The 72,089-nt window shown below is 29.5% G+C and overlaps 3 protein-coding genes across 4 annotated transcripts; all 3 read right to left on the bottom strand.

The window, feature by feature from the left end:
• Nucleotides 1-6,463: 6,463 nt before the first annotated feature.
• Nucleotides 6,464-12,449, bottom strand: LOC109600636 (arfaptin-2). The gene is made up of 4 exons (XM_020016809.2): nt 11,634-12,449; nt 10,015-10,124; nt 9,550-9,927; nt 6,464-6,748 (listed from the first exon to the last, which is right to left on the bottom strand). The coding sequence occupies exons 1-4, from the start codon at nt 11,962-11,964 to the stop codon at nt 6,596-6,598; spliced, it is 972 nt and encodes a 323-aa protein (XP_019872368.1). The 5' UTR covers nt 11,965-12,449; the 3' UTR covers nt 6,464-6,595.
• A 2,473-nt stretch (nt 12,450-14,922) lies between these two features.
• Nucleotides 14,923-24,856, bottom strand: LOC109600644 (interaptin). Of its 2 annotated transcripts, XM_020016821.2 has the most exons (8): nt 24,798-24,856; nt 24,391-24,457; nt 21,795-21,897; nt 18,448-19,940; nt 17,267-17,601; nt 17,077-17,205; nt 16,461-16,610; nt 14,923-15,793 (listed from the first exon to the last, which is right to left on the bottom strand). In XM_020016821.2, exons 2-8 carry the CDS (start codon nt 24,430-24,432, stop codon nt 15,613-15,615), a joined length of 2,433 nt encoding a protein of 810 aa, XP_019872380.2. In that variant the 5' UTR covers nt 24,433-24,457; nt 24,798-24,856; the 3' UTR covers nt 14,923-15,612. The 2 variants fall into 2 exon arrangements, with proteins under 2 accessions (XP_019872380.2, XP_049826554.1); XM_049970597.1 differs by lacking the exons at nt 24,391-24,457; nt 24,798-24,856 and adding an exon at nt 22,123-22,269.
• A 2,265-nt stretch (nt 24,857-27,121) lies between these two features.
• Nucleotides 27,122-58,481, bottom strand: LOC109600641 (uncharacterized). The gene is made up of 8 exons (XM_020016818.2): nt 58,196-58,481; nt 53,149-53,293; nt 38,371-38,528; nt 33,133-33,205; nt 31,952-32,312; nt 31,533-31,768; nt 28,968-29,265; nt 27,122-28,891 (listed from the first exon to the last, which is right to left on the bottom strand). Exons 2-8 carry the CDS (start codon nt 53,263-53,265, stop codon nt 28,779-28,781), a joined length of 1,356 nt encoding a protein of 451 aa, XP_019872377.1. The 5' UTR covers nt 53,266-53,293; nt 58,196-58,481; the 3' UTR covers nt 27,122-28,778.
• Between the last annotated feature and the right edge of the window lie 13,608 nt (nt 58,482-72,089).

Here is a 72,089-nt window from a genome sequence, read left to right as displayed (position 1 = left end):
TGAAATATTCCATCTATTTATAAATCGTTAGCTCAACACCAAAGGTTTACCTGTGTAAGGTAAATTTAATTTTATGCTTCATTTGTTAATATATAATTTGAAAATTGTAGCTACTTGCAGCTTTGCGTTTTTATACCTCAGTTAGTTTTCAAGTAGATATCATATGTAATTAGTTTATAAGTTTCCCATTAGGAATTGCTTCAAAAAGTAAAAAATACATTGATATGATAGATACATCAGCTTAAGTTATTAACACTCAAGATAAGAAGGATATCTTCAAAATGTTGAAGGGTTAAACATTTATAGAAAAAAGATAAATACTAAAACTTAATTGTAAGTACAACATTATAATGTATATATTCTTGTTTTTTATGAAAAATATAATTTCCCAGAAATCACAAAACGTACTGTTTGCACACATGTAGCATTTGTACGAATTGAAAAGATATCAATCCATCAATAATTATGCTTACTTATTAAAGACATCATCAATTATTGACAAAATTGCAGATATGTGGGACAACTCTAGATATTTCAAATGTCACCATACATCCTGGAAAAATAAATTGCATTGAAAATATATTTGGGCACATACGTTGGATTGGGACGAGAGAACAATGACAAGATTGGATTTTAATCAAAGTATCGGCGCTCTTTTTCTATATATTTAGCTCATCTCTCAAGAAATTTATGGGTACCATTCCAAACAAGAACTTCATCTTCCATTGAACTCCATTGATTATTTGTTGTCGGGAACGGACGTAGTTCACTAGTACTTTCGGATCCCACCGCACACATTACATCTTCATCTACCCAAACCTATCCGATCTCGCACTCAATGTTGATGGCGTTACTCATTACCCATTATTTTTTACCTTTGAAAATTTCAAAATATATTAATTTTTGATTGTGATACCCTTTCGTTATGGCGTAAAAGCATCATGTCACGTAGTTTTTCGTTATTCCTTCAGTTTGTGTGAAATCCATTTTCCAACCTTTTGAATCTTTCCTATGACTTTCAGGCAATCGGAAATGGTTTACCGGGTAACATTCAACTCCTCCACCATCATTTGTTGTATTTGTATATCATGTTTGTCCAATAATACTTGTAATTCATTTTGAAACTTTTTTGGTCGATTTTCGTATTTTTTGACAATAACATTGAAATCGCCACTTAATGGTTACAGCACGATTGCCATAAGTCTCGATAAGAATTTAATCATTTTCCTATGCCTTTCTCTTTGATTAAACAAAAAAAATATCACAGACCATAAATGCTGTTTATTTGGCTCAACATTCGTCATGTTTACCAAGAAAAAAAAATCTTTTTAATTCATAAAGAACTAAATGAATATGTTGTATTGTAGTGGAAAGTCCTACCAACAAAGCAGTTGTTTGCGATTATCTTTTGCTTCAATATGTTTTATGTACGGACTCTTATGTAACAGAGCTAGAAAACCGTTAATAAATGACTTCGTGGGAGAATTTTTAGACCACCACTTTGTTTAGATTCTCACGAATTTTTTCATATTTTTATGGGTTTTCTTAAAATTAATCTTACATTTGGTAATCGTAAAATAGTCGTAAAATACAAAATTTATTTTAAAAATTACTTATCTTAATCTAAACGTTCGTTGATTTTTTTTAACACATGTGTTCTTTTCGAACCCTTATCTAGTGTCAGGGTGTGGTCGCACAGTGGGTTCGAAGTTTAAATAGTGATATTTCTATGTAGAACTTATTCAGTAATTAAATTAAATTAATTAAAGGAAAATGTAATAATTTACCCCAACAGGAAATTTTAGAAAATTGTAACTTTGTTCTTTTATTTTGTCTTATTTAAGTTAATGAATTGATTTTTAAAAAAGATTGAAAATGTTTGTAAGTACAATGGTTTTTCCTTATGCAAATAACATCAGAATTGTAATATTATTGAAACAATGAATTGTATTGTATTTTGAATTGCATTAAGGTTTTTTAGACCAAGTACATTATTATTATTTAGATTAGGGTTTCATATAGAAAAACTCTTAAATTAATTTGGCAACAATGTTGAGAAAAGGAACATTTGTTTCGTTCATCTGATTGGTTGAAGTAGGATCGTTGTTGGAGACATTCAGATTCTTAAGGGTCTTAAGTCACCACCTACTTCACCCCTTCCTAGAATCCGAGTTTATAAAACTCTGGGATTCATTTATTTCGGTAGATTTTTACCCGAATTTTTCAAGTGTCGAGATCGAAGTTCGGTAAAGTTGCAGAATCGGTCACTCTAAGGAATATTTGTAGCGCATGCGTCAACTGGATTTGAAATCGTCTGTTTCGGAGATTTTAGACAGCATAGTTGCCAGATTTCATTTTTAACGAAATATGTAGAGAAATGATTTTTAGAAAAATATATATGTAATTTATTATGTTTTTCATGTATGACTTATATTATTTATGTGGTTGAATTCGAAAAGAGATAAAATTCGGCAAATCACTTTATTAATTAGTATATTCATTTTTTATTTACTCTATATTTCTTTGGTAGTTTAACTATCTAATTAAAAGTTCTTTATTAAATAATTAGGTAAATTTACAACATTAATATAAAATTAACAAAAAAGATATATTTATATATTTTATAATAAAAAAAAATTAATTAAAACAAAAAAAACTATTCCACTGGATATTGCTCACTAATACAATTTAAAATGCTCATAAACATATTATGATTTTTAAATTTATTTCTCCATATGAATTCGTGGAGGTACGATGGAAACAGATCTTCCGAGGAACAGTCATGGTCTATGTAACTCGAAAAAAATTGTTCAATACAAATATAGTATAAATTTATTAATAAATTGGAATAAATTAAAAAATAATAAAAATTAAAAACATTTTTAATTAAATACAATACAATTATCTATATAGTAAAATATATTAATTAATTAACGACCCGTATCAATAAATTAAGATTGTACAAAAAAAAATAATAAATGCAGCACACAAATAATCTATAATGTAAGATAACTTAAAATATGACTGCTAACAAATTAAAAATAATCTTACTAAAGGAATAAAAGTATAATATTTTAAAAATGAGAAAGATCTATAAAGTAAAATATATTAAATGAGCATACAAATAAATTAAGAAAGTAATTAGCAGAAGAATAGGAATAATATATTGTTTTTAAAAACGCCATGAGAATATAATCTGTAAAGTATAATATTTTAATAATGAGCAATAATCATCAAATTAGAAGAAATAATATACTTACCAAAAAAATAAAAAGTATAATACATACACAACAACACAACAATAATTCAACCATAAAAAATGATTCGAATATTTTGACCGTTGCAAACCGACAACACTGCACTTCAAAATGTTCAAGAAGCGCGAAATCAGCGCCTTACGACGCATGCGCTATATAATGTTCCTTAGAGTGACCGATTCTGCAACTTTACCCGAAGTTCTTTTAGTTGTTTTTACTTACTGTTTGTCAAAGTTCAACCTTTTTGCCAAGAATTTAAGTAAATTTAAATTATTCAATTTTTTTCTATTTATATTTATTTGTTTTTGTTTTTCTTATATTTATTTTGTTAATATAGTTAGGTTAATTAAAATTGAGTTTTAATTAATTCCGAACTAGAAATTAAAGAACAATAAAACAGTGAGTAGAAATTATCTAATATTTCGGTTTGGTGAAAGGTGTGAGTATTGAGTGTAATACATCACCTTAGTTGAAGAAGATCTGTTCAACAAAAACAAAGGTTAGTGATATTGAAATTAATTATGGAGTAAGAATTGTATAGTCTAACCTCATAAATATTTTGTGTAAAATTAAATCGCTCCCTTTAACCTGTTGTAACGAGTCTTTCAAAAAGACTTTGGTTATACCAATTGAATTATCATCGGTAACCCGTTACACTTGATAGAAAAACATTTCAAACTTGCACACCTAATAAACAAATTGATAGTTCACAAATTATATTTTAATGATTAAAATATACACAAACCTTTCTTTAACCATTTCAAGTTAATTAAACATTATTTTTTGCACTTGTATGAATTTTGTTTGGACGTCAAATTTTAAATTTGTAAATATAAATTAACCTAAAATATGAATTCCCCTAAAATTTACCAAATATAAACACGAAATGCGCTGTTGCCACGTTGATTTCGGAAGTGAGTTAACTCACCGGGTGAGATATCTCACTCGAGTTCGTGGTAGACCCCCTGATTTGGATAACTCCACACCATCTGTTTCAGGTTGTTCATCCAAATAGTCAATGAGTATATTCGCTGCATCTTTGGCTTTTTAATGACTTCTTTTAATTAAAACACATTCACTTTTATCAGAATCCTCACTTTGCTCAGACCTCTGTTACCGTCGTGTGGTTGGGTTTGCATTTGCATCATTAAGTTTTTTCGACGTCTTTTCATCGCTTGGATCACACATTGATCCATTGGCTGAACGATTGTGGTAACATTTGGAGGAAGATATATACAAAAATGTTGCCATCTTCAGATTTAAGTTGGTCAGGGTGGGCAGGCACATTGTCTAGTAACAATACGGCTTTTGGAGGGAGATTATTTTCACTAAAAAACGTTTTCACCCGTGTAATAAATTTTTCAAAAAAACACTTTTTGAAAATTTGTCTCTAAATCCATGTTGCTTTCTAGTTATAATATAATAATTAACAGTAAAAGTTGGATTTCCCTACAACCGCTAATTTTAATTTATGTGTTCACGAAGCATTGGCACAGCACTAAACCGCTATACGGTCTTTCTTTACCTTGAAACTTGGGGTATCAGTTTTAGAACCTACTTCTAACGTTCTGTTGGACATTGCTTTCCAGTAAAGACAAGTCTCGTCATCATTGTAAACCTGCTAGGGTTTCAAATCGTGTTGCTTCATAATATTTTCCAAATGGTAGCAGAACTCGACCATACCAACATCATTCCCACTCAACATTTTTCCCTCGATATAACTCTCGTATTCCGTGACACTTCTTGAACCTGTACAGCTAACCGGAGGATGCAGAGAAGTGTCCTTCAATCTTCATTTGTATGTGGAAATTGTCGGCTTGCTCCCCAGGATAGATCCACCTTGTTGTGGTCCTGGGGCACGGTACCGCTCCACAAGCCAGTGGTAGTGGGAAGCTAACGGATCTAACTGCAAGTCCAATCCACCCCCAGGAAGATTTCGGATCTTCCTCTGATTGGACTTGTTCTTCCGAACCCAGTTGACAGAGGGCTGGCATCTTTGTCAGTTCTGTCTTCTGGTTCAGCATACCCCGTATATGCAAATATACGTTCTTTTCCCTCATGTATGATTTATCATACATGGCAAACACTATGGCTATGATCTTCGCATCGGTGTCCGGAGAGGGGTTTTTAAACTTTCCCCTCTTCGTCCCCTAAACAAAAAAAAAAAATGGCTTGCTTAACACATATAGGTCCTGATACGGGTACCTGCTGAGCTCTTTTCTCTAGAAACCATCATCGCATCATCAACTTCTTGAAAGGTGGGTTTTTTAAAGTTCTTATTTCGGAAATAGCACTAGTACTATCAGATTTGGCTACGAAATGTTGTAAATCATCCTTTTTTCAAACTTATGTACAATTTCTATTTTATGCTCTATAGTTAGAGATTGCTACTTTGAACAAGGCATCCTTCTTACATAAAGAAAAATATTTATCCAACGAGAAAAGAAATAAATGATTTTATAAATAGGAACAATTTAAATCGCACTGCAGCAGTAGTAAAATCAAAACTTCAACACCTTATTTAATTTAAGGGACCTTCGTTTTTATCTTTTAGAAGATTTTTTATTTGGGACCTTGTTTTCTTCTTAGAAAAGGTACAAAACAATCAACAAAATTTTAACTAGTAACTAATACCTACCGGTTTTTCTTTTCTCAGGTCAGACGAAATTTTTTTTTTTATCTTGTAGGACGTAATTTATTTACTATAAATTGTATGATAGAGTTTTTTATTTATTGTATAAACAACACTTTGCAAATAAAATATAATGAAACCAATATTTTGTTAATATTTTTGTTCGGACAATGCTTGCTTCCATTATCCATATTTTTGGTTTAGAGTGAAAATATTAGGCCTACTAAATTTTTCCAAAAATTCTTCTGTCTGTGGCCACACTGCACAGCGGGAAGACCCGCGTACAACTGCAGTCTCAAGTTGAGACTCTCAACTGTAATTAAATATTCTAGAAGTGCCAGCTGAGAGCATAAATGTTAAATAGACTTACATACTGCAGCTTTATTTAATTTATCTCAAGGAAAAATTTTAAACGACTCCATTTTTAATTAAATAATTCAAATTTGTTATATTAATTCTGTTTAGTGTCAATATGAACATTACACACTTTCAATACAAAATTACACGAATCACATTAAATAAATTTTTATACTTATACGATACATTTAAATAAGATAATACGAAAAGCACCATATAAAATAAAAAGAATTTTAATTTATGATATAATTAAAACCTAATATTAATAATTTTAATCATTAATTAATAAATAAGTAAAAATTAGTGACTAGATATTATCAGTGTTGTAATATGTGCAATATATACGGTACTACTGTTCTAACCAAGACGGGAATGCTGAATTCGGGGTTTTCACTTTGATATTAAATTGCTTCAGTGTTGCCTCCAAAGCCTGTTGATTTCCAGAAAAATATGCAGAAATCGCATTATGGAAAAGTAACAGTTGCTTGTGCATTACTTTTATCTGAAAAAAAAAAATATATATATATATAAATATAAATATGTATAATTATAAATTGTTAATAAACAATATATAAATAGGAGTCATTATATTTTAAATCGTTCGTTTAGGAGTAATTTGTTTGTTATATTTTTTGTTTATTCAATTATTCGTAGCTCATGTTCTTTTTAACATAATTATCTAGAAATAAAATTAAGACCTTATGGAAATACGTAAAAATATTTTTTACAAAACAATTTTTTGATTAATTACAGAATTAAAAAAATTAAAAGTTACGTGAATGATATATGTTTATATTAAATAGAAAACACTGTATATGTCAAATTGATAACTTCTAAATTCAACTCTTGAAAGTTTTATGAATTATAAATATTTTATGGAAAATGGAAAAATAGTTTCGACGACTTTTGTAAATATTAACAACATTGTCAAATATTCATCAAATTAAACCTTAATTTGTAAAAAGTATAAGAGAAAATATTTGAATTTATATTTCATAAAATGTCTTGAAAATGTGAGCCAAAGAAGGAAACATTTACTTATTCATTCATAATGAAAACAGTGTTTTATTTTTTGACAATTTAAAATTTTGTTTTTGAAACACTAGTTCGTAAGATATATTTTCTGTTCATTCATTTGGATTTCTTCCTATAAAATCTAGGTTGAAAGCGAATGAGCAAGATAAGTTGCCCCAAAACATGGCTTAAATATGCAAACAACTAACCGACAATAAAAGTAAAAGCTCATGTAGAAGTTCCTTATAATGTCCAAATGGATGAAAAGTATATTGAATATGAATATGAAAATATATGAATTATTTATGAGAAAATATTACACAAAAAATTAGGAACAATGTGAGCATTGTTGACCAACAATTGAATGACATTTAACTGTTGGCAAACTTAATAATAACTCAAACTTTTGGGTAAGATTGCCCTCATAACTACTCTGAATGCAGTTGCCCCAATATTGCGGCTCATTTCCTTTGAAGTACTGCATCGGGAACGAATATCATAAAACAGTTCGTCAACTGTTGAGCAATATAACACACACAGTTAAGCCGTATGATATTCATCAATAATCAACCGTATTTACTCAGTTTGTTTCGATCTAAAGTCGAATGTGTGAAAGTTATTTTTCATGCGAATTATTTACCTTTCCAATAAAATATATAGAACTTATATGAATCGATCCCCTTCAAATAAATAATAAGTTGTAAAACACAGGCATTTGCAAAGTTTTAATAAATGTGTAATCTCCATAGGTTGATAGAGAAAACATATGCCCAGCGCTGGATTATTCGTTTTTAATTTAATTTCTGGTTGATCATGGTTTTCCATTACGTCGCTTTCCATTTTTCTTGCAGTTTTCATCAAAGTCGATCAGGTTTTTCTTCCACTTCCCTTCCCAACCCAAAGTTTCAAGATTTCAATTGGTTTTGATATTTTCTCCTACATATTTTTCCGACGACATTCTATTTCAAGTGGCAGCAATCATTTTACCGGGACCCGTCGTCGTTTTAACCGTGGTTTCATCGGTACATAATATTCATTTTGAAAGCGTCCAACTAGAGAGACTTTTTTCGATCATCACTTTTTTATTTAAGTATAAACTTAATGATTTCTGTACAAATAAACTCAAAAATATTGCTAACATTTTCAGACCATAAGCGTCATTATTTCAAAGTTCCTCTTAAGTGTATATTTTAATTTTTTTACTAGCAATCTACTAGCATACAGACCATTTGTACAGATGATTCGAAACTCGCTATCACTTTCAAACGAACCATGGGTCACTACTTTGAATACGTTGTTAAAAGTAATATGCTTTTAAAAATATTTTCTTTATAGTTGTATAGTAACAAGAATTGAAATAAAAATGTGGAAGTACGACGTTATTAATCAAACCATTAAAATAGTTTTCACAGAAATATTCGATCTAATAATTCATATCTCATGGATGAACTCATCGTAATATAATCGTAAGAAATGTCAAAAACTTGCTTGCTGGACTGTGTATTACAAGTCTAAATAAACAACCTATGCGAAGAGTAAAACACAACAAAATAAAAACAATAGTCTGTCTGAAGCGTAATATGATGCCATGCCATATTAAGTTTTATAAAAATCTATATAAACAATTTGAAATGCGAAGATTTCTTTTATCGTATACTGACGTTACTAGGTTACATTTCCAACACTCCCTTTCAGCAACCATTCTGAGATTGATTAGAACAATACCAGAAACTCCTACAATTTACTTCATAAAAAACATAAAACACAAATACAATACAAGATTTTTTCCAATTAAATGTCTCAAAGGCAACGCCTACAATGGTAATGTTACAAATTGCCATTTTCATTTTTGATTGATAATGATAATGATTGACTGATAATGATGAATGATTGATAATGATCATGATAATGACAATGACAATGACAATGACAAGACAATGACAATGACAATGACAATGACAATGACAATGACAATGACAATGACAATAACAATGACAATGATAATGATAATAATAATTGTCATATGAATTATATATTTTGTAGGATTCAAAATATGATATGTAGTATAGTCTAGCAGTAACTTACGTGACTTGTAAATAAGTACATCATACTTAGATGATAAATACACATTTATAATTTTCTATGTATGTATTTTATTTAATACCTCGAAGGTTTGATAACTCATAAATCTATTTTTTATGTGCTAAAGCAAAAGTTACTAATACGTACTGATATCAAGAGAACTTCTTATAGCCATCTAGTAGTGCTAGGTGCATTTGTAATACTTACTCTATTTTCATCTAAGAACTTCATTTTAATAGTAACTTCTGCTCGCAGTTTCATAAACTGCTGCCTATGAAGTTCGTATCCTTGTTGTGCTTCTTCGAGTCCTATTGTACCATCTGGCTTTGTCGACATCGATTCTAAGTCAGTGCGATATGCATCATATTCAATGCGAGCTGCCTCATATTGTCTGATGCTCTGAAGCGTATCCTCGATTGTTTTATTACATAAAGTGTTTACAGATGAAATAAAAAAGTTTAAAGCTCCTAAAAGAGTTTCTCCGTTTTTTGTTAGATTTCGTTGTGTCTCTGAATTGTATAAAAATTCCTCTTGTAATTCTGGTGATTTTTGGGCTAGCTCAGAAAAGGCTTCTCCTAAGGCATGCTTAAAATGAATAATAAATAAATAACAATGACTAGTGTAAGGTTTCACAGATATCTAATATGTGAAAAAATAATTACTAATACTTACTTGAGTTTGAACCACATGATAGAAATGACTTGTTAGCGCTCTTGCGAGTCGTAAGACATTACTGTATTTTTTCTGTGTTTCCCGTAATTGGTCTATTTGACTCTCCAATTCTAAAATAATGATGAACATTTATATGTAAAAAAATAATTAAAACAGATAATTAAATAATTCAAAACTATGATAAATTACATAATGTAAGGCAAAAGTACTTCAAAAGTGTATGTTATATTAATTAAATTACGAATTATTTAAGTTAATCTTCTTTCTTGTTTGAATTAACGGTAAAAAATGTCTTTGATCACTCTTACGTTAAATTCACATAACGTATTACTGAAGTAGTCATGATTAGTCGAATATCTAATTATTTAATTATTAATATCGTTCAAATAATACTAAATTTTATCACGTTTAAGTATTTATATGGTTATTCGAATGTTTTGTTCTAAATATATATATATATATATATATATATATATATATATATATATATATATATATATATGTAGTGCAACTTGCGTGCACTTAATCTGACAATAATTATTGAATCTATTGATTGAATCTATCTATCCGAAGCACACGAATTTGTCACTCCATGGTATTTTTTTCTAATCGTTCTCTATGCACATTTGTTAATTTTACTTTTATTTGTTGTTTGTGGTCTTCCTTGATTATTCAGTTCTACGCATTCAAAATGGGGTTACTACATTTTCGTAATTATTTTATTATCATACACAACAAGGGTTTATAATTATTCTAGTTGATTTGTAAATTCTAATGATAACTAAAACTGTACGTTATAATATAATCGTATGAAAATCAACAGAAGTTGGACTACGAGTAAGACGTGTTATACATATCCTAAAATCGTAATAATTTTCACATTTTTGTCAGACAATTTTATGATTTGGCTACTTTAAGAAAGATGTAGCCGCTTAAGGGATAAAAAAGTGAAAATTATATTTTTTATTAATGAAAACCAAAGACTGATAAACCAATTTTAGTAAATTTATTTTCACATTTATTTAATTAAATTATTTATAAGAATATTTGTTTTTTATTTTGTTGTCCTATATTATTCTTTGAGAGTATGTATTTTATGTAATGTAATTGTTAATCCTCTCTTCTAGAAAGAATAAGTATTTTCATATTCATATTAATTAAACAAACCTAAAGTGTCTACTTGTATCTTTAGTTATTTCAATCAATATTAGTACAATGATTAATGCTTATATTATACTAAACACATGACTAAAACTATTCGGCGGTAGCGTTATTAAACAGTAACCACGTTGCTTTAAGACATCACAGAAGCGAATAATCATGTAATCATGTAATTGATAATAATAGATAAACAGACTATTTGAATCGTAAGAACCCATGAAAAATAACTTAAATGAGCATTAGTCTCATTGACCAGTGTCGAGTATCTAACTAAATTCAGTTGAATGATGATTCAAATTCAAATAAATCTTTAATCAATTAGACCATTATTATAACATAACACTGTCTATTTTAACAGGAATTATTAATTATTATTAAGCACATTTAATAAAATAAATAAACAAGGTTAATTAACTATTGTTTGGAACAATTATTGTAAGTACGATAAGCAAACATACCTGCATCATGTGTTCTTGAAGACTTGCCTAATTTTTCAAACATAAGCTGCTTTGTACATTTATATGTAGATATGGACCAATTCTTAAGATTTTCTATTTTTGAAGACGTCTTAAATATTGTTGAGTCATCAGTAGAGGTTGGTGTTGTAGGAGTTAATATTGCCGGGGAGCTTGTACATGTGGACAATCCAGTTGGGACCGACTTTGAATACGGATAAATTGAATTTGAAGCAACTGTAGATTCACTAGTTCTATTATCAGTTGGAGCATCCTTTAACATGTCGTGTATACTAGTACGCTCTGTACTTACAGAGCTTTTCAACTGAGACATTTGAAACAAATTAATACACCTATTATAAGCTACGAATGTACACAAGAAAGTGTTCGTCTTACTAATTTAATATTGAACTCTCACAACTTCATTTGTATCACGTAATATTTATAAAATTTTACAAAACAATTTATGTCTACATCTACGGGAGCTTAATATTATAGAAAAACTTAAATGCCACAAATTTTCTTTCTTCCTAGCGATGTGTCAAATACAAACAGGACTGCCAATGGTCCTTGTGAAAACCTTTAGTAATCAAGATACACAGACTAATATATTTTTTAATAAGTGATATGCTCCAGTGGTACCGACAGAAGAGAAAAGGATTTTTTGTCAGTGATGTTCGTCAGCACAGTAATAAATATAGCATGTGTATTATTTGAATGTGTAAACAATGTAGACAATGTAATATTTGTATAATTAATCCAATTTTCGGTAAAGGCACTGTATTATCAGAATATTAAACAAACATATATTTGTATTAAAAATAATCATAATCGTCCACAAAGCAGAATCAAAATTTGATATATCAAGCTCACTTCATTGTGGTTAAGCATCGCCCACACACTTAAAGCTTTGTAATTTTAGATTTTATAAATTGGTAACAGAAATCCCCCCAGGGGGGGACAAGCGAATAGGGACGGAGGGGCAACAGCCGATCATGGACGTTCGGAATCGGCGGAAAGGCACGACCTTTTTGTCTCGGGATGAGTTAGGGATTTATAATATTTGATTTTATAAATTGGTAGTAAAAATTCCCCAAAATTGTCGGGATGACCAGGGAATATTTCTTGTTTATAACATTGGGTTGGTACTTCTTAGGTTTTCTATGTAGGTTTTATATGAATCCCCCAAAATTTTCGAGATGAGTAAGAAATATCTAGTGTTTTTTGTTAGAGAAAATAATTTACTAGATTTCAAAACAGTGAATCATGGACGCGATAACTTGGTAGATTTAAGCTGAGGTTTTTGCTTTATGAAAATATATTTCATTCATATTTAAGAGGCTTTTTATATAACCAACTTACGTAATTTAATTGTTTGTGTTTGTCATTGTATATTATTTTATAAATCGTAATGTTAATATGTTAGTTTATTTCATTCATTTACATTGAATTCGTAAGTTAAGATTCGTTTGTATTAGTTTTATTTCATGCTTTCTGCTTTGTTATTTCTTTTGTCAAAATTCAGAAATATATTTATACAGCAGTTATGTTAGTTATAATAATTACATTATTATATAGTTTTAGTTTAGATGAATGTCGAAATGATGTATTCATTCGATCTATTATGTATCATTTAAATATATTATTCATTTTTCATTTTTTTCTTTTTTACCATGGATATACAATAAAATTTATGTGAAATGTTTAATTGTTTTATTTTTATATACCAGAAAAACCTAACCTATACACATTTGATGTAAATTTCAAATATATGATTTTCCGCCTTTTATAATGTGACAAATGGACAAAAAGATATCTATAATCTAGAAGAAACACCGTATTCAATCCGCATCCGGAAATTGTTTATAGTTATGTTTCTCTATTATAACATTGAGTTGGTGTTCATTTTTTATAAAATTATTCCTAAATATTGAGGCATGTTTTTTATTTATCTCGAACCATTTATAAATTGTGATGATGTCCCTTCTTCGTGTCGTAGAGTATAATAGTAAATGATAAACTTCTTAATAGAGTATTCTGTATCAATTTGACTTAACAACACAACTTCATCTATCTTGTCGGAAATAAATGAATGTAATAAACTCAGTGTCTTAGATAAACAGCAAAATGAGAAACGAGTTTTTCTTTTTGATATTATAAAATTATTTTTTATTTTTTGCACTTTTTTAACTCTTCAATTTATTTTTTGCTTTATTTACTTATTTCAAATTATAAATATTTATATGCTTTTTTAAGTACTTTTTATTGTTTACGTTTTTTCATCCAATCTCGATAAAAAATGCGAACAACCTATAAAGATACAATTTGTTATGTCTTTATGTTTAAAAAAATAAATCCTGCTTAATTTTTATTATTTGCCTCAGCCTTTCAATAACATTCACGGGTTCCACCAAAAATAGCTGCTGTTTAAAACTTAAAATGATTTTTAACAAAAGCCAAATTATGTGGACGTTATTCTAAAACTTCTTTAAGAAGTCTTTCAGTTAAGATTAACTATTGAAAATGACGGCGACATAAGAACGAAATATATCACAGATATTAATGTTAGTACCGTGCAACGTAGACCAAGGGAAAACAACAGAAACAGGACTGCCCAATAGAAATTCACATGTGAACTTTTGAATTTACTAAGTACGACGTCTCATGTTCAGTTCAATCCGGAATATACCGTCAGCACCATTAAATATGGAAGAGGTGGAATTATGGAAATGGACCCTTAATAAAAAAAACAGTAGTTCTGCATGATAATTAATCAAAACATTGAGTGAAGATTATAAGAATTATGTACTGCCACAAAATCCTGATTGGAAGACTATAGAGAATCTCTGGTACCTAGTGAATTACATTGGTACTAATATCCAGGAAAATTTCATAACCAAGATAATTTTATCATTTAAAGCCACATTTGCAATGCATTACATATATATGTAGATGTGGATAATAAAATAGCGGCTTTGATAGATAATGTTTTTTATATCATTCTTCTAATAACTAATAATACTTAAGAAATAGGAAAGTATATTTATTATTATTCATAGTTATAGCCTGTTCAATCAAAAAAATATTACACAATATTACAAAATTACTGTTTCTACACTAATGGCCAGGATGTAATACCTATATCTAAAATGTTCAAGTAGACAGGAAAGCGAAAAAACAAAAATGCAAGTATTAAGCATAATGCTTAAAATCTAGTCTCTACACACAAGTAAAAAATAAATTCTTATGGTTCTTAATTTCAGAACTTAACAAACAAAAACAAAAACCTTGGTAGTTTTTCATGTTTTATTTTGAAGTGTGCACTAATGTTACATATTACATGTTTAAAATAGTTTACTGTTTAAAATTAATCTAGGAATATCATTCTCAATCAGCTAGAAAATATATTCTCAAATACAAGTACAAGTTGGACTAAGTACGTTGTACTAATATTGATTTACTAACAATAATCACAATAAGTCAACATTTTTTATAGAAATATATGTCACATGTACATTAACCAATTTAATATATTAGAAGAATAAAAATTATAAAAACAAGAATATAAGTACCAGTTAACAATAATCATATAAATTAATGTAAATCAAAAAATAAATATGGGATTTTACCATTAATCTGAAGAACATCATACAAAAATATAAGTTAATATGTACATATAAACAACAATAAGAACAATAGCACATGCTTTAGTAACTTTTCGGGTTCAAATTTAAATGCGGGCGTAGAAAAAATTAAAAACCAGAGCAGACAAAACTTGCAATGCTTTTGCATAATAATACGGAGGAATTTATATTTTCATTTCCATTCATAGGAGATAATTTATATTTTTTTATAAAATTATACAATAATGGTTAACATGTTATCAATTTTTAATATATATATTAACAAAAAGAAATTAAATAAAATTTTAAAAATATTCCTTGTAATGTTTAGATAAAATTATATTTTCATAGTTTTGAAACTATAGTTTCTGCCCCGTCAATTGATCACAGAGAGCAGCCAGCTGCTGACATTCATTTGTTTTTTGTTCCAAAGCATTTTCAATCGACTTAACCTTAATATCCATGCGCTTTACTATTGCATTTAGTTGGTTTTCTTTCTCTTGAAAAGACTTTTGTTGCTGGAGTATATCCCTATTTGATCTGAAAACGAAAATCAGATTTACATATTTGTTTTTACAAGGAATAATGCTCAGTTAATGATAAATTAATTTTAACATATTCTAGAACTGTTGAAAAAAATACGCCACATTGGTGACAGGGTATGAATTATAGATACATGTAATTACTATTAACGAGTAATTGCCCGTTAAAAGTCTTTGAAACAAACCACCAACATATCACCACTCTTTCTATCCAAGTATTGAAAATTGTAGGAATTAAAAGAATTAACATAAAATGTTTTCTTAATATAGAATTAAAATTATTGAAGCCGTTTTGAGCACAAGTTTATATAAACTTGTATATCGAAAATATGCTTAGGACGTCACCCTTGCATATTCGCCGCTTATTCAGTTATTTTTATTATTTTGTAAACCGAGTAATCAACTGATAACAAAGAAAATAAAACAATATCTACATGATATCCTTTAATGAACTTAGCATGCAGAATGTAGGAAATTTCATATAGAAGTCTCTTTTAATTCTTTACATTACGTTAGGCATCTATTTAATTAAGTAGGTGAATCATTCATAAAATTTGCTCTTTGGAAAAATGTCTTGTAAGATACTTCCAAGAAAAAAAGTTATTTCATTGTTACATATTAAATTTTGAAATAAAAGGATAAATAGAAACGACCCATATACAAACCTTTCTATTTGATTTTTAGCATGTGTCTTAAGATATTCATAACGTTCCTCCATCTGTTTGGCAGCTTTCTCAGCAGTTACTAAAGCTGCTTTCATTGTCTCTTCATTACATTTATATCCTTCAACAATAGTTTTTAATCGTTCATATTTCCTAAAACATAAATTTGATTAAAGAATCTATTTTAGATGAATTTTAAATGATATTCCTTAATATGATAAATCCAGTTTTATTCGGGACGTTATTACCCAAATTATTATTACACTCAGTATGTTTGTCATAACGTGTTATAAAAATTGTTTTTAAAAATGTTGGTTAACGAAAAACAAAAAAACATATCCATTTGTATTAATCTGTTTGTCAGAAAATTGTTAATTAACTTAAAAATAAACATCACAGTTCATTGTAATTATATAAACGTGAGATGGATTTTGATTATTATTTTAGTTTATTATATTTTTAACGAAAAATTTTTACAATAATAATGAATTTATTTCATTTGAATGTTTTCATACAGTACATAGAGGTTCTTAAAAAATTTCACAATTTACTTTGTTACAATGAATGAAATTGGTATTAAAAAGTGACGATCTAGAAATACTGATGTAATAATACTTACTGATGAACATCTGAGAAAGCCAGCTCCAAATTTGCCAGATGCCGTGTTACAGTCTCATGAAGTTCGACAAGTTTTACATGCTCTGCATTTTGTTCAGATAAGGTGTTTTCATACTCTCTTACAATTTTTCTAAAAAAAATAATTTTGAAAATTAGGACTCTTATTTATAAAATTTAAAATGTATACTTACACATAGTCTGCTTCCTGGTGAGACTTTTTCAATAATTCGCTCATAGCATGAGCAGCTTTCTCTTTGGCTTCTTTGAGTTGTTCTTCAATTTCTCTGCTTCCACCTTTTTCAATTAATTTTGAATTTTCCTTTATTTTTTCTTTAAGTTCCTTTATTTCCATCTTATACTCTTGTTCTTTTTTTAGACTTTCTGCCTGTGTTTTTATTATTATTTCTTCTTTTTTCGAAATTTCTAATTCTAAACTTGCTTTGGATTGTTGTAGGGCATTTAGCTCCAGTTTTAAATCAGATATTTCTCTTTGTTGATCTGCTATTAATTCAGACATGATTTTCACCTACAACAATTTATTAATATGTTTTGGATTATGACATGCTTAACGAAATGAATAACTGGAAAATACAAGTGAATATATACCAAATTTCATAAAAAAAGATCAATCTATACAATAGACTCTCAAAAATAGCACAAATCTTATTTTTCAACAATATTTTAATGCATATTCACACATTATAATACTATACTAATATAATAAATGAATCATGTTCCGAAATTACCACAGAAAAATTAAGAAAAATCAACTTACGAAAAAGATATAATAAATACATTGAATTGAATGGTGGATAGGTGGAAGTAATAGTATAATATTCTGATATTGTTGAAAAATAAAATAATCTTATCTTTTCCACAGAATTATGAATATGCATATTCATTAGGAAATTTGGTATTTTCCCATACTACAAAAAAATTTTGTTAAAATCGAACAAAAAATACAAATTTTATGGGGGTGACCCGCTTTCAAATGGACTACACTGTAGAATAAACAATAATTGATAAGTGATGGGAATTATCAAATGAAGCTAGCTATCAAATAATTCACTCTCAAATGAATTTATTTGGGTAAGTTTATTCATTACTATTTTTGTAGACAACATTGTTAGTATGTGTGTTACTGAAGTAGTGGTGACTAATCAAATGTGTGCCTGATTAATTTATTTTATTTAATATTGTTAAAATAAAGAAATAAATATAAATGACTGTATGTACTTTAAATAGATTAGACCATTCGAATATATTAATTTCATTCAATTCACATTTTGCTACTTCAGTCAAAAAAGTAGTTACTATTTAAGATGCTTATTGATTAATTTGATAATTCCTATCACTGCCAAAAATTTCTTACCTGATTTAATTCAATGTCACAAAGTTGTTTTTGGATAATTGGTGTAGATGTTAATAATGCCTTTACTTCATCACTTTGTTTTTGTATTACATTAACTGGTTTTAAACTAGAATCTGTAATTACTCCAATGTGTTCTTTCTTTGTGCTAGTCTGTCCAACAGAATTGTTCAATTCTTTGGGCGTTAATTCAATTATGTTAAAACCTTCACTCACATTTAACTTTATTTGTTCTTTAGTATTAGATTTAATCTTAATATTTTCTTCTTCTACACCAAAATTGGAGTTAAGCTGATCTTCATCAGAACATCTATGATCATCTAAACTGCCCAATTCACTTGCTTTGTACTGTCCGACCTGATTCAATAAGGGAATAGAGTTGCTTTCAATAGAATCTTCCTTAATGGTCTTGTTACTTTGTGGTGTATTTTCTAACTGGCTTACTTCTGATTTTTCAAAATTCTTGATTACAAATTTATCATCTGTTTTTAATGATTTATTTATAAATACTTCAAAGTTATCTGTGGTTTTGTTTTTAATAACATTTGTTTTATTTGAAATATAATTTTCAATGTGTGGTTCTTTAAGAGTGTTATTGAAAGATTTATTAAGTTGTGTTATTTTAATATCAGGTGAACTACATCTAATTAAATTTTCAAATTCAATTTTCTCTTCAGACTTACATGAATTTCTGCAGAAGTGAAGATATTCTTCTTCCAAGCATTTATTTGTTTTAGAATCTTCCTTTTCTTCCTCTTTTTTACATATAATCTCTGTTGAATTTAAATCAGGTCTGCCTGATTCGTTTTCCTCTCCCTTAATAGTGTAACTTGTATTTATCTCAAGCCGATCTGGAGAATATTCAGAAATAACTTTTGCTGAATTTACGTCAAGTGGATTTTCTTCTTCTATAGAATTTGTATTTATGTTTGTTTCTGGAACAACAATCTGTGTAACATTTAACTCTGGTTTTGTTATTGTTACATCTAAATTTTCGTTTTCATTAGCAACTTGTTCAAATATTTCAGAAACCGACAAATTCCCAGATTTTGATATTGTTATGTCTAAATTTTCTTTTTTTTCAGTAACTTGTTCAAATATTTCAGAAACTGATAAATTCTTATTTGTGGTCTGGTTTGTGTCTTCAAGTTTCAAGATGTTTCCTGTAATTTCTTCAATATCCTTATGACAATGTTCTGATTTATTCAAATCTATGTTATTCAGAAGGCTGCTTATTCCACCTAGACATGACTCATCTAATTCTCTTTTAATAATGTCTCCCACTAAAGTACCATCTCGAAAAGTGGAAATATTTGGTAAATTATTTTCATTGCTCGTTACTTGCGTTGTGTTTAATAAGTCAATTCTCTCTACTTCTAATTGTGAACCATTTTTACACACAGCTGTTGTATATACTATTGCTGATTCTTTTTGATATTCAAGTTTTTCTTCATCAATGTGGTTTAATAAAGATTCTCGGGAATCTTCTTCTTTCACTTAAATTAAATATAAACTTTACTATATTAAACACCTAAATTATATACTAATGTGATTGTGGAATGTTTCAAAAACCATCAGATAGTTTAGTTAATTTACATCGTTTAAACATGTGTACAGGGCGTAAAATCTGTATCAAAATGAGAGAAACGTCACTGCACAACTCCTGTCAACTAAGCCAAGAGAGTAATCAAAAGGTTGGAGTAAGATATTCCTTGATATAACTAAGAAAACAATTGTCAAATTCTATGGGACAAATAACATGTACAATCCCTTCGTAAAAAGATTTATTTAATAATGAATTATACTAATTTTTATCCCCAAGAACACCCTCGTAAAATTAATAAATAAACGTTTGTATACAAAATGATGACATTAATGGAGGGAAACTTCTTAACAAAATTAAATGGAACTAACATTAATGCCTATTTTAAATTAACATTATAATTATAACCTTACATAAAATAAATAAACATTATTAATGAATCTGTTTTGTAATTAATGAAACTGTTGGACGGTATTTGTTAAAATAATAGAATAAATATGTTATATATAACTACTGTTTATTTATCAGTTTTTTAATTATTAATAATATTTATATGATATTTTATTAAAAAGATTTATTGATTTCATCCAATACTAATGTCCAAATCCGTAACCTTGTTTGTTCATGTAATCTGTGTAATGTGGTTTAGAGATAAATAATAATTAGTTAATAATAATAACAGTAATAATTTAAAGCCGAATGAACCAGTAACGTAGATGGCAATATGATATGTATGTACGCAATAACAGTTAGTAAAGGAAATGTTTTACGAGTACAAATAGTAAACACTTGGACCTTTGATTCACTACCTTGGCTTGTGAGTCATATGCACCATAAAGGGGAACATCGTATATAACTGTCAAGTGAACGCGCTAAATACAAATATATATATATATATATATATATATATATATATGTATATATGTATATTATGTAAGTTACATTTATTTCGAATAATTAAAAATAATATTTTAAGACGCAATACCGTAAACATTCACTTCAGTCGCACAATAGAATAGCTCTCGTTTTACTTCAGAACGGATATTGATCAGTTTAGTTCGTATGTTTTTCTCCACAAATTCGGTTTTAAACTCAATTATTATATTTAAAGTTATGTAAACACATAACTCCATTTTAACTGAAGATTGTCATCTCAAATACGATTATGATTAAATGAATTGAGAATTTTACCAGCCGAGTAAGTGGAATTTTCTTTCTTTCCAATTATGATTTAATTTAGAGCGACAGTTTCTCTTCAAATAAATTTTGAAGTAAACAATAATATAACCAAATATTTTTCTTTGTTTGACTGAATTTGTGCGTCTTCTCAAAAAATGCATGCAGTTATCTTCGAATTTCTTATGAAATTTAACTAAAAATAAATTAAGATAATTCAATATATGTTTATTCATAGAACATATAAAATCAATTTCATTTCATTTTTGTTCGTAGTAATTTTGAATTCCTCAAGCAGTTTATCACTTGACAATACTACAACAAAATATTACAAAATTAATTTGTTTTGTTTAAATAATAATACCAAAAATGAAGAAGATTTAATTTAAAAAAATATTATTGACCACAATACGATATGTAATTTCAAAGGTAGCCAATACACAAATTGTGGTCTTTCAGAAAATAATAAAGAAAATTGAATTAAAATTTTCATATTATATTGCGATTGATGTGATGTGATAAGTACCAGCAGTGTTTAAAAATGTTAAATTTAGTAGGTATGGTATAGTAAACATTATATTACTTATCACCGAGGGGATTTGTTAATCCCATCTATAGTAATTATAATTACCTTTATTGGAAGAAATGTTTGCATCGTCATAGGGGACATTTTCTTTATTTGATTTATCTTGGTTATCCATATTTCTATCTAGTGCAACTTCTATATTCTCAGCCTAGAGGAAAACAAATGCACAATATTCAGTTAAAATAATATAAAAAACAAAAGTTGTATTAAATGAGAAGAAAATATCCAATTAGGAAATTTAAATACATGTAGTATACTATAGTATAGTATAGACATATTTTGATTACAATTTATTTTTAAAAAACATTTGCTAGTCATGTTACTGTCATCTATAAACACAAATTCTTATATTAAGGTTATATGTTATATTTACCTGAGTGATTTTCTTTAAAACGCTAGTAACAAAATTCATTTTGTCGTTTAAATGTATATGTAATTATATTAAATTAATTTATAACAGAGATCAGCGCAATTCAAGGTACAAGGAACATAAATTATAACCCCAAATTTTAAAATACTTGTGTCAAGAACAGTGTAGGTAAATAAAGACTAATCTATTTATAAAACAAAAACTTTTATGTGAATGCTAGGTCAAGATGCTGCCGCATATGTTGCCCTCTATATTTTTCAGATATCACTTGACAGATATTTTTAGTCATTCAGCTTCGTTGCTTAAGCCAACTTCTGTAGCAGTTTATATCATTATTATATTTATTATATATTTTGTATTGACACATTATAAACTAGTCATTTTAATATTACAAAAAACTTCTTTATTATTATTATTTTAATATCTGTTAGAAAAATAAATACTTGAAATTTAACTCAAAATGCTTCTGAATCGACTCGTTTAATTCGCAAATAACATTGTTTATCGGTCTTTTTCACCGTGTTGTGTCATGAACAACGATACTCTTGGAAAAGCTATTGTACAAAGAAGGCATCTCAATCGTCATAAGTCAGTCATAAGAGACCATATAGAGCTCGTCGAGAGCGATCAAGAACAGCTCGCCACTTAGGAAACCATGAAACCAATTTATATTAAAGACATGCAGTTGTTGTTCCTCAATTAACTAAGAGCACACAGGTCTTTACAGATGAATCCATGTTTGTTTAAGAACAAATGACGTACGACAAACGCCGAGGATAACGATATTTAAATACAACTGTGGCTGAGAGAAGAACTACCGATACATTGATGATATTCTGCAACCTACTGTGTTACCTTTCATGAACCAGTATGGACCAAATTTCACTTTACAACAAGATAACGACCACACATAGCCAAAGTTGTTCAAAATTTCTTTGAAGAATATAATTTGAGGGTAGTAAAGGGGCCAGCGAATAGCCTCATGAAATTTATTTTTAAATATGTAATTGTTTGTCTATCTACATGTTATTAGTTTTTTATTATGAGCATATCTTGAAGAGAAAGAGCTGCGAGATCGTCTCCAACAAATTTGGAATAATTTTACTTTTGATGATTGACACTATGTCGAGACGTATTCTGGCGGTAATAAGTCGAAAAGACGATGTAATTTTTAATATATTTTTAAATCATTTTCTGTATATAAACAATATTAGGGATTTCTTAACATTTTTCTTTCTTTGTTTCCGATTTTAATAAATTTTATTATAACATGCTAAATTTCTTTAAAAAACTAGTTAGTTGAGTTAACTTCACCACGACAGGGCTCGTATATTACGTTCCAATTATTAAAGATGATATCAAGAACTTCATTTATTTATTGTATTATTTGATTATACATAAAATATATGACGTTCTATTTGTAATTTTTGAAAACATTTTATAATAGTTAATTAGTAATTAGTTATAATTGATTAGTTCATCTAGCGTCTGTATCCTTTGACACTAAATGTATCAATTTTCGAGAGGCCAAACTTAAATTATCGAGAGTCGACTTTTATTATTAAATTATTCAGCTCCCTTCACAAAAATCAAGTTTAGACAAAAGAGAATTTGTTGATCTGGCCCAATATAGATATTTTTTCATTCTTTTATATAATAACGATTTGTTATATTGTTTTATAAATTGTACTTTATTAAGTACATCATTAATTACTATCAAGTACAGTGTAATCTATTATTTAAAGTATCAGTGCAAATACATAAATAAATACTAGTACTGACACAATATTGTGTGTAAGTTTTTCTTATATTTTAATTTCCTTTCAATGGGATGAATAAACTAACGTAATGTGTACTTTTACAAATGATATTATCCAACATGGAAGCTACACTACATTTTAGCAATTATTAAGATTGAAAATAGTTGAAACCAGCCATAGATTGTTTGAAATATTAACATTAACAAGTTCCAGAATGTGTCTTTAAATAGTCTAAAACAGTATTTTAAATAGGTGAAACAAGTCTAAAAATTTAAAAGATGACTTATTTTATATGCAAGTTTGTTACTGTTAGTATCCACTACATGCTATCAAGTGACTATGGATACAGGATTAAATATTATTTTAATATTTAGTCTTATTAGTCTAGTCATAAAAAGTATCAACTTATTTTTAATTGTTAGTCCTAATTGTTACTGTATTCCAACTAGAGAAGCACACCTCATAATAATATTAAAAGTTAAACAATGTATGAGGGTATACAAAGGCTTACTTGTTGATTCAACTGCTTTAATGGACTTCTTCTGTAATCCATCCTAAATATTATCTTGATTAATATTCTGTAAATAAAAATTTAATGTTAAGCCATGACTGGAAAACAAAAAAAAGAGGACAATTATAAAAACCAATACAATATATAATTCTAAGTAAATTAAAGTAAGTTATGAAGAGAAAAATGGTAAAGAATCCTATTACATTTGTTGAATGTATTATTTTCTCTAAATATTATTAAATGCATGTTTAAAAAACCGTTTAGGTTATTCATGATGATCTAAGCAATCATAGCAGTATATATATATATATATATATATATATATATATATATATATATATATACCACTATTGAACATTTGAAACCAAATTTGAAAATTTTATATGTAAAATAATCCTCAAACTCACCTATTCAATAGAAGAAAATATTTCAACCACAATTTCAACTGTCACCGAATACAAGATTCAAAACTTTAAATAATAATCGCGCATGTCACCACCACGAGGTCGCCACATACACGCGGGGTATTTAAAATTCCTTACTTTTTGGACAATTTAAATTTATATAATATAAAATATTTGATTAATAAGATTTTTGTGAGAGTCGCACGAGAAATGTCATTTACACAGACTTAAATAATCTTTTTTAACAGTGAGAAATATCACATTTTTCGTAGTGTTTAAATATGCTTATTTGAATTATACTTAAATAAAATTAAATATTAAATTTGTGTAATGTTTATTTACATATTTAATTTTTACAACTTAACGATAATTTCTGTTGTTTCTTAGTTCGAAAGAAATATATTATTTAAAAAAATAATTAAAAGAACTAGTAACAGTGTTTATAAATATGAACAATAAATATGCAACCAATCCGCTTACCACATTAAAATGCAGGGTTACCCATATATGTTTAAAACCACGTAGGTTAGTAAATAACTACATGCCATCGAATATAATTAACTACTTTAAATTAATAAGGTATATTGACAAATGACAAAAGTAGAAATTAAATTTTTGCAACTAGTATGCACAATCTATTTGAGGTTATGTGACATAACTTATATCATGTATTTCAAAAACAAATCGTCTGAGATCCAGAGATTTGGCAAGTTTTACCAAATCTCTGTCTGAGATAAAGAAAACTAAGTAACTGTTTTCTTTTGTAATAGAATGAAAGAATAACTGAATGTCGTTGTTGTGTGTTTAAGAACAAAGAAATGTAAACAAAACTTTATGCATGTATGTATATTATGTTTTAATACTTATCAAGCTCTTGATAATAGGATGTAACTTTATTACAAGACTTATTAGTTGACAAAACTCAATAATAAACTTCTTCTGACTGCAAACTGACAAAATTTCGAATCCAAAGGACTAGTTTAAAAGAACCAGTTATTGATGATGAACATGAACATGTAAAATAATTTTAAGAATTTAGGAATTACATCTAGATGTTGTTTCTATTAATACTACCACCAATTAAGAAATGTTTAATATGTTATCCTCCCTGAAAACATGTTTTCAAGTTAATCAGTATTATTTGAAAACCGGTTAGGTTATGGATAATTTTCTCGATTTTATTTTCATATATTTATACAAGCAGTGTAATTTTATTTAAATATCGGAATATTCAATACATTTAAGTTTATTTTAACCGATGCCTGACAAGTTTTTTTTTTTGAATACCAGAAACAGATAGGGTAACGTAAACCCTAATTCTAAACTATAGAAGTCCTGCTAGAACGTTTCAATATAAATATGTGCATGAGCCGGGATCTTTCTTCGAACACACTCCATCCATTATTATATTATTTTTTTGTGTTATTATTTGTACAAACATTAATAAAATATTTGTTTTGTTTCATTAACTACTGAACAACTTGGCAATTTCATCTTTCTCTCTTTTTTTTATAAGTAAACTGTTGTAGCGATGCCAGACCACTTTCATACTGATTAATTATTATCTTTAATTAATTCAATATTAACTAGGAAGAATTGTTGAATTACTATTGGTGGTTTTTGTCTTAAGTAAAAAAGGGGTTAATAAAAAGCGAACAAAGTAGAAACACTTGAAGGTTCAGAAGTTCGCATTGAAGTGGATACAATCAATCTAAGGAAAGCGGAGACTAGCCTCTTGACAACCTCAAAAGGGGAATACCCTAATACAATCAAGGTGATGGGACAGAACGTGAGCATCTATGGTAAGGCTAAATACTTGATGGACACGCTGCATAAGAATCTCACGTTCAGAGTCCACCTGGATATCACCAGACATCCTTCTTAATACTCTTCTAGAAAGGAAAATAAACGCCTGCAAAGCGTATATAAGGTCAGTATTGCCATACGTAGCCCCGTCAGTCATCCCGAATAAAACCAGGGGAGAAATGTCCAGTGCCGAACTCCACCACAGCAGAGGCCACACCTATCACAAAGACTATCCCCACCAGGTCATAAAACATATCCTCATATACAGGATCATAAAACACGCAATTACAGAGACCTTGACGAGGAACGCTTCATAAATGCAGGGAATTTGTAATTTATTCCCACATCTCACCTACGATGTACCTATGTATACCATTTTGTGTATAATAATGTATTAAATCTATGTACCCTGCATTCGTCCATAACATTATCGACTCAAATCAATAAGACCAACTCATTTATTTCAGACACAGTTGTTGCTTAGTCTCTAGGTAATGTCTGATTGCTCACAATAATAATAATAATATTTTAATAATAATTTATTCAAGTAAAAAATTCATACATAAGTCACTCCACCACCATTTACTATATAAATTACACAAATTGTCATATACAGTGTTATGAATACTTTACACGAATTATATTCAGTTGCTTATAAAAATATAAAACCTATTCTATTATTTTTTCTAATCACAATTGCTTACTTAATGTCAATATAATATATACTTATTATATGCACCAAATAATAATGTAGCTGAGAAGCTACTTGAATATTTGTATATTGCTATAACCACATTTTAATCTTATTTTTTATGTACATAAATTATATATACACTCCTGTAACTTTTTATTTAATATGACTTTAATGATTTAAAAAATGAGAAATATTTATTAGGATATTAGCATAATGTGATTTGTGAAGGTAGTATTTTTTTCAGAAAGAACATCATAATTTTTATTTCATGGCAGGAAACAGTGGTATAGGAAAGAGCTTTTATGTTATTAGTCGTCTACTTTTAAATAAAATCGAGTAGATAAAATAATTAAGGGGATATTTCTTAAATGGACCAAATTGTAATTTAGAAATATGTTTTACTTTTTAGGGCAATTTAGTTAGTGTAAATAAACTACAGATAAAAATTTTGAAAAAAGAAATATTGAACATTGAAATCACTCTGAAAACACTTAATGGATATATTTTGTAGTTTGTTTCAGGTAACATTTGTTACTATAAATATGTTTATTTTCCGAGGGATCTCACTTATTCAATGTTAACTTTCGTCTTCATAATGTGTATACAACGTGTAATGAATCATATTAATTACTATATGTATTGAATTCTAATCAAATTTTCATATAATAATTTTTAAACACATATAAAGCGTGTTAGAAGTCTCAGCTATCCTAATGTTTTAATGTTCATGATAATTTATCCTTTTGTTGCAATGATACTGAAATTTATAGAAATTTGTTTAAAATATTGAAAATACTGAATATTCTAATTCTATAATATTACAAACAATTAACATTTAACAATTAAGTATATATAAGTATCTTACAATGTGTACATAACTGTAAATTTATATAAATTCGTGCAATACATAAAATCTCTGTAAATCATAAACCGATGTATGGTATGAAATGTATTTAATAATCATGTAGTTTTAAGTTAAATGCACTTTAAGGAATACACTCTATGTGTTTATCTCATTATGCTATAAATTGTTTTAAAATTCTGTTTTGGTAGGTATTACATACGAAATAATAATTAAGTTTACATCGATTATATCTGTTGGTTAAACAAAAACCACACATTCTGTTACTAATTTCAGCCGTTACCTTTTTAGTACTCTGCCTCTATTTTTAACCGATTTCGTTTGCAACGTCACATTTTGTAACAATGACAAAGTGCTCTGGATGTGACTGTGCAAACGAATCGGGTTTAAAACAGGATGGTGTTTCTGCCCGCGATAGTTGATATAAGAATTAGTCGTATGCCATTGTTACATATGTGACTATCTTTTACTATTGTGTACACATCTAAAAATACATTTTTGATTGTAATATAAAAAATACATATTTTCTTAAATAATTAAATTGTTATTTACGTTTAAAATTTCACCACTTATGATAGAATTTGCCAAAAATAATTACAATTATCAATTATTTACAATATGGTCAGTCCCATTCCCCAATATACATGGTACGTGGTTGATTTGGAATGTAAGCCCTTGTTGGTATAGGAAGTCGACCATAAATTTGGTTGTAAGGTGACTCAATAACATCGGAATCTGAAAAAAAATAATTTTCAGTTTCAACAAATTGTGAATGGTAGTCAATTACGTTGGATTGTCCACACCTACATACCTATTCCACTTTCATAACTTCTGGTGTGCCACATGGCTTGAGGATGAATGTGATGTTGTACATGAGGTTGCTGAGACATCAGTGTGATATGAGACTGAGATTGTTGTTGACTAACAGAGAAACGCTTCGAAGAGGCTAAATCCTTAGCTTTTGATTTTGCAACAAAATTTGGCACTCGTGCTCTCAAGCCACAATAATATGGATCGTCGTATTTTTTGTTATCTTTTGATTTCTCCTTACCTCGAGATGACAAAAATGGTTTTAATCTAGTGTCATCCACGTGATCATCGTAGTCCGGCTGAAATATAAAAGGATTATTAGATTTTTTTGTTAATATAAAGTATATGAGATCGAGGGGGAACAATATTATGGAAAATTGTACTAATGCGCACGTTTTAAACTTATTCTATGGGCGGTTTTAACAGTCTAGAACTTTCTTAGTTAACTTAAAGATATAAAAAATCACCAATCGAATAATTCAAGTATACTCACTGACAAAGAAATTGTAACGCCAAATTTAATATTCCTTTGGTAAAACATAGATGTTGTAGTAAGGAGTAAACGATTACTAGTAGTAGTAATTTGTATCATTTGGTAATGATTGGTGTAGGTTTTTTCATGTAAACTTATTTTTTACCACATTCAAATTTTGTTATTCATATTTTATTATTATTTTAAAGAATTAAACTGTTTGGTTGGATCCAATATCGATGTTTAGTAATGTTGGAATACCTAGACCGTGAGTACGTGAAATTTATCGCTAGCTAAGTGAATTTGAAAGAGGCCTATTTATTGGTCTACCAGAGGTGGATTTTTCATTTCGACAAATCGGTAATCGCACTAACAGAAATCCAACTATCGTTGAACAGTTGTCAAGCGTGATTTAATAGTGGCCAAAAATCGGAGAAGAGTATAGGCACCGGACGCCGAAGGGGCACAGCTGTAGTTCAAGATCGACGTCTAAGACCGATTTTCAACAACTATATCTATGGCTAATGAATGGTTAGGAGAACCTGGTCTATTATCGGTCTCATCTTTTGTTATCTCTGATTGCTGAGCACCGAAGATAACGACTACAATGGTGTAGAGAACGAGAACATTGGAATCTGCAATGTATCCCGATTTTGATAGGGTGGATATGATGGTCGAAAAAGAGTCACACAAAGTCGGGGAGAAACATGTCAACCTCAGTTTGATGTTGAAATAGATATACATCGAACAAAGGGTATTATGGTATGGGGTGCTATTGCTCATGGAAGTACGCCACCTTTAATCTTTATTAGAGGCAATACGACAGTGCAACGTTATCTTCAAGAAGTAGAGATATAAATATGCAGTCCATATGTTGGTACACGCTAAATAAACACAAAAAAAAAATAGATATTAATTAGAAGTAGTTTCTTATTTTATAAGAATTATATTCACTCATCACATTTTTGACTAAATATTAGTATTTTTACTTTCTAAAACTGTTCGGAAGTGGCAAGTAACACAATTTAGGAATAGTTAATAACGGTTTATTGCACAAAAATTAAAATTAAAGAGAAACCAGCAAAATGATAAAAATAACAGTAAATCACCAAAAATGGGTAAAATCATGTTGACAAAAAATTTCTTCTAACGCCAGTTGAATCATTTTAAAATGTGGTATTACCGCCTCTGACTCAAATGGCATCCCCCATTCTATGTGGAGGCTCCTTGATTTCTAACGTAGTCCATATTCAAAAGTTCCCATTCTTCATTTAAAACGTCTTCCAGCTTATCAAGACTGTCTGGAGCGATATTACGGGTTTTTATGCATATTTTTAGGTGGTCCCAAACATGCTTGATTGGATTGGGAAGTGGCCAATCTAAAGCTTTGTCGTGCATAAGAATAACAGGGGCAACTACTACAATCAACATCAAATACATTGTCTTCAAGAACCACATATACCATCCCAAATCATAATAGAGCCACTTTCACAAATTCGGGTTCCTCTAATGTTGCATTCAGCAAATCCTTCACCTTCACGTCTGTACAGTGGAATGCGTCTCTTGCAAACTTTAGGCCACGCGGTGTTCTCTGATTAACAACAGTGCAGTAACAGGCAATCTCGGTCCGACTCCAAATTCTCTTAAACGTTTTGCAGTTGCCAAGCTAAAACACGCCGCAGACGACCGGGAACTGGCCTTCTAGTGTACTCTCCTGTTCCTTTAAATCGTTTTACAACCCTTGAAACACTGGTCTGATTGATTCCCCATATGGCTGCTATCTGCCATCTTCAATTAGGGCCCCAATTTAGGCTGCTTGTTCAGATGTTAAATTGCTCATTATTATTTTCAAACACGCCCCGATAAGGAAAGTTTGAAATGGTTCCTTTCATAGTTTAAGACAGAGAAAATTGGCTCCAGACTATGGTAGTCTTTAGGTGATTTTATGTTTGATTTAATTTAATGATATAATGAACACAGAGATTGTAATTAGTAGAGATGTGTCAGTATTCGCGTTCCAGACCGTTCCGTTTCGGTATTCCCAAAGAATTGAATCATATGTGTAGCAGACTTACACAAAAGGAAAAAATTTACCTTCGGTATGTCATGTGGATACATCTTTTCCCGAGGAGGCAGTTTGGGTGGTTTTTCACTTCGTCTTTGAGCGTGTTGTTGACTTTGAAGAAGCAATTGTTCCCTTGTCGCTGCCACGTTACCACTCGCAAAACCAGAACTTCCTGACGAACCGCTACCATTTCCTGCTACACTATAAGGGTCTTCATCAGGCACAGGTATGCGAGGTCTGTTTTTGATATCCATTACTCGTTGAACTAAAAACAAGTTTATAATATTTTTTATATATAGTGTATGCATATGTAAAACTTGTACCGAATGAGGTACCGACACATACTTAGAAGTATTTAAATTGACTGATTGGTGGACCTGAGTAATTTTAATATATTAACCAGCATAAAAAAGATTAAATCATATAAAGGATACGGGGAGACACTTACCTGGTGGCAATTTTGACTTTAGCATATCCATGGCGACTACGTTTATAATCAACACCCATATGGGACATTCGAGAAGTTCAGGTTCAGATTTAACAAAACTTATTGCACTTAGGCATTGACATTCCAATCTTCTACGATCGGGGTAGGCCCTTCTGAGCTCTCGGTTTACATTCGATTGAAATTTCTTCATATCGAATAGTTTAACAGGCTTCTCTAGTTCCAAGGCACAATTTGGTAGTTTTAAAATTTCACTTCCTATGGCATTCTCATCCCCTTGACCTGTATTCTTTATATACACATTGCATTTTGATATTCTTTTAATTAATATGTTACCAGCATCATCCATTTTAATTTTAACTCCCTAAAATATTGCATGTGTGAACAAAATAATTGTACTTTTTTTTTCTATGAAGATAAACTGTTGTGAAGATAAACTGTTGTGTCAGCGCAAACTACTAAATGTTACTATTCTGTATGAATTAAGAATCGCAAACGCACTAGATCGCTCCGCTTCGCTTCGAAACTATTAAATTCGTAAAAAATATAAACAAAAGATATGCGCGTGCCTGAAACGTATCAGTACTATCAGTCTCATTTCACAAGATTTTTCTACTACTACAGCATCTGCCTTAACACCGCGAAAATGCGGTGGCCGGCGGTTCGTAGAAGGACGGAGCGGAGCGGTCTAGAGTGTGCGACAGCCTCTAACTTAAGAGATCCACATCAAGAGCTAATAGGACTATATTTTCTTTACAAATCGTTATTGTCCCAGGTACAATGTAGACTAGGTATTATTTACTTTATTAGGCATCTAATTACTACCTCTTATGATTCCACTGTATATACACGTTGAGTAACGATCAAATCATTAACGATTAACGATATTAAAAAATGGAACAATGTTGATTCTATCCTATATCCCTATATTGAAAAAATATGACAACTCAAAATATTTTATGTCTAATATTAATATCATTGTTTTTACTGTTTAACATCATCAATATCAATAAAATACTACATTTCTAGAATTTCCTTGGAGAATTTTTATTATAAAATATCATTTTTATATTCTACATAATGGTTAACATATATAGTGAAAATACATTTAGAGATGTTTAAGACATCACAAGATGTTTTTTTAAGATACTATTTATTATGTACTATGTGTATATATTACTTACATGACCTATATGTCTTTTGAACTCGTCTGTTTTTTGATCTCTCATCGGGTTATCAAAACCACATAAACCGATCCTGTAAATAAATGATAACAAATCATTCATTGAAGGCAATTTGAGTTTCATCAAAATATTCAGTTAAAGGCTGATTGATTAAATAACAGTCCTGACCGTGACTGATTCATGTTTAATACACGTTTTATAGTAATGTTTGATTTCACTTTTATCATTTTTAGTTGCGACTTTAATGTTAGTTAGATTTCCAATGTAATCTATACCAAACTCCTAGGGGTCGATTTCGATCTGCACAAAGTTCTTATAATAGGCATATAAGTTATCTATGAAATAAATATTTTTATAAAACGTGATTCGATGAATTTCATGACCCCATGACTCAGTCACAAGAAAATTTTATCATTATCTAACTATTTTAGAAGTATTATAAATTCCATAGAATTATAAAAAATAATTATTTACACTTATAATATGTATTACACGTGTATATTACCCTATAATATAATTATTTAATACGACAACCATAAATACAAATGTCAGAAACAAAGACTATTTAGTTGAAAAAGTGCAAATGATTTTAAAAATAAGACTAGGAAGGTATGCACAGCAAAATCCTGCATTGGTACGTCAAGATCATTTGAGAAAAGCGCTTAGTCCACACCACAATGATGTATTATTTATTATTAATAGAATAGATGTTTTCGCAACTCTTATTGGTTATTGGATAAATAAATTAAATAGTCTAATACGGAACGATATACATCGAACGGTCCTAACACATCGTTCAATAAGTCCCGAGACTAACAACGAAAACAACATTTTTTTTTTTCAAAAATCATTTTTATTCATTAGTATGATCTCCTTTTAGAGTGATACAATCGTTCCAACGCCTTTCCAACATTTCTATACCATGTTTATAAAAGGATTTATCCTATGCTTCAAAATAGGATTCAGTTTCGCCAATGACCTCCTCATTCGAGCCAATTTTTTTTCCCTGAAGATTTTTTTGAGACCAGCAAAGTCGCTGGAGTCTAAATCTGGCGAATACGGGAGGTGGTGATGCAAATCAAAGCCTAACTCGTTTAATTTTGTCTTTGTTGTCATGGATTTGTGGCTTGCTGTTTTGTTCCACTGAAAGCAATCGCGGCACCCACTTGGAAAAAACCTTTTTCATGCTCAATTTTTCATGAAGGATTGTAAATACGCTTCCAGATGACATCTGTGTCATTTCTGCAATCTCACGAACCTTCACTTTGCGATTTTTCATTATGATTTTTAACATTTCACCCATTTTTTCCGGTGTAACGGCTTCCAATGGCCTACCCGAACGTTCCGTATTGTTTGTGTCCGTACGACCACCGACAAATCGTTGGTTTGGATGGAGAGGAGTCCGGGCAATGTTTTTCAAGCCATTGCTGGGCTTCTACGGTGATTTTACCCATTAAAAAACGATGTTTTATCAACACGCGAAACTCACTTTTCTACATTTTTCAAACAAATTACAAGGTGACTTTACTCTAACCTCGATAACTCTGCTGTTTGTGGTCCTATCGACGTGAAATTTTTACACGTTTCATGTAAAGGTTCGTACCATAGGGAAACGTGGCCAGTTTGGTACTACTAGGACCATTTCTGGGTTAGTCTCGGGACTTATTGAACGATGTGTTACATTGGCCCGTAACTGCGACCGGATGTTCTTACATTGGTGACCCCGATGTGATGTTCTTATATTGGTGCGCCTGACTAGAACGAGCAAGGTTTCCTGTTGGAGGTTCCAGCAACGATCGAACAAATCAGAATATGGTTCACAATTACGTACTGCCTCACAAATATCATCATCAACCAGGATCAACTACACGGCCTCTGACAAAGAGCCAGTACCAAATATAACCCCCAAGGATCTCCCAGTTATCACCACAAGCCCCTAAACCCCTATCCACTAGATCTGGTCAGAATGTACATTCTGTAATGTAGTGAATGTGATAAATAAAATAAAGAGTTTAGTATAAAAGACTACATCAAACGATCCTACATTGGTCCGTAAATCCCATGTTCCTACAAAAACAATTGTCAGAATCATCTAAAAAGTTCCAAACAAAATGTTTGTCATACATTACGTTGAAGAAGGTTTCACTACGATTGTCAATCGTTTTACAAAAAACAGATTGAAAATTACTGACCAATGTAAGATTAAACCTTAATAACGCTTCGATCAAAATGAAATATTCCATAAATGAACATAGAATGAGTAATTATTAAAAAAGTAGTTTTAATTTCCAAGAGCACTAATCTGATTACAAGAAATATGTTTGGGATAGGAAATGAGACCTGAAAATATAATATGGTAAAATTATAAAATCACATGTTGGGAATATATTCTGTTATTTATTTATTTTGTCGAAATTTGAGCTCGATATGTTTATAAGTATGATTGTAATTTTAAATCACAAAAGCCAATTTTGTTGAACAAAGATTTTTTGGATCTCAAACGCAATAACGCATCTCCTGACGAGTGCTTGATACTGACACTGAAAGTTGCTATTCATCTATTTCTCACAACCCTGTATAGAGAAGTTTCTAAGGAACATGCTTCATTACAACATTAATGGTGATCTGCGTAACTGTACCGTGGTGAATGATGATCAATCTTTGAGCAATTCACTACATTTAAACTATAGATGGCGGCCTTTTATTTATTTGACATAGAGTTTTATTTAGTAAAACAGAATCAAATGAAAATAATGTCGTATTCTAAATGATGGAAATAATGTATTCCCGAAATATATAAACGTTTAAAATAAGTTAGTTCATTAAAAAAAAAACTACTTTTCGAGATGTTTCATCATCATCATATTTATTTTTTTTTTTGTTATCATTGAAGGTCTTGGTAAAATAATCAGTATAATACTTGTAATTTGTAATTTAAAAAATAAATTATTAATGTAATTAAATATTTAAGGTTCTGTGCATTTAAAGAAGAAAACATATGTATCTAGGTGACTAGTCTATTTTTCAATAAAGCATATGTTAGTTAAATTGACTGTGTTTTGCTGGTGAAAACTATAATGAATTTTTTTTACACAAATGGTTTTTATGTATTGGTACCATATAATTACCGCACAACATTTCCCATAAAAAAAATATCCTGTGCCATGTGCACGTTTGTCTATGATGTTCAACGGGTTCGAGAGACAGTTTATGAGGACTTGACTACCAAACACCTCTCAGTATCCCGAAGGATAATCTCAAAGGATATAATTTTGTGAATGGCTTGTACAACACACCAAAAATGACGTACATTTTTCAAAAAACATTTTAGCTACGGATGACGTTACTTTTAACCGTAATGTGAATAGTGGAAAATCCTCATGCAATTAGAAACCGTTGAGAAATTACAACAAAGTATTGCAATTGTAGCTAAATAAATTTCACACAATGGAGTAATTTTTGGAGCATATATTTCATGGGTAACACTATTAATTTATAATTAAATTTTGGTTTTTATAATAATAATTAATTATATTAAAGTCTAGTTCACATATTGTTATTACAATTACTTAACGAAATCATCATGTTTGGACAAACATGATGATTTCGTTAAGTAACAACCTGTGTGTATTTTTTGTACTTTCTGTAAATGATGTTTTACTTATGAATGTTGTTAAATAATTTTCGACGGATTTCTATATCAGCAAAATACACATAAACAATTGCTTCCACACTTAAAAGTGATCAATCAATTATTTTAATTCTTCCAAATACGGTCTTTAAAAGTAGAAAATATATATTTGTAATATTTTTAAATCACGGCATGTAAAATAAAATATTGGTTGAGAAGCAGGTCACGGTTACGAATAAGTCGAATATTTTGTTTGGTAAATGCTAGTTTGAGTATAATAAGTTGCTCCTTGCTTATCATGTTTGTTAAATGTCACATAAAATTAATAAATTCATTATGACGTATAAGTAAGGGTGTAGAGAAGCAGAAATCTGAAAATCTGAAAATAAATACAAAATTTTCCGAAACAGTTGTTTTTCTTTCAAAGCAGTTTTAATAACTTCTGTTGACGAGAAATTTTCTTAAGAAATTTTTGATATATATTAAGTTATATTCAGTGAAATGAACGATCTAAGTGAATCTTAGGTACTTCCCCCTATGGGCGGCGAACTTATTCGTGAGGAATGAAGCGCGGTAAGTTGACCAACTTGCATTCAAGTATATTTTTATTGGAAATCGATATTACTAATTATAATATTATAATAATGATATTTTTGTAGTACATAATAAGACATTTTTAAAATTATTATTAAGTCTATCAATTGAATTTAAAAAAGTGGGAATATATGTGATATATCTGTGGTTAAATATTTATCATGTGAAAGGTGTTTGAAAAATCACGTTACCCAGACTAGACGACCTTGTATAATTGCTAAGGCGTCTATAGTACGGACAGCGAACCCACAAAGGAATCCTAAATATACAGCTATTCGTAAAGTCATGAAAATTGCTCAAATATTGAATGGAAATAAATATTCGTTGTTTGAAGGGGGCCAATCAATGAGGTTGGAGAGTTGTTAATCAAAGAGTACATTACATCAAGTAATTTATATTACCATCTCAGCACTACTTCAAATTAGGGATTTCGGTCTCCAAATTTATCGTTCAAGAATTTTGGTGTCGACAAATTAAAACTATATTTGAATATTGAAGTAGGAAAATAGGACAAAAAATAAAGGACAAATAGAAGAGGATACAATTTAGATTTACAGAGTTCACGATGGCCTTTGACGAGTCAGGTCTATTTGAAAAGAAAGTTGTTTTTTTCTGTGAAGTGTAAAGCAGTTCTGATCAGATATTTATTGGTTTTTGTTTTATATTATTAAAACAGTTAAGATATATCATATAGATATAAAACTAAACGTAGAATCCACGACAAATCTCCAGTTAGATTTCGTCTCCAAGATTGCTTGCCATTTTGGGTAACACTATCTCTTTTCTTTCTTCCTCTTCTTTAACTTCGACTTACATTCGTTACGCAATGCAATATAGATTATATTCTTCAATGTGTAACTGTAGATTTATCGCCGACCTGATGTATTTCAATATGCAAAAGACATCAACTATGATTAATATTTTTACGTACGATACAATTTTTGTACTATTATAGAAATAAATAACTCTTAGCTCATTACCCATTCACAAAACTATACATATGAACAACTTACCGAAACCCATCAAAACCATCATCGGATCCATTTACTGTTAAAACAGGAGCTCTGGCATATGCTTTCGCTACTCTTCTGTTTCTCTCTAATACGATAACTTTAGCCCAAATTTCATCGTCAATTTGTGTCCACTTATCCAAAACTTCTTGAATGTGATCCTAAAATAAAATTAACTTTATGAAATATAATGAAACGAATAATAAAAATATAATATTAAAAAAATTATGAGGCGAGATATTAATTTCTTAAAAATTATTGTCAAATAGATATACTTATACCAATGAAAGAGACATCATGACCACAGAGACAGTAAAAGTGTAAATTTGCTTCGTAGTGGGAATCTTTTACTGTCTCTGTCATGCACGATGTCTCTCTCAAAATTCAGTAGAAACAAACGGTTTTCAATCAGTATAATTCGTGGTTATGCACATACGAGGGTGGACCGATAAGTACTTACCTTCATCGCCGCCACGGAGGCCTATTTTGCAGACTTCTAGAAAACGGGTTAAAAAGCGAGACTATATTGAAAAATAAATCGCCACTTTTCCAAAGTTTTTGTTTTTCTTTTGTAGACTAAGTACCCACCAGACAGACAACCCTCGTATTTAAGTTTTGACCGCGGGGTACCGCAACCATGGAATAGTGACGCAACCGGATGTGTGCACCAGGCCTAATGGCTACTACTACTATATATAGTACTATGCTCTTTGCTCTGAAGAGACATAGTACTATAAACCAGAATAATTTATACAAATAATGAATTCAGTTTAAATTAATCGTTTTTTTTAAATCTTGCTCAATAATGCTTTATAAGTACATAGAGAAAACTGTGTTTTAACTAATTAAAATTGGTTATTAAAGAAAGTTAATTTCTTAAATTGTGTCGAAATTTCCTCCGCGATTTGTCTTCATGTTTTGCGGAATCTTCGATACAGCATTCTGAGTAATATGTAATGTTTTTGCCATATCACATTATGTTTGGCAAATTTCACAAAGTTTAATTAAATTAAATTGAAATGAAAAGTAAACGTGTTTAGATATTACCACGTTAAAATCGACCGAAAATGTTAAGTCAAAAACATATCCTATTAAAAGACCTAAATACAAAAGGATGAGCCGCGACAACAACTGTCCCCGAGGGCTTAAATATTGTAGTTCTAAAAAAGGAAAAATATCTTTCGTTCTTTAGAATTTTGTTACTCTGGGATAAATAAATTTAAAATAATTAGACATACATATTTCCGTAGAGTGTTAAATTCTCTATATTATTTATCTCTCATTATTTTAAACTTATTTGTCCTTGAAATTTTTTCCATGTCCATATGAAACTTTGATTGGCATGCATGCATGGCATCTTAGAGTTTATATTAAGTCCTCAAATTTTCAAAGAATTTTTTTTATCAATTTGGAACCATTTGAGCCTCTGAGAGCAAAGAAATTCGAAAACACACCTAATATGTATTTATGAAATATTTTATTTTCATAATTAAGAATTTTTTATACGAATGAATTTTAATTATCTAGTGAATTTGAAATTTAAAACTGGCAAACAATGAAGACACATTGCTTATTGTTAATATCAAATTGCTGAAATATATTGCTTAATTATTATCTATTGCAAAATTTCAATATGGTATGTATCAGCAGACTTGTTTTAACGAAAGTGAAAGTCTCTGTGTGCAAGTCTCTGTGTCAAGGAACACGCCAATATTTTAAGTGAATTCTCAAATTCTGTGGATATTTAATACTATTTTGTAGATATTTATAATTTTTTTTACAAAAATATGATGATTGTATCAATATTTCATCATATTTTCTATTGTATTACATATTCCAAAAAACCGCACTGTAAAAATATATTGCTCTTACTAGTCCTTCAAAAATGAAATTATGAAAGAAGTAAATATTTTTATATAAATCACGTTAAGAACGGTTTACGACCTTTTGTGACTAATGATCTGTTAGTAAGACGGGTGATAAAGTACATTATATTTACTTTTCTGTTAATTTAACAACAAATTTAAATTAGAAACAATTTAAATTTGTTGTAAAATTATACTCTTTAAAAATAAACAATTAATTTTAAAGGTGTAATCAATTCGTGTAAACTAACAAATATTATACATTTTTTTCTTTATTTTTGCTGGTTGCAAGTATACATTTGTACTGACAGAAATGGTAGTGGTTAACAATTTTGTATATTGATTAATAGTAGCATAAAAGCAATAATTTTATTGTATTAATGTGTTATTAATTGTATCGTATGTTGTAGATTTTTATAAAACTGATTAATAACAAGAAAACTGATGTTCATCGTAATATTTTCAATAGCTTCCATCAGTAAATTAGGAGTTAAGGTCTTCATTATTTATTTTATTTATATATAGTAAGTCAATCAACTATCTCATAAATTGTAAAGAAGTTTAATTTTATTCTTTCATATTATTTTAAGAAAATGTTTGTAATGTATTATGTCTCTCATAAGTATTTGAGAAATGGAAAGAATTACAAAAGAAAAAAAAGTGGTAGTTTTCTCATTGACTTTAAACAGTTATTTTTATCGGTTCACAAAAATTTCAGAAATAATAGATTTGTTTTACTTCTTAAGATTGTGTTAAGAAATTCTATATAAAACAAATTATTTCATTGAGTTTTATACTGTTTCGGCGTAGTGGGGGTGCAGTTTAACTCACCTACTCTTAAGGAGTCAATTATTTTAACGATTTTGTGGAACACTTCGTCTGGAACAGACTCGAATTCGTCAATTATAATTGTACAGCCCAATTCTATTTTCATGTGTGAAAAGTACAGATTTCCATTCTTCCGTTCAGTGAACATGAGACCTTGCCCATTTTTCTAGCTGTCCAGCCATTTAGGAGGAGGATTTTATAGGGTCCTTATTAGCTTTCAATTACATATATCGGTTTTCATTTGTGATCGTTTTCCTTGGTCTTACCACTCTTTGGTCTTTTTGAAGTAAAGTCAATTTGATAAAATCGAGTACACAAGCAAGAAATATCATTTTGTTACCTCATATTTAGTTAATTTATGTTTAGGAGTAATTATCTGAACAAATTTAGCCAAATACCCGTGCAAACACTATTGCATTCAATTTTAAATTAAATGAACGCTTTAATTGACTAAATTAGTAAGTTTTTTCCCCACGAAGTCACATGTTTCGCAACGATCCATCGGTTGTCAGTTTTTTCGACTTTATTTACTACAAACTGCTCGGTGCAAGTTGCAATCAGTGTGACCATTCTGCAAACCAACTTTCTGTGGACGGGTCCATATGGGTCCATATGGCTACGTACCGATTGCTCGAAATATCAGTTGCTCGAAAGGTCGGAACCGACCGACTACCTTCGGTAAGACCGAAATATGCTTGAGGACGTCCGTTATTTAGGAACATGATTAGCAAGAGTGGTTAAAGGAAATCATTAATACCTACTCTGGGTGTATTTTAATTCGTTTGTTTGGTCTACGCGGTATCGTCAGCGCCTAACATAAAAATATTCTATATTCAAAATAATCAATTTTAATTAATATCTGTTAAAAATCTATAATAGACTATAAATATTAGTAGGTTTTACATATGTGTAAAATTTATTAAATAATATTTATTACAGGAAAAGAAGTTTGGTTTAAATATTGATAACAACTAATGCAATATCGCCTTTTTTTGTCCTCTGTAGTCCTCTACATATTTTAGCATTTTACAGTTGATCTTAAGAAACAACATTTAAAAATATGCCATGTATATATACAATTATTAATAAGATTATTTCCTGATTTGTTTACTGCAATACACAACATTTATTGATTACTAAGGAAGAAACATTTACGTGAAGATTTGAGGGTAATCTCAAGAAATTATATATGACAGATTAGTCAGTATTAATTAGTGAACTTGTTTTGATGCCAGCAAAAAGTGGCAGCAAAATTAAAGGTTTTTCATTGTACACTAACTATTCATCGACAACCAGATAAATATTGTAATCTTCTGAGGATTTAAAATGAATTACATTAATAGTTTGATAGCTATTCTATTAAGATAATATATACTTTTTTAAAAAACATTAAAAACTAAAGAACTTCTGGAAATAGATTTATGTCTTATTTACACAACTTTCTTTGCAATAAAATCTTTCATATCATTTGTTTGAGTCTTATATTAAATATTTTCCAATAACAAGTAATATTTTAGTGTTTTTTCTTTAGTATTACCATATCATACCAAACTTTATTATAAATTTAAAATACTTTAGTATCTTAAATGACTGGATTATAAATTTTCTAAGTATAAATTATTTAGTTGATGTTTTTCATATACACTAATCTACATACTGCAAAATGACTTTTTTAATATCTAACGGTTTAATTAATTTATAAATCAATTTATGAATAAACTAAATTTGCGCATAAACTTTAACAAATAATTACTTGCCAAATGAACCCTAGTCATTATATATTAAGGCAATATCAAATGGATGTGAAATTTAGGTGTTTTAATATTAATTATTAATAAATAAGACTAATATTTTAAAAACAAAATCAATTATTTTCAAACATTCCCTTTTACTAGTAAGAGTATTATCATATAATTGATAAACTGTAAAACTGTTCTCTAGATTTAACTAACTACTTATAATAATCAATATCAATAAAACTACTTTAATTAATATGTATGACAAAAAAGTAAGATACATTACTAAAATATTTATTATTTCCACTTTGAATAATTACTTCTGAACAGTAATACTAAGTTTATAAATAAATAAAAAGTAATGTATATACCTAATAATATTACATTAGATAATAAACTTTGTTAAGGTATCTTCCAGTGTTTATTTACTTATTTGATAACAGACGAAGTCTAGTTACATATTTTATGTTTCACTATTTAAATAAATTAAGGTTCTCACATCATCATAGTAGTATAATACTTCAGATTCGTTCCTAAAATTAAATACTTTTAACATTTCTAAATATAATTTTAACTAATATCCATATACATTTTTCACATCCTATGATGTCTTTGTCACATTTACTTTTTGTTACATTTCCCCATTTCACAATTTAATTAAGATTTTCGATGCCTGTCGTCAAAATATTACTAATATTGTTGCTAAAAATTTAATTTAATACATATAATATATAATTTTAAATTGTGTACATACACTAGACTGTTTTGGATATGTCTCTACACAAATCTAGCTGTATCAAGTATTTCATACATTTTTTATTGTAAAAGATATTCATTTACATCCAAAAATTGAAATTTTACCACTATTAAGTTTGAATACACCGATGTTGCAAAGTGAACGAGTCATTATTTATAATATACGGTGCGCAACCTTGAATATTAATAATTGGCGGTCGATGTTGGGTGATTTTCAAATTAAATTCCCGTAGCCCGTGTCAGCTGCACGTTCTTCTATGAGCATGTGCATGAGCGACTGCCGCGCATTTCTGACATCGGCTCGGATGTCCTCGGATGATCTCGGATATTTCCGTTTTGAGCATCCGTTATTTCGAGCAATTGATATTTCGAGCAATCGGTACGTAGCCGTTCCCCACCGTGGACGCTCTTAAGGTCGGAACCGAATCGGCTACCTTCGGAAAGCACGAAATATACGATGAGACGTCCGTTATTTAGGAACATGTTTAGCAAGAGCGTTTAAAGTAGTGTTGCGCATAATCGATATATTTCAATAATCGAGTGATTCGAAATAATCAATACAAATAATCGAATGATCATTCGAATGATCGATTATGCATGACAAAATACTTCATATCTCATACGGACATCGATTTGTCTGCGCACATTTCGAACTAACGAGTGACGAAATATTTCGAATGAATGATGTAGTATTTCGATAATTCGACTCCGTAAATTTTTAATGATATTTATGCATGTTTTAATTGTATCTTAGGTGACCGGGTTATAAATTATTTTGTTGATATTTTTCATACACACTATTTTACATCTTAATTGCTTAAATTATCTGGCTAATTTCTATTTCTTAATTATTTCAACCACCTTTGGTTAGAAACAATTTAATCAAGTTATGAGCAAACTAAATTAGCGCAGAACTTTAACAAATAATTGCTTACCAAATGAACTCTAACAATTATATATTAGGACATTACCAAGTTGGTGTAAAATTTAGGTGTTTCTAAAATTAATTATTTTCGAACATTTAATTTTAGTACTTTTATGCAGCTACAATTTTATCCCATCATGGTTGTATTAGTAAGAATATTATTATATAAGTGATAAACTGTAATACTGTTCTCTAGATTTAACTAACTACTCATAATAATCAATCTCTATAAAACTCCTTTAATTAATATGAATGAAAAAAGTAAGATAAATTATTAAAATATTTATTATTTCCACTTATATAACTAAAAATATTACATTAAACAACAAACTTTGTTACGGTATCTTGAGGGTAAAGTGTTTATTTACTTATTTGGTAACAGTAGAAGTCTAGTTACATATTTTATGTTTCACTATTTAAATAAATTAAGGTTTTCACATCATCACAATAGCATAATACTTCAGATTCGTTCTAAAAATTGAATAGTTTTAACAATTCATAAGTATAATTTTAACTATGTATATGGATATCATATACATTTTTCATTTCCTATGATGTTTTTGTCACATCTATTTTGTTTTACATTTCCCCATTTCACGATTTACTTAAGGTCTTCGATGCCTGTTGACAAAATATTACTAATTGTTGCTAAAAATTTAAATATGTGTAATATATATGAAATATAATTTTAAATTGTGTATATACACTTCCTGTGACGTCTTTGTCACATTTTCTAATACTAATATAATACTGCACGTTGAGACTGTTGTGCATATTATTTTGAATATCTCTTAAAATTAAAATATATAAACCTCTCCGCACAAATCTAGCTGTACCAAGTACATACATTTTTTATTGTAAAAGATATTCATTTACATTATTTGTACCACTTGAAATTTTACTACTACTGTTTATATTATATTGTATTGTATTGTATTGTATTGTATTGTATTTGTATTGCATTGCATTTCATTTCATTTCATTTCATTTCATTTCATTTCATTTCATTTCATTTCGTTTCGTTTCGATTCATTTCATTTCATTTCATTTCATTTCATTTCATTTCATTTCACATCATTTCACATCATTTCACATCATTTCACATCATTTCACATCATTTCACATCATTTCACATCATTTCACATCATTTCACATCATTTCACATCATTTCACATCATTTCACATCATTTCACATCATTTCACATCATTTCACATCATTTCACATCATTTCACATCATTTCACATCATTTCACATCATTTCACATCATTTCACATCATTTCACATCATTTCATTTCATTTCATTTCATTTCATTTGGATAGAAAAATAAAAATGCTTGCTGTTCGCATACCTTTTATCATCGCATCCCACATAAATCAAGAAATAAACAAATCAGACCAATTTTTGAAAGATATAATCCCAAGTACTGACTGCTAGACCTACTGCGAAGCATGGAGGTGAAGGCGTTATGTTTGAGAGTATCTTTCATGGTTTGGAATGGGCCCGCTGGTTCAGATAGACGATATAATGGATAGTTTCGTTTATCGAAGATGATAGAAGTTTAAGATGGATCTTCCAGCACGATAACGATCCGAAACATACGTCTAAGTTAGTTAAAGAATGGTTCGCTTCTCAAGGAGTACGTGTAATGTCTTGGCCATCGCGAAGCCCAAACCTCAATCCAATTGAAAACCATTGGGATGAAATTGATCGGAAAATCCATATAAAAAGACTCAAATTTGAATAAACTCTACTAAGTTCAAAATCTGTGGAAAGAAATATCGAACGATTACATTGAAAAGCTAGTGAAATCAATGAAAAAAGGTGTATTAAAAATAATGGATATACTACAAGATACTAAATAAAATAAGGTTAAATATACTTATGTACATAAGACTCTTGAATTTGTTTCAAATAACAATTATATTGTCGTATTGTCGTATTGTTGTTATCAAATATACTGCATAACTGACAATTATATGGATATTTAAACGTACACACATATGAGCAGTAGTATATGTATATATATTCCATTCGGCGTTCGGTTGGGTCAAATTGATACACCTAAATAACAACGCGTTTGATCCAGTCTGTACTAGGCTTTAGACATTCATTGCTAAAATATCAAAATAATTCGAATGAATTTTAAAAAATCCTGTTCGAGGCGAGATAAGGGGGTACAACACATACTAATAATTGAAAATATTATCATCCAAGTATAGTTTAAATAGGAAAGAGTATTTTTATGTGTAATTCATTTGATAAATAGTTTCTATTTATTAATCTAGTAAATGTATGTTTGCGTTAATATTCTAAACATTGCAAGGACGCTTTTGTAACGGCAATAATGCCGCTAGCAGTATAAACTTACGTGTCTGGCTTAAACTACACTATGTAGTTTAGTGTGATAGTTATGGTAAAGGTAAGCATATTCAAATAATAGGAATCTTATTTTTTAGTTATAAACAGAAATCTGATATTTAATTTTATTAAGAAACTTTAAATTTTCAAGTACTTTTTGTCACAACATCTAAAATTTTCCTTTTATACATTAAAACAAAATCGTCTCAATGCACTAAAGTTCCTGTGAACTATAAAATAGAACAACATATAAAAATGTTTTCAAGTTTGGAATACGGTGATACGGAAGAAAAAAGAAATTTAATAGTTGTAGTTTTAATTATTTATTTGTAGTTAAATATTGAAGCAAGATATAACCTTAATATAATATTAATATCATCTTACATTCAAGTCACAACAATAACTGTTGTAATATGTTAAAATAGTTTTAATTTCTTGATTGAATAACTTGTAAAATGGCATCACCAAATTGTCAATAAAATATTGAGATATTAGACCAGAAGAAAATGTCCTTCCTTTTTTCAATTTACGACTTGATTCCCGTTTCGGTTGGTGTATCAGTTCGTTATGCATAGATGATGACTTAACGTAGATGCGTTGCATTCTATGTATGCAGGACTTTTCTCTAGCACCAGTTTAATTTTTACTTCCTACCAAAGGTTTTATTAAGTAAAGCTGCACCCCTTATTAGGTCAAAATGGTAGATGTTTATTGGCATTATTTCCTGACGTTTTTCTAGCACGAGTACCTAGCATCTTCAGAGGTCTTATCTGGTTCGAGTATCTTTCACAACTGACTGACACACAACTGATGTTAAACTATGCTTATTCGGAATCAGATCAGCAGAGCTCGATAGAATCTTCTTCTTATTATGGAATAGCAATATTGTCTTCAGGCTCGTTTGAAAACCAAAAGAATTTCATCCTTTTGTGCCTATTCAGAATAAAGATCAAAACTGACTCTCCCAAAATTTGGCTTTCCGAAGGTGTTGTCAAATATTTTATTCAAATTATCAAGACATTCAAGTTATCCAAGGTCGAACTATCAAGGTAAAAACATGTAACTCTCACTCTTGGCGGTATTGCCAACTAAAATCGCTCAAGTTATAGAAGATCAACTGTATTAAATTAAATTGTCTGTTAATTTTGACAATCTGGACAACTACATTTACATAAAATTTCGATATACATTGTTTATTAAAATACTATTTTATATCACATATAAACATCACTTATATATCATAACATTGTAAAAGTAAATAAACAAAATTAACAAAGATACCATCGAGTTACTAGAAAAAAAAAACAATTTAATAAATAAAATTTTCAGTATAATGAATTAAAAAGAGGGAGCGCGCTGTCTAATCTGATATATCCTTTTGCGAGAAAATTAAGACATAATTATTTTATCTCACTCACTCTTACAAATATATTATAAGAGATCAATCGTGGACCCGTTCCGATGTGTTAAATCGGCACCGTTAGCTGGAAACCATAACATAAAATTCGATGGTACACAATTGCTTGCCTCGACAAGTGTGGAGAGGTTTATATATTTTAATTTTAAGAGGTATTCAAAGTAATATATACAAAAGGGATTCTCTTAGTGGTATTATATTAGTATTAGAAAATGTAACAAAGACGTCACAGGAAGTGTATATACACAATTTAAAATTATACTTCAAATATATTAAACATACTTAAATTTTTAGCTACAATTAGTAATATTTTGACAACAGGCATCGCAGACCTTAATTAAATTGTGAAATGGGGAAATGTAACACAAAGTAAATGTGACAAAGACATTATAGGAAGTGTGAAAATGTATATGGATATTAGTTTAAAAGAATCTGAACTACTACTATACTACTGTAATTATGTGAAAACTTTAATTTATTTAAATAGTGACACATAAAATATAATTATATATAACTAGGCTTCATCTGTTACCAAATATGTAAATAAACATCTTTACAAAGTTTGATGTTTAATGTTATATTTTTAGTTAGATAAATTACTTTCTATTTATTTAACAGTTGGGCTAAAAAGTTCGTAGGCTAGCAGAAAAAATCTTTTTTTGATAGAATTTGAATTTATTATTCAAAATAGTTGCCTCCGAGGGCGATACAACGATTATAGCAGCCATACAATTTTTCGATACTATTTATATTGTACGATTTGTCTTTAGCCTCAAAATAGGCTTCTGCCCACTCGGTTGGACTCCGATGTGAAATGATGGAACCATGTTTTATCCATTGTCACATATCGATGCAAAAATTCGGGTTTATTACGATTGAACAGCTCCAAATACTGCTCAGAATCATCAATTTGTGCCATTTTTGACAGATTATTCCACAGACAAGTTAATTTAAAAAACAAATTCATTAAAAATTTATGATTTATAATTTTCTCCATAATAATTTTTTATGAAGTTTGGTATATACCCATTTGAGAGTTAATTTTGTGGTGCAGTTAGATGTTCTATAAAAAAATTTTTTCAATTTTCATACCTAAAAAATTATCTTGTAAGTTTTCGGTTTGGACCAAGAATCGAGATGATTTGTTTGTAAGTATATATTTTCATTGAAAAAGAAAATTGTCAAACTCGAACAAGCACACATTTTATAGAGGGTCCCGCTTTCAAGTGGGCCATATTGTATAAATTACGAACAAAATAAATAAATAAATGCTTTAATTATAGTTAATTAATTAAGTTCGTAAAATGTTTACGTGTTGTCTTTTATTTACACCTAGAGTTATTTATAATGATAATGATCTATAATAATTTCTAGAAAATTATTATTTATCAAAGTTTAGTTTGTAAATTTACATAAATTTAATATTTTGATAAATATACAAATATAAATAAATAAAAGTTAATCTTTTAAGTTAATTGTTGATAGATACTTCAGCTGAAAAACTACATAATTTTATATTTACAAATTTATTTATTTAAGGAATAATAAAAATAATCCTCTTTATTTTTTTTTATTTTAAATTTTTATCAACTTATTATTTCATAAACTACTAGATGTCACATACAAGTTGAGTCGGGTATATTATATGTTGAATATAAATTAGAAGCAGATATTAGAAACGTTGTGAAACCATAGATTAAATACATTCAAGAATTTAGTTTTCAGAGATATTATTGGTATTATATAAGAAAAATCAACAACAATTACTTTTTTTGCTTATTATTAGCTTTTTCAACTATTTCCATAAATTTTCAGAATGTTTGGTGCTTTTATATACATTTTTGAGTATTGAGAAGTACCGTCTACTACTACTGAATACAAAACGTTATTATATATAATTAAATATTCTGTTATTTCTTGTTTGACATCGTCGTAATCGTTACTATTAATTGATGATTAATAACAAGGTTAGTAATGAGAAGTAGTTACGGTTTAAATACAGTAAATTTCACAAAACGATTATTTGGTTAATTCATTTTAAATTAATTTTGAGCCACGTGAAAGTTGTTTGGTGGGATATTCATGGACTTAGAAATGTCAAAAGAGCTACCTAGTCAGTTTATATGATAACAATCAAGAACAAGCTATTTGATTGTATTTATAAAATTAGCAGCCCTTCTTGTGTTGACTTAAGTTTTAATGTTTTACGGTTAAAAATTGAGTGAAAACAAAAATAATGCAATATTTTATTTCATATCAACTTTGATTGATATGGCAAGGAAACTTTTTATCTAAATTCCCAAACATTTTGAACAAATACAAAAACTAAAACAATATAATTAGGCAACTGTTGATTGGTTGGTTTTGTATCCGGATAATAATAATAATAATAACAATTGCTAAACTGTTTTAATAGTATATAATATTTGAAGGATTGATTCATATATTTTTGCAAATCATGACTGTGCCTAATAATATTTGCTGCCTGCATTTACACTTATATTGCATTACCATATTTATGGTACAATTCTTTTAATTCAATGAAACGGTCGTCGACGTGCGCTTCTCTTGTATCCTTTATTAGCTTAAAAATAACTTTTTGCATTATACTTTCACTTTTATACTACTGCGGAGCCTTTTGCCTTTGTGGAACGCACTTCGAGTATAGTTGAATTAATTCATTTATTTTACATAACAACATGAATGAGATTCTCAAAAAATAATTCTGTTGATTTTAGTTTTTGTTACATGTATTTTATTAGGTTGATAATAATAATCTCGAATAATCTCGATTTTTATGTTATTTACTTTTACATATGATTTGTGAATAATTAATTTGTTAAATATAGTCATGTTATATGTTATACATATATCGTTTAAATTCGCCGTGGAAGAACGCGCTAATTGCTGAATTGCTATGAAGAACCGACGATTTGGAATCGCCGCCCTTGCGCTTTCTCGTTTATCCTTTGACTCGTGTTACATTTACCGACAGTAATCGGGAAAGACGAGCCGAGCCTAGCCTAGACGAGCCTCCCCATTCCCACGATTCATGGCTTGCCAAGTCACGAGCGAGGTTCGCCGAGTCGACAAAGCTCGGTCGTATGTTTCACATCCGACTCTTCAGAAGTTGAATGAATTGGGGATGTATATTTTGCCTCGGTGAAAAAACACCTTCAGTGCCTTCAGTGACTTCATCGTCTTCATACCTCCAGATTTCCACGCGGCCGGCATAAATAAGCTTATTTCTCGTTGGCAAAAATGGTTTTTATTTGGATTAATAAAGTTTTTTATAATAAAAGTTATGGTTAAACACCGAGATTATTTTTGCATCAACCTTATAAAATTGACATGTAAAAAATACATACTTGTGTGAATTTTTTATTTTATTTTATATCTAATTAATTAATAATAATATCCAATTGCGACAAATTAATACCATAGGTTTGCATAGGTATAGTAATTTGCTAGTAAATAATAGGTTGTTTGCAATAATAAAATATCACATTTTAAAACAAACAAAATAAATACGTGTGTATTTAAATTCTTGTAACAATATTAAATATATTGGAAATAAATAATTTACATAAAATCCAAATACAAAAGTAAAAAACATTATTATTGATATTATTAATATTATAATATTTATATTGTAGAATAATTATAAAGGTACTCTTTACAGTTAATTCTTTATAGATTATTTTTTGAAAATAAAAATTTTTGTTTTGGGACGTAACAAACCTTTTATTCTTTTAAACAATTTTTTTTTACTATTAGACATTCTTTTTATTCTTTTACTATTGGACTTACTTGGAAATTTACTCACCTGATACAAACTGATTGTTTTTTATATTAATAAAAATAAAACCACTTGCAGTAAATATACTATTTGGGAAATTAAATAATTTTTTTCCTATGATTTTGTATTTTGATATATTTTGATAAATAATACTATAAATGGATACTACTGACTTTGCTAAAAGTAAAAAATTGTACGTTTTTTCAATATGTTTCAATGTTTCAACAGCGTTTTGAAGTAGTAGTAGGAAAGTAGAACACTATAAAATATCCGGTTAGACAAGCATTCGGTGGCTTTCTGCTATCATATAATTTATTAGTCAGCTTTCACTTTCAATGAATTTGGAATTTATGTAAATGTTGTCGACAAGGCTTGTATTTGTTTAGTGTAAGTATTAATTAATATGATTTCCTCTGGAGAATAATGTTGGTCAGATAAATATCATACTCATTATGCATGAAATGGTCATAGCAAATGATCACACATTAGAGAGGAACTTACATTCACGTTAAGAAACGACGTGTTTAGAATAAACTTCTATAAAAGGAGAGTTTGAGCTACACCTACATTTAGAGTTTCAAAAAATGAAGACAAATGCCAAAACGATTAACTTAAATATACTCAATACATTTAAAACTGCAAATTGTTACAGATATGGCATTTTTTTTTCACATTAACGTCAATAAATAATAAACTATTCTTATAGATAATGGTTTCTGTTAATATAGATTAACTGAAAAATCCAAAAACGGTGAACAGAATAACTTTAACCAAGTGAACCAGAACTGGATTATTTTGTTACACAAAAAATTATATATCAAATTTAAAAGCCTATATTTATATGTTACAGTTTTATTGTTGAAATAGCGAATGTCAATTTCGGCTGGCAAGCGTTGTTAATGCGTTCTTTTGTTCATTTTATTGTTGATTCTTCCAAGCAAAATTGACATTTCATATGTTAAAAATAAAAAATATATATCTCTACTAAACCAATGTAAATTATAACACGTTTACACATTCTATTTGCGGTAAGTAATTCCAAAAAATAACACATTGTATTAGTTTATAAAAAAAGACATTTTCATTTTTACTTACTTTGTACAGTTTGTCCTTTTGGTACCACACATCCTCTTCATCCTCAGGTGGTTGAAAATTTGAATCCATATGTAAGTCGTCCCGAGATCTGGACAAAATTCTTCTACGTGAAACCATTCCTCTAAGATTTTATGGCAATTTGAATCTGAAAAGAATCAGAGTTATTAGAAATTTAAAATTATTACGAATTGCTTAAACGGGGATATAAACTGAAGATAGCTGAACAACCATTAACTGCTGCTAACCAAAGTGTGCTGTGATATCTACGATTCTACAAAAATGTAAGAACCAATTGAATGGTGAAATAGCCACTGCGTGTCATGTATTTTACTAAACTATAACTAAACAATTTATTGCGAACTTGTTTCCAGTGCTAAAGAAAAAAATCTAACCTAATCTAATCAATATAAAATGAAAAACTTTTAGGTAATAAAAACAAATAAAAAATATCATTACGCAAGGAAAAAAGAAAGATTTTCTATACGATGTTGCTGATTTATATATTACTAAGGTACCTTAGTACATATACATCATAAAAGTTTCATCATGATTTTTATATCAATCGAGCAATCGGAATCCACAATCATCAAGTTATTTGTTAAAATTAATAATTTAATTTAATTTTTTACACTCTTTAAGTTAAATTTTAGAGAACTAACAACAATCAGTAGGTACAAGCATCATATAACAAATGTGTCTCATATTTGAAATGAAAATATAATAATGATAATACAAGTAGTTTGTTAAGATATCTAATAAAATTTTTAATGCAGATATGTCTAACCCATCGAAATTCATCTTTTTGCATATGCGCTATAATAGACGAACGAGATTTGTCCGCTCCTAACCTTCGTGTAGTCCTGAATCGGCGAAGGTTAATTTACTTTCAACAAAACTTTTTTACTTTATCATTATACTATTTTATAATATTTTATAATATTTAAAAATAAAAATTGCACAAAAAGGAGAAAACCAAGAAACCGTGAGGACGAGAAGGACATAGAAACAGTCGTAACAACAATAAACTTGCAGACCTCTCCTTTCGGTAGTGGGGTCCGTGTACGCATGCCTTACGCATCACTTCACCAACGACCAACATACAGCAATTTCTATGTCACACTTTGGTTTTTTAGCTTTCCCGAAGGTTGGCGTAATATAGAAATTGTTCAAAAAATTGAGCAACTATATTTTCATCAACGAATTGATTTATTTAGAATGAGTTCTATTTTGAGCATTTTATCAGTTTCTAGAAATGTTATTTTCTCTAAAAAATATGAAAAAGATCACCATCTTCTAGCATTTAGTGTTTCTCTTATCAGTTACTATGATTTTGCTCATAAGTTTGTTTTTTACATCTCGAATTTAATATAATCGATACAGTAAAGCAGTTCTTAAATTCCACCTAGAAAGAACCTTTTTTATTTAATCAACAGAATATAGCAATTGTTGAAAATATATTTGAAATTGGCATGAATTTTATATGTTGACCAACGATTATCCACAGAGTAAAACACGATCCGGCAAAACTCCGGAGATAAAATAAATAAATAAAAGTTATTAAACATTTGTCAGATATCAGTTTTGCATATTCTTGTTTAATAGTTGTCCCTAACATCAATAAAATAAACCAGCTATTCTTCTTATTAAATTTTTAGCTGTAATTAAGCTGTATTAATATCACGTAGCGTTGTCATTTTAATGTATATATTAACAATCCAAGTCACAGAATATTTAGAAAGTCAATATAACTTTCTAATTGCCCTGTTCCATAAGCCAAATTCGCTTAAACAAATACATATGTTACCAAATTATAATATCGTAACATAATTAATTGTCATAAATTGGACAATAAGACATTATTTATTAAAAAACATTACTTAACATTACTACTATATGCTAAATAGTAAAATATAAAAAACACTATTGTAAATCAATATTCTAGCAGGAATTTGGTTGAATCGTGTGTTTTATTTTTGTCTGCGCCGACACACTTAGTCACAGCCGTGACATTAAAAACTATTAAAAATATAGAGTAATACAAGGGTATAATCTTTTGCATGAAAATTCGTAACTAAGTTGATACAATAAATGTAAAACTGGAATGAATTTATTTAAATTATTAGATTGTTTCCTTCTTATGCCTATATTAGTTCGGGTTTATGGTCTACGTTTGTTGGAATTATTTCCTGACGTTTCGCTAGCGCCTTCAGAGGTCTGATTTGATTCGGGTATCTTTCACATCTGACTGACAACTAAATGACAAATTATCTATTTTCAATGCTTCTTCTTTCTATTAAAGTTGTTTCCGTGTTTATGGATTTGAATTGCTTCTCAAATCATTTTGTTGTGATATCCACACACGAACCAAATCTGACCTCTGAAGATGCTAGCCACTCGTGCTAGCTAAACGTCATGAAATAATTCCAACAAACCTAAACAAACAATGGTCACACAAGCCTTAACCTTTACATGTTTCTTTCTTAGTTTCGTTTTCTAAGAAACTGATGCTATACTAACTTAATGTGAAGCAATTAAACTATTAAGGTAGATAAAATTGGCTCAATTTGCTTCCTTCAAAATGTTACAATATATATTAAATTATGTCTGTAGGTAATTAATAATCACAATTTTTCAATCAATTTGTTTCTTTTTAATTAGATAAATACATTAATTCTCACAATTTGTTTATTATTGGTGTCAACAAGTCGGACAAGTTCAATTTTGTGTATTATAAACTAATTTAAAACTATTTTAACTCGTGCTTAACCGGTTGGAAAACCTATATTTATAAATAAAAAAGCTACGAAAGTGTTTCTGACTTAAATGTACCACACATATATTCAGTCGAATTTCTTGATTGATCCAATCTAGTTGGACACTTGCCCTACATGGCGAAATCCATTTGATGCCAGATAAGATCACATTTCGGTTGTAAGTTACAACCTGTAACAATATTGATGTTAGACAAACATTAAATTAATTCTGTTGCTAAGTAACAAATTCAATTGATGTTAAAAGGCCTTAAGATTCATTCATTCTTCAAATATTTTTTGATGTTAGCAACAAGTTTAATGATTTGTAAAATAATTTGGCTGTTAGGAACGAGTTCAATGTTAAACATTTTTAAATTAATTTCTTTAGTAGTTATTTAGAAACAATTAAACTCGTTGTTAGTACATAGAATTATTTTAAGGTTATTAAGTAACCATTTAAATTGTTTTGTATTAGTAGGATTCCTCTAACAGATGTTTATTAACAAATAATATTGCTTGCAATTAGAATTAACAACAAAATTTTCGAGCAAAACTTTCTATTTAATTTATTTCCCATTAATTAAATGCACTTAAAATGTTTTTGACAAAGATATAGCAATAAATTAATGTCTTACTTTGAAGAAAAATATATTATAATAGTTCTACTGTTTCCAGACACAGTTTTAACAAAATTTAATTAATTTAATTAATTTAGTACTAAAATTAGTTTAGCATCACCTGAATTCAAGTTCAGTTCAGTTCAGTTCACATCACTCGATACTCGATAGACGTTTTTCACGTTATTTTGTCAGTTTAATATTAAAATGTTTCAAATCAGTTGTCGCAGGAAGGAAATACATTAAATATTATTTCAATGGAAATGTTTAATAGAAATTGTTTCGAAAATATTAAATACTTTCAACAATTTTCATGGTGAATTGATTAACTATGATAAATACATTTTTATCAAACTCGAAATTGTTTAAAAAGAACTGTAATCGTTGACAAATCAATTAATTGACAAGTAATTTAAAAAGGCTGCGTTTAAGATTGAAAACTGGTTTGATGTGTTTCAAAGAAATCTTGGCTAAAATAATAAATAAAGATACTTTTCTAGTAGTATTTTTACGTTTTTATTTATTTAAATAAAACAATTTATGTAATTTTTTGAAAATCCATAAGTCGTTGAATTTCACATATTTTAGGTTTGCACTGAAACTAAAAATCACATTTTGCTAATCAATTTATTGTTTCCAATCAAATGAACCAAGGAATAATATGTTAAAAATATATCAAAATATACGGGTCCGTCATACAATGTTCACTAACGACACTACTCAAACTTATTGTGATTGTTTTTTTATGAAATTTATTATTATACACCCATTTTAAAGAATGTTAAATTCAATTCAACCCTTTTTCTTTCATAAAAATATATGTGATACATAACAGGTGGGAAAATGTTTTTTCAAAATGTTCATCAATTCAGAACTGTCAAAAACTAATATGTCTCATGCAAATTTTTGATACTTTTACTAAATACACTACTGAAAACTAAAAAAACAAATTAATGTTTAATACTTCGTATCTAGATTAATATCAATCCGGTTAATAACTTTTCGTGACGTCATAATTGACATTCCTTAATTCTGAATGAGACAAGTTTCTTAAATTATGAAATCATAAAATTATAAGTCGAATGTAGATATGTCACAATACGTATATCTATCTAACAAAATTTATCTACGTGTTCTCGTTAGATTAATAATTAAATTAATATTTTTCGGAGATATTAACAATACATGAGAAAAGTAACCCATAGAATATGTAATATTTTTTCAAATCACACATAATATACAGGATAAAATTAAATTTTTACCTTGATTTATTTATTAAACTCTATAGTACATAGTAAAAGTCAACAGAGCTGACATTAGACACCTCTTGTATATTATTATTATTATTATGACGAAATCATAAAATCATAAACCTAATGTTGGTAAGCATAGATCTTTCTTTGCTTGATAAATATTAACTAATTAAATTATGATTATATATTACGGAGACATCAATGTGGCCTTAGGAAAGAAACCTTTTCACCCAAATAACAGATTACTTTTATAAACATAATTATTCACATAATTACATAATATTTTATAAAATTTAAGTAACTTATTGCGTTTAAAGTGATTAATTAAGCAAATATATTAAACAGAAATGAATGAAATAAGCCAAGAAAGTGCCACGCAAAATCTACTTTCCTTGACATTTTAAGTAACTAGAAAAGTATTTACCAAATCTGTTCGTCACAAATATATCCCTCTTGGTAACAAATGAACAATCACAAACACAAATAATACACTGTCAAATATTCCAGGGACTCCTATTGGGCACTACAATTAAATTTTAAACAAAAACACGCGCGCGAAATAACTTAATTGTCGCGATAAATTGACGTGTACAATAGTCTTAACGTTTCCAGCACGTATAGCGACTAGAAACTTGGTTCTTAAAGAGTGCGATCTGGGCGATGCGCGCGCATGCCTTACTCTGACGTCAGCTTCATTATGACGTCGAAGTAAGTGGGTTAGGTACTTGGAGCCACTCACCACAAATATCCGTCGCCGTAACTGTTTTCCAAGGTAATGAACAGCGGACTACTTTCTTTATCTTGTCGTCAGATGCCTCGTCAGATGACATCTATCGGATTTATTTATACTTAAATTTCTACTACTTTTAATAAGCAATAACCAAACCAAAATATTGGTTAACATAATTGTAAATTTATTTACATATTCGCATGGACTAGTGCAGGGGTGGCCAAGCTCCTTGATAGTCAGAGCCATTTTTCAAAAAAGGTATTAGAAAAATTTGTTTACAAAAATTATATTTATTCAAAACATAAATAAAAGTGCAAAATATGTGTGGCCACAAATAATTCTTCAAAGAGCCGCAGGTTGGCCACCTCTGGGTATATACATCTGCTATACTAAACCATGGCATAAGCTAAAGAATATACCATGGTAGGTAGTATCTACCGTAGTATAGTGTATAGGTGTGTAGGTCCTGATTCCTAAGTGTCAACTTGCAGGAAATAAATTTCAGCCCTAATCTACAAGCGTTTCAACTTGTAACAACAAAGTTTCCATTTATGTTTGTTATAATCTGCTATTTAAAATGTGATTGTTATTGTTTTGGCAGTTTCCGGTTTCAGTAATTATTTCCATGACAACATTTATGTCTGATGTAGCCAAGTGATCAAAGTTTGCCAATAAATTTAAATTTATTCACTGTAATAATTCCGAATTCATTCATATGCATACATCCAAATAATTTTATTTCCATGTACCATTGCCCAACGCAAGAATCGGAAGTGTATTAGAGACGTGGACATTGATGTGGAACTATTATTTTTTTCAGTATCGAGTAGATACTGATATTTTATATCTGAGTATCCGCTGTATTCGTTATAAAGTAATCATAACCTAATAAATACTGCTTCTCTAGTAGATATTGGTTGATGATTATGTAATTAATTTTATATTCAATTATTTCTTAAATATGTAAAATTTAGATTTTGAAATATTGGGTTGTTCGGAAAGTAATTTCGTTTTTTTTTGTGGAAATGAAAGACTGTTTTCGTATAATAAACAAATACTTTATTAAATTATATATTGGCCGTTCTGGTCCAACACCTTTAGCCATCTTTCCGGTAGTAGCATAATTCCACGCTCATAAAATTTTTGGTCTTTGCTGGCAAAAAACTGATCGAGGTGGTTTTTGACCTCCTCATTTGAGGTGAAGGTTTTACCGACTAAAAATTTTTGGAGTGACCGAAACAAATAATAATCCGATGGTACCAGGTCTGGAAAATATGGTGGATATGGCATTGTATCCCATTCAAGCTGTAAAAGCTTTTGGTGAGTGATCAAACTTGTGTTAGGTCTCGCGTTTTCTTGGTTAAACACTACACCTTTCCTGTTAATTAGTTCTGGCCTTTTCTGTCAAAGTGCATCATTCAGTTTGTCCAGCTGATGACAGTAGACTTCCGAATTAATCGTTGTGTTATCCGGCAAAAGCTCAAAAAAAAACGATTCCTTTAAAATCCCACCAAACAGACAGCATCACCTTTTTTTGGTGAATATCGGCTTTGGAAATGGTTTGAGCCGGTTCATCTTTTTTGCTCCATGACCTCTTGCGTTTGACGTTGTTGTTTACAATCCATTTTTCGTCTCCAATGATGATGCGCTTCATAAACGGATCATGTTCATGACGTTTGAGAAGCGAATTGCAGATGTCAATGCGGTGACACAGATTTCTCTCTGTGAGAACATGGGGAATCCGTACATCGAGCTTCGAGGATAATCCCAGGCCTTTCAAGTAGTCATAAACTGTTGAATTTGATAAACTGAAACTCAATCCGATCTCACGTGTTGTTATTCGCCGGCTCGCATCAACTAATCCCTTTATCGCTTCTTCGCTTCAAAATTGCCGGATCGAAATTTAGCGAACCAGTTCTGGCACTGGTGTACTGTCAACACACCTTCTCCATACTCATCGGTCAATTTCTTTCTGGCTTGAACAGCATTTTTACCCTTTCTGTAGTAAAACAGTAAGATATGTCGAAAATGCTGCTTATCGCTCTCCATGTTTAAAAGGGCACCAACCAAAAACTACTGCGTAGAATTAATTGGAATTTTTCACACACAAGCCTTGCTATATGAGCTCTCAATGCATATAAAAATTATACGGCTTAAGTGTGAAGTCGGGAAAAAATGAAATTACTTTCCGAACAACCCAATATAATCGAAGCATACGGGTATTTTAATTTATTGGTAAACGTAACAAACATAACCATTTCAGCATAATTAATTTTTTTAAATACAACAACAACACATGTTAAATTCTATTTTCTAATGGTAAACCAAAAATGCACAGTATCCACTTTAATAGATATATTTTATAATATATGATAGATTAGTGACAGTAATCTGTCTTTTTAGTTTGATTAAAACACTAAATTCACAATAATACGCTTTATTACAACAAACGTACTAATGCCCTGGACATCTAAAGCTTAACTGTCTTGTTCTTTCTTAAAAACTGCCCTGATTATCAAATGTAAACAAATGCTTCAGATTTGTTTACAAAACAAAATAGTCTAAATAGATGTGACCCCATCGCATGGGTGCATCGTTGAAGATAATGACGTAAGCTAACACGGCCTTCCTGACGTTGGGGCGTCCTCGTACCTTCCGCAGTTTTGCAAAGATTCACCAGACACCGGTAATCTGTAAACAATATAGCAGCAGCACAAGCTCAAAATATATTCGAAGAACTAAGCCTAAATCAGAGGTCTAAAGGACCTTTTTTCATTTAACAAAATAGACTGTTATGCGGCACAGTTAACAACCACTAGAAGCTCAAAGGTGGCTCAACCATCAACAGGTCTGTTACACTTATGTCTCTCAAGTGCTATCAAAAGATACCATATTCTAGCCAGGAACTCAGAGGCGGTTCAACCACTACCCGCATGCCTCACAGGCCCAAAACACAACAATCTAAGCCTGCAGAGCAGGGACCTTAAACATAGCCTGCGGAGCAGGGACCTTTAAACATAGCCTGCAAAGTAGGGACCTCAAACATAGCCTGCAAAGTAGGGATCTCAAACATAGCCTGCGACGCAGGGACCTTAAACATAGCGTGCCAAGCAGGGACCTTTACATATGGTCTGACCACGCAGGGACATTTACACACATTTACACATCAATCTTATTAAATAAATCTGTTCATACCTTATAGAATTTCCGTATCTGGCCAGGTGCGTAACTGTTTATGCGCTGCTACTGTAGTTCTACCTCGGTTGCCAATCCTTCTGAGTGCGTAAACAATGTGTTACTTCAAAGGGTTCGTGATACTTTGGTTTCAACTTTCCTCCATTCGACAGCTGACTATTTTCAACAACTACTTTATCACCAACAGTGTATGGTTTTGCCGGTACTCTTTTCTTATTAAAGTTTGTAATTGTTTTACTGGTTTTTTCGCACACGCGACTATGAGCTTGTTGCCTAAATTCTTCAGCGTACACTTTACTTCACATTAAACAAACTTCTCATAACGCGTTCCACTTGTCCATTATCTCTAGGAACTCTTGTTGCAATTAGGTGTAGCTTAACAGAGTTATCATTGAGAAATTCTTGAAATTTACTCGCTACAAATGCTGTTCCCCGATCAGCTATTATTCGTTTTGGTCGACCCAATTCATGATACAGTTTCATTATCTCTAGTCGAGCTGCTACAGGTACAAAACAACGTTCGCGTTGATCATTTGAATTCCATCATAAAAACACCAAATTTTCTTTCACTATATATCCCATCTTATGATGAGTTTTGTTTATTATTGTCTGACAAAACACATCCTTTGATTGATATTCACAAATTGTCTTTGCCGGAGACGCTGTATTTTGACTTAAATAGTCGACATGTGCCATTTTATGACCTGGTCTATATTCTATATCAAAATTAAAGTCCTGCAATTTTATCCACCATATTGCAACGCGGGGGTGTAGTTCCTTTTTGAGTGTTGTAGCCCTTACAGAATTACAGTCTGTATAGATTGTAAACTTTATACCATACAGATATGTGCGAAAATACTGAGTGACTTCCACTATCGCTAGACTTTCCAAATCATAAGAATGATATCGCGATTCACAATCAGTTGTACGCCTAGAATAATACGCCACTGGATGAAGCATATTATTTAAGACTTTTTGCATAAGTATGGCACCCAATCATAGCAAACTCGCGTCTGTATGTAGTTCGGTAGTCAGTTCCGGATCAAAAATGTTAAAAATCGGATAAGAAAGAAAAGTTTTTCCCCTAGGCAACAGTTTTTCACAAAACGTCTAACATATCCAGCCAGTCCTAAAAATTGACGAACACCTTTTACATTTGTTTGAGTGAGCGCATCAACTTGTCGTAGTCTAGGTTTTACAGTAATGTTTTCGATCACAATTCCACAGATGTTTGGAAAAAGTTACATTTTTTTATGTTTAAAACAAATCCGACCTTCAAAAGGGCGTTTAAGTTCTTCAGACATTCTTGAAGGGTTCGAGTAGGGCACAACACATCATCAACATAAACAAACGCAATATCGTCTTTAAGTGGTCCAAGGGCTTTATCAAAGGCATTTTGATAACCTGATGGAGAGTTTATGAAACCAAACAGCATTCGGTAGTTTTTATTTCTTTAATAACCCACTCGTCCAGACCTGACAAATTTAAGTCATATTCCTCAAATGCAATATCTAAATCTTGCAAGTCGAAACTGCGCTGCAGCCACAGTTACACCTTCTGCGCATACACCTTTAATGTTGCTTAAGTAGTTTGGGCGTTATTGTCTCCATCCGATGCACTTTCGATAACGATCACAACTTTCGGGGGTCACTGCACGTTCGCGTTTTTCACTATTGTCAGCCATTATCCGTTCACAAAGATACACAAAAAAGAATTACTTTTTAGGTCCTTTCTTCCGGAAATAATTCACGAGAAGATGCGACTGTTAATCTGTCTTTTTAGTTTGATTAAAACACTACATTCATCATCAAATGAAATGCGAATTGTCATTTCAACACATCACTTTTTCTACATTTTCAACTTATTAGTATTTTGGGCAGATTAAATTAAAGAATATTAAGAAAGATTTAACAATTGAACCTTATGATTTATGACAATTAAGGGCAAGTAAAATAAATAAATATTGTCTATGCGGACGAGGTTAAGTACTGAGTTTCTGGAGTACTCGATACTTTTACTCGAGTTTCGAGTAACGAAAACTTTACTCCCGAAATTTCGATTATTGCGGATACGTGCGAGTATCAGATACTAAATATCGAGTAGATACTATTAGCACACCTCTAATCGATATCTAAAATTACTATTTTTAAAATAGTCCAAATACGGCCAATTAATTTATGCTATTATAGCATTACAAATATTATCTTTATTATTGTAATCTAATTTGAAAATTTTAACAACGAAGATATATAATTTTTAGAGACTGCAAAAATAGAAAAATTAAAAGTGTTAACATTCTTAAATGGTCTAAACACGGAAGTGACAACATTGAGATGTAATAAATATATGTATATCGAGATAAAACATCATTTGTAATCATAACGATACAGTATTGCTTTTTTCTAATTAAAAAAATTATCTATATAAAAGTGTTTTAAAGAAATAAATGTTCAAATTTACCATTCAATTAATTTATTTTTTTATAAGATAAGATTACAAACTATGTATTATTATTTATTTGAATGTTTTATCCGATTTGGTAAACTTTTTTCAATTGTAAAACCAAAACCAACAGGCATAAAAATTCAAGAAAATCTTCAATCTTGTTTTATAGAAAAACTACATGACACTAATGGATTAAACATCCCCCATATTAAACTTCATAAAAAGTATATAATATTTATCAAGTAGTCTATGGAATAAACTGTCTAATATAGCACAATGTGTCCGATTTTTCAAGAATATTATATAATTATTATACTAATAATATTATGGGCCAAAAAACTTGACATTTCGTTTACAGGTTCAAACGTTTGATTTCATATCGATATATCCATGTCCAGTAGTAAATGTAAAAAATTCTAATTTAGCATTTAATTAATTTATTATTATTATTTGATGCAGTGCTTGAAGAGCAATCATTCGAGCGCTTATCTAATATTTCCATATCTTACTTGAAAAACGATTTTTCTTTGTTTCAGCGATCATCCCCTCTTTCGAGGCAAATCTCTGTCTTGTGATCATTAATTTTTTTGTTTGTGAGAAAATGTCGCTCGAAATATCGGATGCCCGAAATGAAAATATCCGAGCGCATTCGTGTCGATGGAGGAACGTGCATATGGGATGGGCTCCGGGAATTTAATTTGAAAATTATAAATATTATAATATTGGGCACCCAATATTATAAATATCGTTCGTTTTTCGCTCGTTCACTTTTAAAATTATACTTACGAATTGTTAAAGCTATTCAATTTTTAGAAAGAATCTGGAATATTATATTGTGATGATGTGAAAACATTAATTTATTTAAACAGTGAAATACCCTGAAGATACCTCTTGTTTAAAGTAATATTTTTAATTAGATAAATTACTTTTTATTTATTTATATATTTAGTATTATTGTTCGGAAGTAATTATTCAAAGTGGAAATAATAAATATTTTAATAATTTACATTTATTGAGGTTGATTGTTATAAGTAGTTGTTTAAATATAGAGAACTCCAAAATTTATAACCCAATCAACTAAGATACTAAAATACTTCAAATTTGTAGTAATGTTTGGTATGAGATAATATTAAAGAGAAAACACTAAAATATCACTTGCTGTTAGAAAATATTTAATATTAGGTACAAACAAATAATATGTAAGATGTTACTGCAAAGAAAGTTGAGTAAATAAAAGCCATAAATGTATTTCCAGAAATTCTTTTGTTTTTAATATTTATTAAAAAAGTATTAAAGGTTGTCGATGAGTAGTCAGTATACTTTTAATTTTGCTGCTACTTTTTACTAGCATATTGGTTCACTAATTAATAGTGACATATTAGACATAAATCTTCATGTAAATGTTTTTTCCTTAGTAATCGAAAGTTGTTGTTTATTGTAGTAAACCACTCAGGGAAGAATCTGATTATACATATATATATATATATATATATATATATATATATATATATAAATATAAATTTATATATATATATATATATATAAAAGTTGTTTGTAATTATAATCAATTATAGATTTTTAACAGATATTTATTAGAATTGTTTGTTTTGAATATAGAATATTTTTAGGTTAAGCGTTAATCGTTGCCCTGATGACATGGAGTAGACCATAGAGCACCCGGAGTAGGTATAATTGATTTCCTTTGAACGCTCTTGCTAAACATGTTCCTAAATAACGTCCTATCGTAGATTTCGCGCTTGTATATACGGCATCGTATATTCGGTACGTTCCCCATGCAAATATACAATGAAAGATCATTTTCTTTCTTTGCATATGGGTCTGTTTCTTCGAAATCTCCTCGTTCAAATGATCCACTTGGACAAAGTAGCGATCGTAATTGACATTCTTGTGCATTAGACGAGGTTCACCGTTTGCTGTCGACTCAATTGACTACCTATTTGACATTGGTTACCTATTGTGTATTCAAATTTCGTCTATCGTTACTTATCGACGCAAAAAACAACTCCAAATGTTAGCTCACGTAGCACTCACTTCGAAAAACAGCTTTTTCATACACAATAAAGCTTACACGTTCCCTGATATATTTAGAGTATTAGTTATTCTTTGCAGTATACCAGTAGTGACCAGAGAGTGATGGATGCATCATCGGTGTTCTTAAGACCACGTTTCTGAAAATCAGTCAATAATGACTTATAATTATATTGATAAAAAGAAGTGTGATGTATCTTAAACTGCTATTGATGAAATAATAGATTGAGACATCTTCGACGTGTTTCTCTATTTCGTATTTTTTTATTAAACATCGATTTCTCTAAATCATCGATATGTCGAATCCATAGAAGCATGAGCAGCTTCCCTAGTATATTTTTTTCTTGGAGAGCAAATTACCAACGATTATACGTGTATTTAATAATTCTAGAATTCAATCCATTTTGATACATGTCAGAGAATTGTTAGAGAGTTTTTAATAAAATACGTATATCCCAATTAAGTAAATAAATTCAGCATTTTCAATTTCGGTTTTCAGGTTCAAATATGATATTCAAGGTGCAAAATTTGGGCGCTGAAAATGATGAATAATGTGAGACGTTTCACCAAGATATGACTAAAACAGAATACAAAAATTCAAATGGATATAGAGATTTAGCAGTTTTTCTTGCATCATATTTTTGCTTGTTCTACTAGAACTTGAAATATTTATAATTATGTAAACTAGCAAATAAAAATGTGAATTTTAGGATACCAGTTTTAATTTATTTATTTATTTAATTTTATCAGTTCTTTTCTTGACATTTAAAATATCATATTATCATATTTGACTCAATATAAAGATGTTTTAATAATGTTAATCGAAGTAATTTACTTCAATACCTACTGCGATTGTAACATTAACGTAACAAATAAGAGATATTTTATTTTTAAGACAGGAGTTCTACAGGGAGCAAAGCCTATGTATAAAATATTTTATTTTGACAAAGTATCTCCTAATAAAATTGCAGTCACAAATAATACACTCAATAAATATTTAAATTGAATTTTATAAGTTTATATTTATAAGTTAATATTGGTCTCTTATATTGACTATAAAAATAATTTCTTAGAATTCGATTCTCATAAAATATCATTATATCACATTAATAAACCAATCAATTTAGAATTAAAAAAAAATACTAATTTGAAATAACTTATGTCAGAAACAATAGTCAAAATAGAGACCTTAAATTCAGAAATTCAAGAAAGAATATGTCCAGATACCGAAATACTCGAAAGTGTTTAATTATGTCCGGCATAGTAAGAGTCCATAATAATAAATTTGCTTTAATTTCACTATTAACGTAACAAGTATTTTAAAATCTGATAGATTGGAAAAATATCTAATTTGCTTAGAACAGATCATTTAAACAAAGAAGAAAAGGATTCCTTAATCAAAATATGCCACGATTTTAATAATATCTTATATTTAGAAGGCGTCTCTTATGTACACGAAATAGTCCCATAAAGAAGAAGTGGACAAACAAATTTTTAAAATGTTAAAGATATCATCGAACCTTCAACTTCCCAATGGAATTCTCCTGTTTGAGTTGTTCCTAAGAAGCTAGATGCCGATTGGCGAACTAGATAACGATTGGCGATTCATTTCCTATACCAAATGTCAAGACATTTTAGATCAATTAGGACATTCCTCATACTTTTCTACCATTGATCTTACTTCCAACAAATAAAAATGTCACCGGGAGATGCTGAAAAAAGAAAACCACTGCATTCTCTACTTCTGCAGGGCCAATACAAACGCATGCCATTTGGTCTTCGCAATGCTCCTACCACATTACAAAGGCTTATGAATGTCGACTTATCAGGTCTCCAAAATCACAGATGCTTCGTATACCTCGACGACATTGTAGTTTTTACTGATAACTTAAAAAATCATAATAAACGATTTATCGAAATATTTCAAAGATTATCTGACTACAATTTAAAAATTTATCAAGATAAATGTGAATTAGTTCTACCTGAACCCTTAGAAAACGTGAACAGGTGATTCTACCTTTATTAGATTAATCATCCGTTAATCTGGTACGTAATCTTTCTAGTTTATTCTTATTTTTTTTGTTATTGTGTTATCAAAGTTTTGTTTTTAGTTCCAGTCTCAAACCTGCATGTTTGATAGAGTTTGATTTTTTGCATATTTAGACAATATGTTGAATAAATCAAAAAAGACAGCAACGTAGAAGATGTAACCGAGTTAGACTATTTGAAAATGAAGTGTCCAAGCTGAAAAATAATCCTGTCATTACTGACAGTACAACAGAAAATGAAGAAATGTAAGCAAATATTAATTATAATGATTCGAGTAAAGAGTTGACAGAAGATGAAACAAGAGATTATATTTTTGTACGTATGTGTATCTAATATTTTTTAGTGGATGAAAAAAGTTCAGTATGTGGTAAAAAGTCTATTCAAATTAAATTAACTTTCACATTTTTTATTAAATATATATGTGCTACAACGAAGGGAAAATTGATAATTAATTATCAAAAGTGGACATATTGATATGTCTGCAGAATAGAAGAGATAATTTGGAAAAGGGAGGCAGCTTAACCAAAACTTCTGCTAGTGTAGAAAAGTTAAAGTATTATTTTTCACTGAAAACAGTGGAAAATATTCAATTATTTGAAAAATATACTGAAGAAAAAAAATACAAATTTATTTGTAAATATATAAATCGTTTATATTTAAAATTATATATTTTGCAGGGAGAGAACGTTGCAAATGTAGGTGGCACAACCTACAAACAAAGTGTTGCATGAACTAGAACTAGAGAAAATGTTTACCAATGCCCTAGGAGAGCAGTGTTCATGTACAGGCCAAAAAAATAATTTTAAAATAAAAGATTTTAAATTATTCAAATCATATATATATGGTAAAGAATTTTTTTATTCTAATTTAGCAAATTTTTAATTATCCTCATTTTTATTATAAAAATAATATATTTTACATACATACTTTGTTTTTTAATTTTTTATGTTGAGTGCTTTCTTACTTGTCTCCTTGGATTCAAAAATTTGCACAACATAACTTAATGAACTAGTACGATAAAAATATTGAACACTACGTGTCTAAATTTGGTCACCTGAACATATTGTTGTTTTATAAAATATACACGCTTTTAGAATAAACCAAATACAACCGATAAAGTTGAAAGTTGTAAATATGCATGATCTGAATTTAGCCTTTATAAAAAAGGTTGTTAACGTAAAATATTGTCGTTTTAGTAAATTGTATATGCAAGCTTTTAGAATAAACCAGATAGAACCGACAAAGTTGAAAGTTATTGACGTTAAATATGACTTCAAACCAATAAGGATGCTTGGTGTTGCCAACACCAATTAATATCTATAGCTGGTTCGGGTTTATGGTCGAAGTTTGTTGTTTGATGTTCTTTATCAAAGATTTCACTCAGTTTGTCGAGATATTGAAAGGATAACATCTTAATGTAGATGGGAAAGTTTCAACAAAACGCGATTGAGACATCCAAACACAAACCTTCTGTTTGGTATCATTACGTGGATGATACTTTCGTGATATGGACACATGGACAAGAAAAACTAGATCAGTTTATAAAACGTCTAAAATCTCAACATAACAATATCAAATTCACAGTGGAATTGGAAAAGGAGAACCAAATACATTTTTGGATGTCCTAGTAAAAAGAGTGTGAACATTTAGATCATACTGTATACCGAGTATACAAGTCGTCGACAGAATTGGAAAAATCTTATTAAAACATAACATCCATACTGTTTTATACCAACATGGAAGATTTAAGACAGTCTCAGATCTGTCAAAGATAAGAGAGAACATCAAACAGCTTCTAAGATATACTGCATACCATGCTCTTGCGGGAAATTATACATCGGTACCACAAAACGTTCAATAGGGACTAGGGCTTAAGGAACACAAACAAAACTGCATACTAGGACATCCAGGCAAGTCTGCAGTGCCTCGACAACTGGATATCACAAGAGAATGATTATGGAAGCAATTTAAATCCATAAACACAGAAACAACCAGTGCTAAAAACACAAAAATCGCTAAGCAGGTAAGAACGGCCACAGAACAGAACGAAATTTCTAGGACATCAGCTGTCATTTAGTGGTCAATCAGATGTCAAAGGGGCACGAACCAATCAAACATCTGAGGATGCTAGCCACTCGTGCTAGCGAAACGTCATGAAATAATTCCAACAAACGTCGGCCAATAAACCCGAACAGCTATACATATGAACAATGGTCACGAAAGCCTTAACCTTTAAATTAATACTGACATGGAATGGTTCTGTATTAATCAATGTATAATATGGTAATGAAAAAAATGAAAAATTTAAATAATAGTGTGATGCGAATATCCATTTAGTTGGAAGCTATAACAGCTCGATGAAAAGTTGAAATATATTAACGGCGTGAAATTTCATTTGTGTGATTTCCTCTCCAATCTTCACACAAAATATCTAAAAAATTGAAAAAAAAACATACGTGCTAGGCAACCCGTAATACAGTCACAACATTGTTTCGGAGTTGGCACAAAATCAACATGGTAATACGTACTGAAAAATAATTCTCTACTAATTCATACTACTCCCGAAACGTGTGAGTTTCAGCAAGTAAGACTGAGTAAGTTTCACGACTTGAATAGGACACCGATATAAATGAGGACACAGGGCTGTAATCAGATTTTTTATGAATTTTTGCAGTTGCTTCTTGATTCTTGAGTGTGACCCGAATAAAATCATTCCTTTTGATCATTGTCACAATCTAAAGTTGCTTCACAGATGTGCATTCATAAGATGAAGTTGCGCCAGAATGTGAGCACATTCAAGTAAAATAATTTACTACCTATATCGATACAATGGTGTTTCGCCTTATTTTTATTGAGAAATAAAGAGCATCATAAATATTAGGTACTTAGAGGAAGTAAACTATGTTATATAATAATGACATCTATAAAAGTAAATTTTTACAGCTTTAAAAAAGGCTCTCCATTGAATATAAATAGTCTATTCAACCTAGACAGATTTATTTATTAATCAGCGGTTTATCGTTATGATGTGTTGATGGACAAGCGGACACGAAATTGAACAAATATTAATTTAGACTCTATCAACCTCACTGAACGCCTTATAACTTTTAGGTTTAGGTTTTAATAACTTATTTTATACGAGTCCAATATTAACTTATCACAATGTTTATTGTGTGTGTTATTTTCCACATAAAATCTTTATAAAACCAACTCAAATATAGCTTTTTTAGGAGGTTATACTAAAATTAAAAATTATTAAGTGAAAAACCTTAATTGGAAAAAAACTTTTACATTCAAAATGGATCCAACTGTGAAATATGCAAAGTACAGAAAAATAATAGGTCAAATGTCTACAATTTTTTAGGAAATACTCTGAAGTTATTTCTTTGTGAAAATAAAATATAAATTAATATTTTACAAAACTGTTAAAAATGTTTCAAAATATATACACATTACATACATTATTCCATTATATGTTAATATACACATATGTTTAGTTGTTGATTTCATTTTTTTTTGTCCCAAAATTATTATATATATATACATATTTGTTTCGATGTAGACAGCCTCTATCCCTTGATATGAGCGAAAGATTCAAATCTGTCTGAATGTGACACTAGACTTGATTTTATTCATAGGCTTTGCTCCCTGTAGAACTCCTGTTTTAAAATTAAAACATCTCATATTTGTTATTAACTGTTACAATCTCAGCAGTGATAAATGGAAAAGAAATTGAATGGAAAGAATGAAAATTGGTAAGAGTCAGGGTGCATGGTTTATATGATTCGATGAGGGACATACCATGGTGCAGTAATCTGTGCGACCTGGCTATTTTTCTAATATTATACCG

The sequence above is a fragment of the Aethina tumida genome, chromosome 1 (genome assembly GCF_024364675.1).
Source record: "Aethina tumida isolate Nest 87 chromosome 1, icAetTumi1.1, whole genome shotgun sequence".
NCBI classification, from domain to species: domain Eukaryota; kingdom Metazoa; phylum Arthropoda; class Insecta; order Coleoptera; family Nitidulidae; genus Aethina; species Aethina tumida.
This window is presented reverse-complemented; position numbering and strand designations above follow the sequence as displayed.

Coding starts and splice junctions, on each gene's coding strand:
- LOC109600641 (XM_020016818.2), bottom strand. CDS start 53,265: ATGGTTTCACGTAGAAGAATTTTGTCCAGATCTCGGGACGACTTACAT. Junction 38,529..53,148: donor AAAAGGACAAACTGTACAAA/GTAAGTAAAAAT, acceptor ATTTTATTTTAG/GATCACATTCAAGAAGTTTT. Junction 33,206..38,370: donor GATGGTTTTGATGGGTTTCG/GTAAGTTGTTCA, acceptor ATTTATTTACAG/GATCGGTTTATGTGGTTTTG.
- LOC109600636 (XM_020016809.2), bottom strand. CDS start 11,964: ATGTCTCAGTTGAAAAGCTCTGTAAGTACAGAGCGTACTAGTATACAC. Junction 9,928..10,014: donor ATCATGTGGTTCAAACTCAA/GTAAGTATTAGT, acceptor ATTCATTTTAAG/CATGCCTTAGGAGAAGCCTT. Junction 6,749..9,549: donor AGTTCTTAGATGAAAATAGA/GTAAGTATTACA, acceptor TTTTTTTTTCAG/ATAAAAGTAATGCACAAGCA.
- LOC109600644 (XM_020016821.2), bottom strand. CDS start 24,432: ATGGATTACAGAAGAAGTCCATTAAAGCAGTTGAATCAACAA. Junction 17,602..18,447: donor GTGACATTGAATTAAATCAG/GTAAGAAATTTT, acceptor AAATTGTTGTAG/GTGAAAATCATGTCTGAATT. Junction 16,611..17,076: donor GCTTTCTCAGATGTTCATCA/GTAAGTATTATT, acceptor TTTATGTTTTAG/GAAATATGAACGATTAAAAA.